At 47.2% G+C, this 71,135-nt stretch overlaps 1 protein-coding gene and 1 pseudogene across 11 annotated transcripts; both read left to right on the plus strand.

The window, feature by feature from the left end:
- The first annotated feature begins 2,133 nt into the window (after window positions 1-2,133).
- Window positions 2,134-56,198, plus strand: GNAS (GNAS complex locus). Of its 11 annotated transcripts, none has more exons than XM_028089099.1 (14): window positions 2,134-4,015; window positions 4,239-4,358; window positions 41,084-41,156; window positions 44,295-44,339; window positions 48,660-48,714; window positions 48,801-48,920; window positions 50,722-50,819; window positions 54,110-54,164; window positions 54,299-54,372; window positions 54,469-54,527; window positions 54,636-54,756; window positions 54,948-55,078; window positions 55,388-55,455; window positions 55,686-56,198. In XM_028089099.1, exons 1-14 carry the CDS (start codon window positions 2,134-2,136, stop codon window positions 55,830-55,832), a joined length of 3,048 nt encoding a protein of 1,015 aa, XP_027944900.1. In that variant the 3' UTR covers window positions 55,833-56,198. The 11 variants fall into 11 exon arrangements, with proteins under 11 accessions (XP_027944900.1, XP_087882943.1, XP_027944901.1 ...); XM_088026817.1 differs by lacking the exon at window positions 4,239-4,358 and adding an exon at window positions 44,860-44,862; XM_028089100.1 differs by lacking the exon at window positions 4,239-4,358.
- A 7,390-nt stretch (window positions 56,199-63,588) lies between these two features.
- LOC114197914 (phosphorylated adapter RNA export protein-like) lies at window positions 63,589-64,972 on the plus strand (annotated as a pseudogene).
- The last annotated feature ends 6,163 nt before the right edge of the window (window positions 64,973-71,135 follow it).

Raw genomic sequence — 71,135 nt, forward strand, 5'->3', positions numbered from 1 at the left:
CCTGACATGATACGCCTTTGGGGGGCCCCACACGTTGCCCAGAGTCCGACTTTGTCCGCTTTCCTCTGCAGCATGGCCACGTGGATGGTGGATGCGGGGCAATGATGCGCCGTGGCTGTGGTCCCATCGTTCTAAGAGGGATGCGTTAGACTTAACGAGATTGAACGGTGCGTGGTTCGCCCGCCTGAGGCTCGTAGATACAGCGATCCAAGCGGTGCTCCCGCTCGCCGCAGCCCACCCCTTGTGGCACTCATCCCGCCATCTCTCTTCCCCTCCGCCCACCAGGCGACCACCTGCCTCGTGCCCGGATGCCTTGCACCTAAAGGTCGCTTGCAGGTCCGTGTCACCCGCTGGCGAGACAGACCTCATGCCCATGTCCCCGGTCGTACGTGACCCGCAAGCCGCAATTTTTTCCCGCGGCTCAAATCCCTCCGCAGACCCCAGACCCCAGACCCAGAGCAGTGCGCGTGCACGCACCAAGCCCACCCAGGCGGTGCGGGTGTTTTCCGCAGCCAGCTCCAAGCCCCCACGAGCTTCGGTGACAGGAGCGCAGCCAGGAGACCGCTGGACTTCTGGCCGGGCTCAGTGCCGCCTCAGAGGGCTTTAGCAGTGGAAAAGTGAAGCAGCTGCCCTGGGATACCCATAGCGAAAGAAGAGGGGCTGGAAGGGGGCTGGTGGGGGACTTGTGAGGAACTGGGGCTGCTGACCGACCGACCGTGCAGCCGGCACCCGAGGCAGATAAGCGGCACGTTATAGCCACTGCTGCCGACGCGGCACGGTATGTGTCTTTGGGTTCAGTGCGCACAGGCTTGTCCAGTCTCAGAGACCACACTAAGCCGGCCATAAATTCCCAACTGAAATCCCCTTAGCCCTTCCCCAGAACAGTAGGACCCCCGGAACTCTGAGGCCTGCACTGGATGGGGTCTCCGTGTGTGTCCCACGCCGCCCCCCTGTTTGGTGCCGCGGCAACTACCGCTTCGAGGGTCTCCGTAGAACGCGCCCAAGACCCTCTTAATTCCCCTACATCATTATCCACATAAACGGGGGAAACACTTGCCTGTGCCACCCTCAGCTACTGCGAGGACCCCCCAGAGTGTGGTGGGGATGGGGGACATTGAAGTGCTTTACGGGAGCCAGTCTCGGCAAGCCGGCAAACAAAAGCTGCAGAAGCGGCAGAAAGTACCCCAGGGCATTTTAAAAAGAAATTATGTGCGCACACACGGCAGCCCCTCGCCCCTAGCCTCCTATCCGCTCCGCCGGTGGGCTCACGACCACCTGTCGCATCCCCGCGCGCGCCCGCGCCCCCTTCCCACGCGCCCGAAGCCTTGCACTCCGGACTTGGAGCTTAAGATGTGAGGCTGCCCAGGTCTGGGGTCTGCGGCTCAGGGGTTCAGGGGTATCCTGGGGTGATGAAACTCTCCTGCAGTTCCCCCCTCCCCCCCCCCCCGAGGAGAGTCATTTGGGTCTGGGAGGGAGGGTTTCAGCTCTTGCGCTCAAGCAGCCCGGGGCCCACGTCTTGCATCACGTGTCCCACAACGCAGGAGAGCTCTCTCTCTCTCTCTGGCCAGGGGATAAGAGAGGAGAAAGACTCCAAATCAGTCAGGGAGAGGACTGGAAGGAGCCAAAACATCCCTGCGAGGCCTGCGCTCATCAGCCCCCTTACCCAAAGTCCGGGGCTGCCGGCGCCAGGATCCGGCTCCCGGAGCCGCCTCGGCACCGAGGCCGGCGTCCTCTGGTGGCAAAGAGTGAGCACTACGAGCGATTTTCGGACCGAATCGGCACGCTCCTCAGATCCAAGCAGGCGGGGCTGGCCTGGAGCAGAGAGAAAGAGAGAAAGAGAGAGAGAGGAGGGGACAAGGGCAGGCCAAGGGGGGGGGGGCCGGGGGCAGCCTGAGGGGATAAAAAGTGGCCAGGAAGGAGCCAAGCCTCCACCAGCAACAATAGAGTTGCTTCCACCACGGTCTTGGGTTTGAGGCCCTGAACCCCCAGACCTCAAGAGGGCTGGAAAGTGAGGTTGGAGAACTTTCTGGCTGGTACTTTGAATTTTTTTGAAAAAATTTTTTTCACCCTAGTTCGGTTGGGTGCTCCGTCTTACGGGGCCCCAAGTTTATTTTAAGAGTCCGCCACCGTGTTATGGGCGTGCGCAACTGCCTCGACGGCAATAATATGTCAGGACAACGCGATATCCCCCTTGAACTCGGGGAGCAGCCCGAGCAACCATCTTTGGAGGCCCCAGGGGCAGCTGCCCCCAGTTCTGGGCCTGGCGCAGCCGAAGAGATGGAGACCGAACCGCCTCACAGCGAGCCCGTCCCCATCGAGAGTGAAGGCGAGGCCTGTGGACCCCCAGAGGTCTCCAGGCCCAACTTGCAGGACCTGGGCCAGGCCATCGAGGAAGCCGGAGCCCATGGAGGCTACAGCCCACCTCCTGAGGAAGCCATGCCCTTCGAGGTCGAGCAGCCCAGCTCAGGAGGCTTCTGGCCTACCCCGGAGCAGCCTGGAGACACCATTGGGGCCCGTGCAGGCCTTGAGGTCTTCAGCCAGGCGCTCATGGAGCCTGGAGCCTTCGGTGATGCCGGACCAGGCCTGGGAGGCTACAGCCCTCCACCCGAAGAAGCCATGCCCTTTGAGTTTGAGCAGCCTGCCCAGGGAGGTGGCAACCAGCCTGTCTTGCAGGTCTCAGACCTCGCTCCGGGAGGCCCAGGTGCGGGGGTCTTTAGCACTCCTCCGCAGGAGCCCCAAGCTCTCAGACCTGCAAACGCAGGCTTCAGAGGAGACCATAGCCCTCCCCCTGAGGAGGCTATGCCATTTGAGTTTGATGGAGCAGCCTTTGGGGACGACAGCCCACCCCCTGGGCTCCCCCGAGCTATTCCACAAATCGACGGCGGCAGCGGCGGCCAGTCCGCGGCACCCGCGGTCCCGAGTGCGGTCCTCCTCGCTCCCGCCGCGAACGAGCCCCCCCTCTGGGTCCCAGGCGCCATCGGCAGCCCATCCCGAGAGGCTGTCAGATCTCCTCCACACTTCGCGGGCGACAGCCCCCCGATGGAGATCTCCGGACCCCCGCTCGAGATTGGCAGCGCCCCCGTTGGGGTCGACGACGCTCCCGTCAACATGGACAGCCCCCCAATCGCGCTTGACGGCCCGCCCATCGAGGTCTCCCGAGCCCCAGTTAAGAGAGAGCGAGCAGAGGGAGAGAGACCCCCAGTTGAGGGAGAAGCAGCCGAGATGGAAGGAGGCTCAGCCGCCGCTGTTGCGGAGGGAGGAAAAGTCCCCTCTCCGGGGGACCGAGCCCCTGACGCCGGGGCCAAGCCTGCTTCTCCAGCCGCCGGGGCAGCCGCTGCCGCCCCTGATGCTCCAGCCGCCGGGGCAGCCGCTGCCGCCCCTGACGCTCCAGCCGCCGGGGCAGCTCCAGCCGCCGGGGCAGCCCCAGCCGCCCCTGACGCTCCAGCCGCCCCTGACGCTCCAGCCGCCGGGGCAGCTGCTCCAGCCGCCCGGGCAGCCCCTGCCGCCCCTGCGTCTGGAGCCCGACCCAAGCTCCGCTTCCTTAGACCCCCCAGCCCCGAGATCCAGGCTGCCGATCCGCCTACTCCGCAGCCTCCTCGCGCGTTTGCCTGGCGGGGCAGGTCTGGCCGCAGCCGCGACGACGATGAGGGGTCGGTCAGCAGCGACGACGACCACAGCAGCGATGAGTCCGACGATGGGACCTCCGGATGCCGCCGCTGGCTGCAGCCCCGGCGAAATCGTCGCCGCCGAAAGCCCCGGCGCAACTTGCTCCGCAACTTCCTCATGCAGGCCTTCGGGGGCTGCTTCGGCCGATCTGAGAGCCCCCAGCCCAAAGCCTCGCACAGCCCCAAGGTCAAGAAGATTCCTCTGGCGGAGAAGCGCAGACAGATGCGCAAGGAAGCCCTGGAGAAGCGCGCCCAGAAGCGCGCAGAGAAGAAACGCAGCAAGCTCATCGACAAACAACTCCAGGAGGAAAAGATGGGGTACATGTGTACGCACCGCCTGCTGCTTCTAGGTAATGCGGCGGACTCTGCCCGCGGGGAGCAGGGCCGCCGGGGGACCCCGGGAGGGGGTGGCAGGGCTGCCCGGTGGAGCTCAGGGCCTGGCAGCGGGAGGAGGGGGTCCAGGCCGAGGCGGGAAGAGACTGCTAGAAAGTTCCAGTGAGGGGCCCTAACTTTGCCCTGGGAGCGGGAGGGGGCCTCGGTTGGGCTTGGGTGGCCGAAGTATGTGCCCTCCAGGGAGAAAAGTGGTGCCGAGCAACACTGAGGGTCGTTTCCGGCTGGACAAGCCAGCGCCAGCGACCGTAAGATGCCCCCGAGTCCTGGGGTGGGGGCCGGCAAGAAAGGCGGGGGCTTCAGGTGAGCCAGGAACTGCCGGGGAGGGGCCCCGGGGTTCCCCAGGCTAGGCCGGTTGGGGCCGTGGTGGGCTGGGGTCGTTGGGGAAGGTGCGCCCCCGCCTCGCCTGGCACTGCTGCTTGGACTCAGACAGCTTGTCGTTGGTGTGTGTTGGTGTCCATATTGTGTCCGCCTGTGCATGATATGCTCAAGTGTCCCCCAATTCCCATCCCTGGCACCCCCAGATTACCCGCCGACTGTGTACTCGTACTGGGGAACGGGCTGTCTTGTGTTTTGCGCCATGGCGCGGGCAAAAACTTTCCGTGTTTGCACACTCTGGTGGTACCTGGACGCTGGCGCTCTGCAGCGGGCGGCGCGAAAAATGCGGAGGAGAAGCTGGTGGGACATCTTGGGGAGTGTGTCGGGCCACTGGCGCGGGAGAGAGGGGGCCGCCTCTCGCTGGCCTCCATAACCTTTTTTCTGTATGTCTTTCTCTCTTTTTTCCCTTTGCGCTAAGCGTTTCCTCACTTCTCATTCGTTCGCCAAACCCTCCCGCCTTTACGGTTGAAAAACCAGACACTCAGGTATCTGGGGCGTCGGGGCTACACACATAAAGTTCAGTATTCTGCACACACTCAGCTCACCTGGTGGGGGGATGGAGGGAGGAGGGGGGGGGAAAACCCACTTAATCTGCTACAGGCAGGTCTGGATCTAAACCTACACGGGACTGGGTCCAAGAGGGTGGGCGTGGCTGTGTTTAAAAAATATGAAATAATTTTTTTCCTAGGGAAGAGCCCGAGGTAAGCCAATCATTTACACTTTTACAAAGAGTACAGTAGGAGGGGCTTGGTTTAAAAAAGACTGTTATGCGTTGGGAGTGGAATGCTGTCTTGTCTTCGAAATGCAATTAAAATAAAAAATTTTAAAAATGTTTCCAGTGTATTTTAAGTATATGGACGATATGTGGTAAAACTGTGACTATGACTTGTGAAATATGTAAATGTTTGCATGTGAATCTTTTCAAGCAGCTTTAGCTGGGGGCAGAGAGGATCAAAGGTAAGATCCTCTGCGAATGGACTTGGGATACCAAGAAATTAAAAAGGTCTTGTGTTCATAACCACATCGGGTACGTTTGGCGGCCCTCCGCCTTCTCCTCCTTCTCTCTTCATCTTTCCCACCTTTCAGGGTCCCCTCGCCCCTCTAGGACTCTCCCACACACACACAACAAGTCCCTCCCCCCCATCTCCCCACCTCTGTGGCTCTTCCCACACCCCCTACTTCCCCTCCTCCAGCCTCCCCTTGGCTCCCAGCTGAGGTGCTGGCTCCTTGTGCCACAGTCCATCAGAGCAATTAGCAAGGGTCTGACTGTGGCTTGAATGAAAATTTCAAAAGTGAAGCTCCACAACCTTAATTTCTTTATTTTATTCTTTAAGACCTTTCAAGGGATTTAAAGATCACAATTTCTAAAGCTGGGCTACATTTGTTGGTGAAATATTTTATAATGTGTGATGCTTTTTAGTAATGACATGGACAATAACTATTGGCTTCTGTGACATGTGTGTCTTTCACAAATCACAGTTTTAAACACTGTGGTCATTTTAGTGCCACCCACCCAGGGAAATAATGATGTCGTCATTTTCTCAATCACATATAGAAGGGATGCAGTTTTAAATTTGGGATGTCCCAACCGTACTGATAGCCAGAGCCTTAGATGACAACACGCTCTTCTCCCGCAGACAACTAGTTTTGCCATAACAGTCCCATTTCAATATTCTGAGCTTAGCTCTGGGAAGCTGGCCTCTGATGGGGAGGGGACACACGTGGGTACAGACAGGAAGCCAGGTGACAGTGTCCCTCACTTGCCGGGTCCTCTGTTCTGGGGGAGTTGGGGTGGAAAGCACAGTCCACTTAAATCAGGACTGGAGGCTTAAAACCATAGATTATGCCCACCCTGCAGCAAACTGTCAGTCCATGTCTGGGGCCAAGCCTTAAGAATATTAGAAGTTTACCTTGCTCACCCTTGTTTTGTATCCAGGGTGCAAAATTAACCTTAATAAAAGGAAATTTACTGGGGTCATCCCACAGTGGTCCTGACTCTGCTCTCAGGGAGCCAGCTGGTCAAGAAGACCAAACCCCAGGCTACATCAGACACGAGCCTGAACTAGGACAGCCGGTGTTACCTGCTGCCATAATGCAGTTTGTCGAAACGGCTCATTTCTGACCAGCCTTCATTTGGCCAAAGTGACAAGAGCGGTACCCCATCGGGGTCTCAGTTACTGATTGGGGGAGAGAGGGCAGGAAAGAAGGATGAGGACTTATATTTAGGACAAGACCTCTTACTAACAGTCTAATTCTAACATAAAACAAGACATCCATATATTCCTACCACTGAAAATGCAGGTCAAAAGAGCATCCTTCCATATGGTTATGAATTTGTGACATGCACACTCATCTGTTGCTTTACAACTGTGTGTGTTTGTGTGTATATACTGTTTCCATTTTTATTGCCCAGTTTAACCATATTAGAGGGAATTTTTTTAAAGGAGATAGATAATCAATAACATGACAAATTCTAGAATATGTAAGAGATGAAGGCTTTTTTTATTTGACTATTCAGTAATAGACTATTTCCATGTTTTTGGAAACCCAGTTTGGGTATGAGTCCCCCGTTTTTTTAAGACTTGAAGGGCCATGTAGATTCGAATTTTTTAGTATCTGCTACATTTCATAAAAGTGTGCAGGCAAATGCTATAGATGATAATGGCCATCCTGTCATGACCCTTTATTTATACAGTGAGTCTCAGTTAATTGTATGATAATTTATTTATGCCACCAGGTACAACAGTGATGCATTACATCCCATCATGCAGAGGGCCTTTTTTTTTTTTTCTCCTCTTCTTCTTTAGTACAGCCATTTTTCCTTATTCGGAATGCCTCCACTGAGCTTTTTGGTGCAGTGGGGAGGGCATAGCTTATCAGGCCACCAAATCTTTAGAATTAAGAGACTTTTGTGATTTTCCCTATTTGTCTCCCCAGTAGTATTTTATGCCTCTCGAAGGCCAAAACTCTTTACTGCCTTTTAAAATACAATTTCCCATAGATTTGTCTCCAAAAAAATGTTTTCTATACAAGTAGGTTCATTTTTGTAATTTGCCCACATTATGTCTATCATGGGAAATTGATATTAGGCAAAGAAAAGTGGGTCCCTGGGCTTTTTGCACACCCCCTCCTGACTTGAAAGGGATAGCCTCCCTGCCTTCAGGTATTAGTAACCAGTAATAGTAATGATCACGCATAATGATACCACATTCTTATTGTATTTTTAAAAGCCTTTCATCTAAGTCACATTTGTCCTTTGAAACAGCCTTGGGCAATAAAAATGTGGTAGGACCCCATGTCATAGGCAAATAAACTGAAAGCTCAGAGATTAAATGTCAGGGACTTTTGCTCAAAGACTGCAAGGTAAGTGAAGGAATCAAAAGTTTCTAATTCAGATAAGACAGTGCTTAACAAAAAAGGTGGTAATAAGCGATGAAGCATTATTTAAATGTAAAGCATGATTGTGCGTGTGCTATGTGCTCTTCAAATCCCTTGTCAAATGACAGGTGTCTAGCAGTCTTCTGCTTTCTGAAAGATAGCCAAACCCAACAGATCACTGGTTATAAATGTCCATTGAGTGTACATGACACGTGAGCTCCCCCATTTCTGAGATACCTGTCATCACTACGGTGATATTTGGTTTCCACATTTGCTTTAACTCATCTGCCAACACTGCAGTCTTAGTTTGTTTATTGGGCTTTGTTCTTTTTCAACTGCAGGTTTCCTTTAGGATCCTCTGTGGTTTTCTTCAGTGGGGTCTAAAGCTTTCCTTACTCAGAGTTCCACCAAAAAAATAAATAAAATAATAATAATTAACAATAATACTAAAAAGTGGGCTTCAGTGCCTAGCTCCCTATATGTACAGTGTTAGAGAAGCAGACTGCTTAAAATCCTGGCCTGGATCAAATAACCCTATTAAAATAACTCTTGTTTTAATATTCTTCATAGTGATTTTTTAAGTATTCCTTACTTTTAGTTGGAGCTTAATTCCTACTTAGCAGAAGTTAGCGCATAGTCTTAGAAATCATGTTTGACTTTTATGCGGGAATGTTGGTATTAAGCAAAAAAAAAAAAGTATATTTTTTAAGAGAAGGTAGCCTAACTGCCTAGATTTGAAATTCCTCGTACTGTCATGCCTCTACTTCTTTTCGGAGTCCTTTCCTCCCCCCCCCCCAAATAAAACTCACCGTCACCCCCAGCAAAATTGTGGCATTCCAGTGCTTCTACATAAAGTAACTTTCAGGAGGCACAGAAATAGGCTTTCATTCAATAGAATTAAAATTGGTTTCTACGCTTCTTGGTTTCTTTAACTGGTGGCAGGGGTGTTCTTTCCAAACCCACCTTGTGCCTCCTGGGGTTCCTAGTGGAATGTGAAATTAACATGCCACTTGTCCATTTCAAAATCAAATTTCTCAGGAAGAGTCACAGTTTTCAAAATAGGAAGGGCTGGGCCGATTGATAGGACAAGATTGCCCCCCCCCCCCAAGTGAAACACTCAAGCGTTGGTCAGTCTAACAATTAGCCCTCTCCAGCCCTGGTGCCCCCCAGTAACAGGGACTCTGAGACTATGGCTCTGCTACACCCTCCTTGACAAATTTCCCTGAATTAGACTGGAAAGGGGTTTTGTCGCATCAGGTTCCTATTCTGGCCTGTGGTTACCCTGGGCATGAGATCTTGCCCCTTCAGGGACGGAGGAGAATCAGCCTGAGTCTGTCTCTCCTTGAGAGCCCTGCTGAAGAATCAACAAATCCTCAGTGGCCTTTCTGAAAGGACAGGTGGGATGCCCCAGATACAAAGTACCGTGGGGGTAGGCCAGGGAGCCTCTGAATGCGGAAGAGGAGGGGCATTTCCAGAAGAATCAGAGGTAGACCTGTCATTTTTCCGTGACTCCTCTAAAAAGAGGGCCAGATACCAGAAGTGAAGTTACCCTGTAGAAATTCTCAACCCTGTGCCTGGCACAGGCAAGTGCCCAATAAATGGTAACCATTGTTTCTAGAAATTCTCTTCGACTTTTCTCTCCCTGCTCCAAGTAAGATTTTGGGGTTTTTGTTTGTCTGTTTTCTGTATTCCCCATGAGACTGTTAACTTGTAAATTCTAAAAGTACTAGGCACCCATTCTTCCGCTACGTTTCAGAGTACACTCTTTGTACATACTTTATAAATTAAGGTCAGCTCAAACAGGAGACAGATGACACCTTGCCGAATTTAGGGTTGTGTGAAGTCACTCTCAGGTGAGTGACGTGGCCAAGAGAAGATGAGGAGAGACCCTGTTTTTACTTGTCCTGAAAAAGTTTCCCTATTCCCCCTTTCCTTTCCCCCACCTCCCCCCACCTTCTCTTTTATTATTTATATTATCCTCCAATCTATAAACCAACTCCATACTGTGGTTGAACCCAGGGACCTGAGCGCAGATTGTTGGATGTTTACTACACATGCAAAAAAAAAAAAAAAAAGATTGTTTTTAGTCTCCCTTCTGACAGCCAGACGATGAAGCAGGCCAGCCAGTGGGACTGAAGATGAGACCTCCAAGAATGAGGTAAGAACAACAAGAAAAAGCAATGCTTGATGTTTAATTGTTGTTGATCATCACACGCTCATTTGGGACCCAGGATGCTCTGGTCTCTGACAAACAGTGAGCACACGGGTGCCCACCTTTCACGTTAGAATTACCAGAGGGTGGCCTGTGCAGGAACTGGGCGCTGTAACATGGGAAGAATGTTAGGGAACTGATCTGTGACAGAGTCATGAAAATGAAGGGAGTGTGCCTCTGTTGTACTCGCTTGGAGGGAAAATCCCAAATTGCACTGCAGAGTAATTTGTTAAACCTCAGGAGAATTCGGGAGCCTTGACTCGTGGAGCTCTGCCCACAGAACTTGAACATTAGATCTTACTAAATGCTTCTTAATGATTCAGTTTGGGGCGAGGAGAGAGGTGTATAAATTGTTATCTGATCCCAGACTTATTATGAGTCAGTCAGCGTTTCCGACGTTGTCACACACATTTGGTGTGTGGGACAGAGTAAGTACCTTAAACTGCCTTTAATGAGCTGATAATGGGAAGGAAGATCTCTTGCACCCACTTCCTAAGGAGTGCCGTGATCCGGCTCCCCATCCCCGCTAGACCACAGTTGAGTCTAACCGGGAGGCCGGGGGCACCCAGAGGCACCCCCTTGGTTGACACAGCTCTTGCCTCCCCCAGTCAACAGACCCTGTCACCTCCCGCCTCGTTTCTAATTATTAAATAGAACAGTTTTTCCTTTCATCAAACCAATGGCTAGTGTGCAGATGACTATGAAGGGATTTTTTTATTATTATTTTCATAGGGAGGCTGTATTCAGGTAAGTTTGCAGGATTTTTGAAAAGAAAGACTAATGCTCATCCTAATTAATGCCCCAAAACTGAAGTCAGGTGGCAGTGCTAGAGTCCAGGGCCAGGAAGGCCTGTTTCACCGGCCTGGGTCCAACTGAAAATGACGAAAACCCCCAACCTGTCGGGAGTAGATGGTGTTACTTAGGAAGGGTCTGGGTACTTAAATGCCTGGGACCATGTGAACACACCCTTTTCAATCTTCTCGTCTATGTTAATTCCTTAGCATCCGAAGGACTTAAGCAAAAGCCTGCGAGGTCCTTGTTTATAAAAAATGAAACCTTATTTGTCATCAGTCCCTTGAGGTTTTTTTTTTTTGGCCTTTTGGGGCTTCTCAGATCGTAGAAAGTGTCCATCTTAATTCCTTACAGCCTCTGTCTATATGGGTCCATTAGGCCTACGAGATGCGTAATTAACATATTAATACAATCATATCCATCATTCAGGGGTCCTTCCGCCCCCCCTGCCCCCACAGCTGTGAATGTTTTAATGACTGACTTTAGTAGGGCCCAGAGATGGTGAAGGTGAGTTGATATTTCAGGTGGCCACTAGATGGTGAGACGGTGTAAGGCAAAAAAAAAAAAGGTGTCACATCTATGATTAAATGAGAGGGAAGGGCACATGGAGCAGGGGTGGATAGGGTCCTGCTCCACTTTCACCACCACCCGCACCCCGGGACAAAGCCCACATCTCCTAGGCCCCGAAGCTTTAGTCGAACCCAGCCTTTTGTTTGTAAGGTGTGACATCTCCTTGTTTGTTGGCTAGGCGGTGGGATTTGGGGAGCATTTTAGGGGCCGTGTCTAACACGAGGGTCCTCCATAATAGTTCTACTGATGTTTTGTCGTGGAAGCTGTCTGTTAGCAGCACTCTATATAGATGTCCAGCAGCATCCCTGATCTCTGCCTCCCGGATGCCCATCTCTGTCCCTCACACACACACACAGCCCACCCCACCACCACTAGGTACACACACTGTGCGACAATCAGAACTGTGTCCCCTGGGGGACAGCAGCATCCCCAGTTGATAACTTCCTGCCCTAACATTATCAGTATCAAATTCTGGGGAAGGTTGAGATCACACATGTCACAATTGAGCACCTTGAAAAGAAAAGATATCTTCAGAGAGAAAGGTTATTGACTCCAGTTACTAATAACCATTCAGAAATGTTTGCCGCAGTGGAGGCGACCCTGCGTTCTTGGGTAGAAGTAATTTCCAAAAAATCACAGAAAAGAAGGTGACTCAGATGACCCTAAATAGGACAGAAAAGGGAATTATTCCAGGGAAGTAAGTAATGAATTGGTCAAAGACTCTGATTAACAAATTCAGTCCCATAGCCAATCAATGGGCCGGGATAAATCAATGCTTAAATAGATTTTAACCCTTTCATGATCATCTCTACCACTTAGAGGTTCTTTTGTAGCAGGCTGGGGATTCTCCCTCTGTCTGGTGTGTGCTAAAGTAATTCACTCTGCATTGTAGAGAAGGATGCCAGGATCATCAGAACTAGTACTCAGATAACTGTTAATAGAGCAGCACTGGGTTTGCATGTGTCCCACAAAACATTAATGGAGCCTTTAATTGGTAGTGTGTGCGCACACACATGGATGTAGGCTCTTAGCTGGTCACCTTAGTCCCAGGTCCACAGGGGCCAGCCCAACTGCATGGAAGTGACCCATAACCTTTAGCAACTGATATTTCAAGGCAGAAAGTTACCTTGTGGGGTGGTGGTGGGGTCCCACGGAAGGAATGCCTCTGAATGACTACCTGAGAAAGGTAAAATGAGATCTTTTAGAAATAAAACATAGTTGTGTCAGAAGTCATAATCCAAGGACATTTCCTGATCAAGAGTCTTGCACTTGGTCTTGGAAAAGGTGGTAAACGCCCCCTCCTCCATCCTAGGGCAGAATCTATAACCAGCATCTGGTATGTAACAATCATAACAAGACTAAATCATGATTTTATTTTTAAACCGGGGCCTGACTCCCCCGCACCCCCAACCTTGCACCTAAACAGACTCTCCCCCAGTTAATCGTTATAGAAGAAGACTTATATTGCTTCTTTATTGTATTTTGAGCCCAACGCATTTATATTCTTGCCCCCATCTGGTCTTTCGATAGAGCTGTTCGATCTTATAGATTCATCAGATTGAATTTGTCTTAAGCAAAGTGTTTTTTTTTTTTTCCTTAAAGTGTTTGGAATTTGTGATCTTTGTTAATCACAAAGTCTAGAAGGAAAAAAAAAAGTAAGAGAAGAACTACTTTCCATCCCCAGCCATCTATATGAATTTAAATACTTTTGCTTTTATTATTGGGATTACTTTAGGGTGAGGAGTAGAAAGTGATTGGTAGTTTGATACATTATTTATCAGATATGTAAATTTAAAAATATCATTTTTTTATGTGTTTCGAGTTTAGCTAAGTGAAGTGCCTCTAACTAACACATCCTTATTGCAGAATCCTCGAAATTACCCAAGGCATGTTTTTTGAATGTTGATTTTGACATTTTGCCTGGGACCAAGTACAACATCTTTCCAAGGAAATACTTAGAAGACTCCGGGCAGAACCCAAAACAAATGCCAGACATTAGGGGAAAATTTTTGAAAGTTGGGTTGCCAGAAAACTAATAGCTATTTATAATTAAACATTTGTGTGTGATTTCATTTCTTCCTTTTTGCTGCTAAATGGGAAGCATGTTAGATCATTTTGTTTTACAAATGACCAGGGCTGGTTTTAAGATGGACACTTGAAGGAAGGTTCCCCTTTCCTAGTGGGAGTCTTTGGAAATTTTCCTGATGGGATCCAGTCATTCTGGAGCACTCTTAGGAAATCATTTATCGTGGGGTGGTTTGGCATGGGGTTGAGCGTATGGTGGTTATTCCTTGCTGTCTTCCCGCATTGCCCTGATGGGGGAGAGAGTCTGATCTGATGGGAGAGGGGATGGGCGGAGGATCCCCAGCTTTTCTGGAGGGTTCTAGGAGAGTGGAAAGAGATTGCCTTAGGCGTTAGGGAGGTTTCTCATTCCTGGGACGGTGGTGGTTTCTAGCGCTCTATTATTCAAGGATCCCATGAATTTGCCAAGTGACATCCAGAAAAGGCCAAAGGTTGATTATCTTTCAAGTGTTGACAAGCCTTCATTTTGTGATGATTCTGCAAGAGTAATCCTGAGGTCCTGCCGTGGTCACGGGAGGGACTTAAATTTGATGGGTGGTCTAAGAGAAAGCCAGGGGGTATCTCTGTGTCCAGCTGGAGGTATAAAGAAGTAACGAGTGACCCAAGGTAGGGGGTGGGCAGGTCTTAAAAGGATTCTGGGTAGAGTACATCAAAAACCCTTGTAGACGTCTTATCCAGAGACTTGAGTTGACAGGTGGCAGAGGGCTCATTTTTCTTTTTCTTTCTGATCTGAAAACCTTGATCCCCCAGAGGTGGGCGGGGGGGGGGGGTCCGACTTCAGATATGAGAGCAGGCTCAAAATTGGGAGTTGACCTTTCATCCTGCGGGAAGAAGGGGTCAAGGAGAAGACCCTCGGGGCTTGTCCTGTCCCCGCAGAGGTTTGCCCAGCGCAGAGATGGGAGCAGAAATCAACCTTCTAGGGAATTCTTATTCCCTTCTTGCTTTCCTTTTCTTCCCCCTCTATTTTAAGATTTTTTTTTTAACAATTAGATTCCTTTTTTAGGGGGCCTCGGAGCAGGAAATAGCTTGTTTTTAGGGAAAGAGTTGAGATTCCGCAACTGTTTGGGGCTGGGAAACAGAAACAGTAAAATAAAGCGAGGCTGTTCGGAGCTGGCTGGCAGATGGCGCTCGGCTTTTACTGTTGGGAGCCTGCCTTTTCAAAACTCACCGCGTGCTCCGCCTTAGGCAGGGCTCTGCATCCCCCTCCCCTAATCATCTTTCTCAGGGACACAGCCCCCGACCCCAAAGCCTAGGGTATAGTTTTAAAGATTCTTCCGTTGAACAATTGATTTCTGAGGACAAATCCTGTCACTTTTTAACTAGTGGCTCTAGAGACCTTAGCCAGTGCGGAAAAACACACTATCACAGTGACCTCCAAATTCCTAACCCACGTGTGTGCCATGCTGCTTCTGGGAACCAGCTCTGAGACCTTGGGCAAATCTAACTGGGTCCCAGTTTCCCTCATCTGAAAAATGAGAGGGATGCCCTCCTCACTTTAAAACTTTAGTTCTCTTGTAAAAAGTTTACCTAGCACAGGTATGCTACCCCACGCCCCCCCCCCCACACCCCCTGCCTTTAAAGAGTCCTTACCAAAATGGCAGACTGTATAGGAAATTTTAGGCCTATTTGTTGTCCTTTGGTAAATAGTTAATAATTTCTGGGTACCCATTGCTGGGAGAGTCCTTACAGGAGGCAGAGGAGAGTGGTGCATCTTTCCCACCCCAGTCAGGGGCTAGAAAAGAGATTCAGAGGTGGGCAGAGTTCCCTTTTCTACCTGGGAAACCCAAGGAGCTTCCCTGGAGGAGTTAGCATTTGAGACAATATGGGAAGATAGAGGAGGATGAGGGAGCAGGATTTGGGGTGGAAGCTCAGTGCTGACAAGAGAACGTACTGGCTGACGACGAATCCCTATTGTTGTTTCTCGTTTTTGTCTTTCACTTACGAGGGTGTCCTTGGGTTTTTCAGGGTCTCTGAGATTTCAGGGCTAGCTTGAGTTTTTTCCCCTATCAGTCCCCCGCTACTCTTCTGTGCCACAAACCCACAATGCACTGAGGACATTCTTGTCGATGAAGAGCCTTCCCTAAGGGTGGGACCCCCACCTTTCACCTCAGGATGTGGGGCAGGTCACCTCTGCCGTCTTTAGGCCAAGTTTCTGTGGAGGGGAGGCTAGCTCTGACAATGTCTGGGGCCAGGTTCCCTGGTTCTGAAAAGAACAGGCACCCTTTCGCCATTTCCTTCCACCCCGGTTCCCTCCCTCCCTGCAGTGGCTGTAAATCATGAGGTCGTCCATCTGAGAAGGGCCACGTGAGCTTCTCATGCGAGGCCCTACTGAGCCCTGGAATGGGAATTCATTCCTTCCCAACAAAACTTATCTTCCATACACCATTCCCAGATACGTTCCCCTCTTTTATAGTTGAAAAGTTAAAAGAACTGAATAAAATGCATTAATTTCAGGCAAAAGCTTCCCCCACCCTGCTATTAAAATTCCTTTAAGTTAACGAAGTTTATTCCAACATTCCTGTCTTAAGCCCATAATCTTCTGGACCCTCTTTAAAGCCTTGCTTGCTCTTTTTTCTCCCTACACCTCCCAACTTATAGCCCTGAACCTTGGCCAAGGCAAGTGACCATGGAAGCCCCCGGAGGCGTGACTCAGGATTTGGAGGGTACTGGGGTAGAGGACAGGTGGGCTGCCCCTGTTTAGAACACCTTTTGGGGGCCAGTAGAGCTCCTCTCCCACCAGGGGTCAGCAGAGAGCTCAGAATGGCTTTGCCCGCTCTCAGGAAGTGGGATCACTTAGAATTCTCTAGATGGAATGTAGGAAGCCCTAATGGAAAAAAGCCCCACCTTTCAGGGATATGTTAGGTTGGGGTCTCATTTTGTCCTGGGTCCCTAGGGGGGTTAGTTTTGACACCAGTCCTGCCGTCCTGTGCTTTGAGGGGGCCGGGTGCCTTCGGTCTGTTCATTTGGTGGGTTTCTTTGCCATGCTCCCAGGCCCCCAACACGTACACCCACACAGACACCCTTTTTCCTGACGGGGGACCTTGCCCTCTAGAGCTCAGAGCCTCCCACATGTGACCAGACTGCCCATTTGGGTTGCCCACAGGACTGGGAACCTGCCCCTTTCCCTTTTTCTTCCAGAAGATTGTATTTATTGTTAAAATGACATTCTAGTATGACAGGAAATCCCCCCACCCCGCCCTTACCCTGCCATGATTTTACATCTCCTTATCTCCTGTTCTTCAGCTAGATGTATGGATGTTTCTAAAGAGGGTATTAACCACGGTATACAAACCATTCTGTGTTTGTGCCCCCTCCCACACACTCTTCCTTAGAGGTTTTCCCACGGTCGCCATTGCGCCTTCCACTTCTACTTGATGGGGGGCGGGGAGGAATCTGAATTCCTTTCCTTTGTTTTTCCTTCTCTGAACTTTTGAAATCCCAGAGCGCTTGCTAACGACCACCCCCCCACCACCACCACCAACCCAAAGTTAAAAACCAACTCCCCTTAGCCAGGTCTTTATTGTTGAAAGAGAGAAGGACAGGAGGTACAGAAGGAATTGAAGACTTAAACACGGAGATCAAATGAAAGTCTAAAAGAGAAAAGGGGCCTTGGCCAAATTTAGCTCTAAGCCACAGACGGGATGCCTACCCTCTAGGAACTTACGGTCCAGAAGGGAGGATCAGGTTGCAAGTCAGGGCAGTGGCAACAGGCAGAGGGTGGAGACCTGCCAGCCTCCTGGGAGCGGCCCGCACAGCTGAGGGCCGGACCCGGAGCAGGAGTGGGAGGCAGCATCCTCCCCATCCCTCTTGTGCCCCTAGGGTCCGACGTGGGTGCCAGGAGCCCACAAAGCGGGACAGGGACTGCGGGGCTGGGGGGGTGTGCCAGGGAAAGCCTGAGCTCCGCCCGCCGCCTTCTCTCCCACACAGTGGGCCCTCTCTGCCTCCCCAGATTCCTCTCCCCACGCTACAGTGATCGTTGGATTTCTGGAATCTTTTTTTTGAAATTAGGAATTAAGCCCCTTCCAAGCCGTTTTCACATGCCTTGCCCCACTCAGTGGTTTGGTTTTGCTTTAAGAAATCTGGCACACAATGGACCTTTTTGTCCTTAAAAAAATCCAGTCTTCATGAGTTCTTTGATTCGATAATGACTCAAAGCAAAACAAAGCCAATCCTAAAGTTAAAAGCAAACACCCTGTACATTACGTATACGTCTCAGATGTTGAGGAAATCCTTAGAAGTTTACAGGTTGGTGTCCTCGAGAATTTGGCTCCAGCCAGACCCAGTATAGGCATTGTTTTCTTTTTTGTTCCTTCCTTCCTCCCTTCCTTCCTTTCTTCTCCCACCCCACCCCCCACCCCCCGCCTTTGGAAAAACAAGTTTTATTCTCCTGGGTATGTTCATTAGAGAGGGGAGACATTCTATTCAGTACGGAAGAATGGGGGGAGGAAGAAGGGGGAGCAGGGTTCTGCAGGAGGAGACACAGATTGATGGCTCTGTGCTGGGGGGTCGAGAGGGACCATCACACCCAGATGCAAATCTCTCAGGCTGTAGCAAGGAACAACACAGCAGAGCAGACCTTCAGCTTCCTGGAGTTAGTGGGGGAAAATATTTCATCAGCTGCCTCTCTGTCCTGCACTTTATTCATTAACTCAAGTGAAAAGAAAAAAAATCAAAGTCTTGTCCTAATTTGTTGCGGTGGGACCCCAGTTCTCCCAAATTTTTGCCCTTTTTTGTTTGTTTAAAAAAGCACAGCCCACAGAGGCAGAAGGGGGTTTGCTGGGTAGAGCGTGCCTCAGTTTGCTCTCAAGGCTTAGCTTCTCTCCACCAGGAAAAGTTCACGCTCTTCCCAAGTGCCAAGAGTTAGAAATGTGTTACTAATTGATTTGACCTAAATTTGTATTGCTTTGAGACTTAGCAAATGGTCGATTAGGGGCCATCGGGGCCGGGGGCGGGGGGGGGGGGGGGGGGGCGGGGGAGACAATTGTTATCCCAGTGGCCAAGAAAAGGGACTCGCCACAACTATGTTTATGAAACGGGCCTTCTATGACATTTAGGAACTGTTGCAGGGGAGAAAAGGGGGGTCGTGGTTGTTCTTCAGAGAAAGAGAAAGGTTGCTGGGAAGTGTTTAATGGGAATTTAGCATAAAATGACACGCCCGGCGAGGAAAATCACGGTTCCAAATGAAAACAGTTGTCACAAATTAATTTTACAAATTCTTGACTATTGGCAGATCGGAGGTTTACCTCATATGCAGAATTATGTCCAACTTGGCAAAGAGCGTGGAATATTGCCGGGTTCTTGGTACATTCATACCCATTTTCCCTCACTGATAAGTTATTTCCTAATTGGGGGGTTCAATTGAATGTCTAAATAGCTTTGTTTCCTTTTTGCCCTTCTAGTAGAGTCTCTTAGCTTGCGGTAGCAGTGGGTGTGTCTGCCAAGCCTCTCAGAAGGACGAAATCCTTGCCGGGTCGGTGAGTCTGCCTTCACTTGGGCATTTTCATTCATTCATTCATTCATTGATTTGTTCACTGTACACACATCGAACGCCTAATATGTGCCCTTCCCCATGGGGAAGACAAAAGTTTAAGACTTGCGGCTACCTTTGATGGTCTTACAATCAGAACGAACCCAGGAAGTCTCTGCTGAGGAGTGAACTAGGGCAGAGAGAACAGTTCAGAGCAGATGGAAAGACGGTCAAAAAAAAAAAAAAAAAAAAAAAAACTGACTTCAGAAACCTTTCAACACTTCTCCAAGCTGGTGGGGCAAACCAAATCAGTGCTTACATGAAATTATTGCGCCCTGAATCATTAAACTGCAGAGAACCCGCCAGAGCTGCTTCAGGCAAAACAAACAATGGTTATCTACATGTTGGGCAGGTAGGACAATGTAGATTTTCATGTCAGTCTGAGGCTGGAACTTTGTAAGCCGGCCGGGATGGAGCCCTCTCTAGCAGGGTGACGAGTCTTCCTCCCGGGGACTCCACGAGGCCTCTCTCCCTTGGTGTAACCCAGGGGCGATGCTTTCCTAGGGGGCTGCAGAGGCCTGGCCAGGGCTGGTGCAGACAACTGCCCTTAGTCAGCCCCTCTCTCTTTCCTGCTCTGTCTGGAGCCAGGTGGTGCCTCCCGGGATCTTCTAGGACTCAAAACTCTCTTAGGGGATGGGTCCAAATTCTTCTACCCAACCTTAGAATTTCTTTGGGATTCCTGTTCTGAGGGTGGGATGGGAAAGTGCTTGTAGTTTGCTGCCAGAGTTAACTGATGGACTGTGGAGTGCTTTTATCTTAGCTTCTAGGCTGCCCTGTATTTTAGCTGCAGACCTCCATCTTGGTTCCAGGCCTCCATCTTAGGTGCAGACCTCCATCTTGGTTCTAGGCCTCCATCTTAGGCCCTGAGCTGGCCTCCATCTTAGCTGCAGGCCTCCGTCTTAGCCCCTGAACTTTGGGCCTCTTTTTCCTGTTCTCTGATGCAAACACAGAGATTCTGTATTCAGGTAGTATAATTAGTTCCCAGTCACTGTGGAAAGAAAACACACCTTAAATTCCAGAATTAATTTCCAACCTTCCTTTAACAAATACTTTTATCTACGCATTGCTCTTGGAAGAGCATCTTACTTACCTGTAGGCCTCCTGTAATGCTCAGCACCTACGTGATCTTTATATACAAAACAAATTTTTAATGTGTGTCTACAGATAGAGATTCTTTGCTTTAGCGATAAGACCGGGGACATGCTTTTGCGTGGAGCACTGAACGGCAGGAACTCTCAGATGACAGGGACTGGTTTTGTTCCAAGAGTGAAGTTCAGATTCACAGAGTTAAGTTTTGGCCCCCCTCGTTTGTAACGTTGAACACTCTGCACCCGAGAGGCACGCGGAGCCATCAGTGTGACTGAAGACTCATTTCAGGACTTGCCTACTCAGAAAAATCAGTCGCCCAAGTTACTTTGAAAGCATCCTTCATGACAAGTTGCCAGCTTTGTAAATGCCTTAGTTTGTGGGCAGTCGGCCTACCGCATTACCAGGACACTAACAAAGCGTTGTCCACCCCAAGAGAAATGGTGGGCAGAGATGAGGGCATCAAGGCTGTGAGAAAATCAGTGAGCAGGTGGTCCCACAGCTGGGACTCAGGCCCTGGCTTCAGAGTCCCCTTCCAAAGAGATCCGAAACAGGGATGCCTGTGTTTTGTGTTCTGGGCCCTCTTGAGATGAGCCTCAGGCAAATTTGAGAAGTGGAGACTGGACCCCGGGCCTCCTTACCTCCCTGCAGGTGGCTGTGTTCGGTTCAGTTAATCCCATTAGCTGGCAAAGGCTTACAGGGCTACGCTTAGGGGAAATTTGCATTTTAATAAAGAGCTCTGTGAGGCCAAAAGAATAAAAAAAGGCAGGGAGTCACATTTTTAATGGTGGAGTCCTTAGAAGTAGAATTCTAACTGGAGGCATTGGGAAAGGATACGGGAGGGGGCCCTTGGGCAGTGGACTTCACTCCTCACTCCTTGTCCCAGGCTGCACCCCCATTCTCCCCCTCCTGGCACCCTCCCCCAGTGCAGTGAATTCATTGAATTGGCTTTTTTTCCCCTTGGGATGCTTCCTCCCCCGTTCCCCAGCTCTCCAGGTGCTACGGGGTGCCATACTGGCTTCCGCTTGGCAGTGGGGGGTTGGGGGTGGGCATCCGAGTGGCAGAGTCAGGTCCAGATTGAAGCCTTCAGGTGCCTGACTCATTCCGGCTCGGGTCGATAATAACAAGCCCCGTGTTTTCCTGCAGCATCCTCTGCTATGACACACAGAACAGTCAGGAAATAAAAGGCTCGAGCACTATATGGTTGCTTTGCTTTCTTTAAAAAAGAAAAATAATAATCATGTCGGGGGTGGTGGGGAGAAGGAGCAGGGAGGTAGGAGGCCAGGCCGGCAAATAATCCAGCAGCAAAAACAGTCTTGTTGCCCGGATGTTACATAAACAGCCCCCCAACTGTCCTGCGTTACAGCCTCGGGAAAAACTGGTGCTTAGTGACACTTGGGTTGATTTCACACCTTAGCTTCCAGTTACTCAGAGGTGCATTAACAACTAATGATTCAGTTGAGGGAGGCCTGGATTGCCATTTTGACTTGCTAGATATTAGCATACCCTCATAGAAACCCGGAAGCCTGCCAATTAAGCTCCCCAGTGTAACTCAAAAGGGGCCTTTCCAAGATGTGTGATCTTTAGGAAAAGGAAATTAAGCTAATTTTGAAAGCTCCTGACATACGAGTTTCCTTAGAATGTAAGTAGTTGAAGGCTAGGATGAATATTATGATTTCCTCACATAATATGTATTTGAACATATGTCAGGGCTTCCAACGGCAGAGCTCAGAGGTGCTCAGGGCCGTAGGCTCTTTCTTTCTTCTTTTTTCTTTCCTTCCCAGTTTTTTCGTCTTTTCTGTCCTTTGTTTTCTCAAACGTTGACATGCACCCCACCTGCAAGGCTCTTTGCAGAAAGTTCTGTGACGGTCAAGGGGATGAAAGTGACGTTTTCACCAAACGAGAGGAGACACCATTGCCGGGACGAGAGCCCGAAACACTGCAGTGTCCCTGACAAGCAGGGCTGTCACCCAGTGGCTCAGTAGCACTGGGCTGGGAGGAGGAGGGCATTTAATTATGCGTGTAAGTTACAGCTTTATTTCAAACGCAAACACGCAGGCCGCTGCCGATATTAAATACACAGTCACGCTTTTCCCCGGGAGCGTGAAAGGCATTCGGATTTTATCTTCCCAGATCCAGAACCTATTGACTTCCTCCGAACAGCTTCCTCCTGCCTCTCTGCTAAGTCAACGGGGGAGAATCAGCCGCCCCATGTGGCTGAATTGTGCACCCTGACAATGACTGGTAATTAGGGGCCGTGCGTGGAGCAGAGCCCAGAGGTGGCTGCCGGCACCGCTCCTGCCCGTTAAGATGGCTTCGCCAGCACCTTGCCGCAGAGCGAGGCCGCTCGAAACATCGATTTCCGCCCCCCCAACCCTCCCAAGGTTAGGATTCTGCTTAGAACTCTCTGCTTCCAGCTAAAATTTCCATCCCCAAAGGGCCTGATTTCAGGCAGAGAAAGGACCACTTTAGCAAATGAGAGAAGAGGAAGGAGAGGGTCATTTCAACTGCAGCAAAAATCAGCCCTGCCATTTTCCCTGACAGCACTTTAATTATGATGAAAGAACAAGATGTTTTTTGGTTTTTACAGAGGAGGCTTGTGGCGGGGGAAGGGAAGGGACCTCTGGAAGAGATGTGAGCTGCAGAGCGGGAGTGCAGAGCGCCTGTCACCAGCGTGATGGAGACCCTGGGAGGGGGAGCGAAGCCCCCCGCCCGGCCGTCCCGCAGGAGCCCCAGGTCCCGGCCCCACCTCGGGTGGGCGCGCCTTGCTGTTTGTCGCCAGGGGTGAAGTGTGACTAGGAAGGGCCCACAGGGGACAGAAGTCAGCAAGCTGCTTGGGTGTGGGCCTCTCCCTTCCTTCTGTGGGGGCGAGCTGGGACTTTCACCCCGAGGAGGAGGCCAGCCTGCGTTCTGCTCCAGCGGCTGCGAAAGCAGCAGAGGGGTTTCAAGTGGTCACACAGCCCGTTGTTGAAAACGGTGTTTTTTTCCTTAAAGTCAGGTGCCTGAGCCAAATGGACATCCAGGGCCCTTGGAGCTGCAGGGAGAGCCAGGGACTGATGCTCGAATGGGCAGAGGCCATGTCTTAGAGTGGGAAGAGAGTTAGAAAGGCAGATGTTGATAGACCTCATTCAGCTCGGGGCAAGCATCAGGGAAAGAGTCCCCCTGTCCCCCTGCAACCCTCCCGGGCTTGTCTGTAATCCCTGCCCTGATCTTAGGCATTGGGCCCACGGGGAGCCCACAGAGTGGGTTGCCACAACCCCTGAGAGGGGCCCTGGGATTCCGGTCTGGCAGCGTTTAGAGAGAAATGTAAAAGTGAATACTAGACGCGCTGTCAGCTGAAAAGAGCCTTAGCTGCTGTGAGTGGGAATGTGAGCAAGGGAGGAGCAGGATGCATCCAGGTTAGCGGTGGGGTTCGCAGGGAAGGAGCAGAGGGGAAACACACCAGACTTAGAGGGTGCATTATTCCCTGCTCCTTTTCACCTCCCTGCTCCGTTTAGGGCTCTTTCGTGCCATGCACCGTACAGTGCTGGCTGTTTCCAAGCCTCCAGCACGGAATTACACAGAGCAGGAGACATGATTTGAACCTGCTCATCTCGGCTGCTTTTGTGTAACTGAATTACACAATGTCTCGTTAAAAGTGATGTCGCCGCCGCCGCCGAGCGCCCCGCGGCCTTGAATTAAACACCGATGGGCATTATTTCCCTCCAAGGAGGCACTCTCTGCGGCAACTTCCCCCAAACAATTTGTGATTTTCCAGGGCTCCTTAGTCCCCTCGCTAAATTGGCGTGCTGCTAGAGACACTTCTAATTTTGATGATTATTAACGGGCAGTGGATAATGAAACAGCGGGGACTTAGGGCTTTGTGGTAGATGAATTATGGACATTTACGAGTAAAACCACTTTATTTCTTGAACTTAACAAGAGGATTAACAAGCAAAATGCCACATCTGTAGAATCTTAGAGGAGGGGGCTGCGGTCGGGACTGCAGGCTGGGCTGAGATGCCTCCTTCCCTGGAACCACTGCAGTCTCCCCGTCTGAGCCAAGCCGAGATGCAAATTCTTGCTCCATCCAGATACGCGGCGATTCTGCCTGCGACAGAGATGGGGGCACCATGATCGTGCTGACTGCAATGGACCAGTTGAGGAGAAGAGATCAGAAAAATATGTCTAAACCCATTCCCCTCCCTTTTCGCTTGGAAAATAATATTAGGAGCCAGCAGTTCGGTCTGCAGGGAGAAACACTGGAGGACAACATCTTGAGTTAGAACCCTTGGGGCACTTCGATATTTTATTTTATAGTGATTTTATAATTTGGAGGAACAACAACAACAAAACCAGACAAATAAGATACAGAAGCTGGCAGAATCGGGCGGGGGGGTGGGTGGCGGTCAAGGCTAGCCCACTTTAGGAGATTATGCCTTTCCAATACCAGAATGAGGACAGAGTGAGGATTTCATCCCCTCTTGGAAAGAAATAGGCACTTCGGGGAAGGGAAAATATCCCGTTCTTTGAGAAACACAGTGAGGCGATCGGTTAATGTCAGGCGGCGGTGGTCATAATCCTGTCTGGAGAATTGGTCTCATTTCTCATGTCAGAATTAGTATTGGTTGAGATTAGATGGCTTCTTAATTTAGACCAATTTAGACCATTTACATTTTATACAGTGCTAAAAAGGAGGGCTCAGGCCACTGTGTGGCAGCAACAACGCCAAATAAATAGGAACAGTATAACCTTTAAAAACATCCATTCTTTCTGCTGTGGCTTTGTTCTGGCAAATTTTGAGTCATTTAGCACAATCTGAAAACTCAGATTTTCATTCCTAGAAAAATGTAATGCTTTCCACTGTTCCTATCGCTTCTTCTTGCCCACAAATTTCCTGTTCTGGTGACCTTCTTGACTTGAGTTTTTTGTCTTCTTCCCACCGAAGCATCAAATCAATTTGGTCAAAAATGTAATCGTGAAAAAGCATCTGGTTGTTTTGTCTACAGCCAGCCCGTTGGCTCGAATATCTCAGAGGAACAGCTCATCCAGCCACCTACCCTGACATCACCCCAACACAGCCCAAATGCCGTAGATAAACTTATTTTTTGGAACCAGAGGGAACAGACCTAGGAGCCAGGCTGCATCTGAGGGACGAGGAAGGGAGGGCATGAACAAGACATCGGAGTCTCTTGCTCTCTCTGCAGTGGCCATGGGAAGTCTGCCGAGGGACGGTGGGGATGGAGTAGCAAGCCGATGAAGGCAGGCGCCGGGAGGCAGAATGGTGCCAAGAGACATCTTTATGGCTTGGCTCTCGGCAACCTCATTATCAGGGTCAAGATTTGTCGGGTGCCTGAAGCCATCTTAGAATTTAGAGGAAGCTGAAGCCACCAGCCCTTGTTTTGTCTTAGGTTACAACCAGCTCAGTCCCACCGGGAAAAACTAAGGATGAGAAATTGTAGCTTTTATAGAAAAAGGAAAAATGTCCATGATTCAGTTTCTCAAAAAAAGCAGATGCCCCCCCCCCCTTTTATCTCAAAGTCACCCAAACTAGAACTAGATCATGACTCTTTTCTCTTTTTCTTTCTTTCTCATGTGGATAGCCAATTTAGACTCTCGGGGCTGCATTTTCTTCCGCTCTTCCCATGCGGTCAGCAGCCAGGCAGGTGGAGGAGGAAGGGGATGAGAAGAAGGGGCAGGAGAAGGGTCCGGGCCCCCTTGGCGCACCTCCCCCGTGCCCTCCGGTCTCGTGCACTTCATGTCTATTTGCAAACAGCTCAGACCAAAGCAGAGCGTTGATATTACCCCCAGATGCTGTCTCTAAACCAGTCTTACTTTCCCTCCGGGGCTCAGGCAGGGCAGAGCCCAGATGTGCTCAGACCTCCGAAACCACCCAGCCTTGATCCTTTATTTTTATGTTATAGTTACAGAACCTTGAAAAGGTGTTTTCAGCAGTTTACCCCATACCGAGAATTTCAGGAGAGAAAGGTCAAGAATTGATGACTTAGATATTTATTAGTAGCCCCATTAGGCAGACCTCAGAATTCTAATAATGGGTCTTTGCCAGACAAATCAGTGTCATGTTCCTAAAAGGAAGAGAAAGACAGCTGGGTGATTTCACAGAATTACCAGGTATTGGGAGGAAGGTTAAGCACGGGTTCCATTACGATAAATTAGAGTGATTGTTTGTTTGTTTCCCTGGGGTCTGCGTGCCGCGAGTAGCTTTTTTAAAAATTTTTCATTTGCAAGACGCGCTGTTTTGCTCTGCACGTTTTAGAAATGACATGTATATTTTTCTCCGCAAATCTCCTGCCTTTGGTGTCCATTTTGGAAACTGGGTGTTGGTTGCAGAATTCTCTCCTCTAGTCCTGTCTTCACCTTCCTTTCTCCGGAGTTCCCCTCCCTGCTCTCCACACCCTCAGTAAATCTAGCAGATGAGTAGCTATGCCAGGTTGAAGAAAACACATTTATTTGACACATTTAAAGATGTGCAAGGAAAATGAAATATCAAGGTATTTTGTATTGAAGATTCAAGCGTTACGTGTCCTTGGGGATCACACTAGTTAGTCAACAGTTTGGTTGTTTTCACATTTTGCATTCAGCCAACTTGTGGCAGCTCATTGAAATGATATATTTAGAGTACTTACTGACTTAATTACGAGAAAGCCATCTAAGAAACTCACTTTTAAGGCTGAGAGTGATTTTAAATTACCCTGCTCTGGGGCGCCCCCCTGAGGCATGGGTTAATAACAACATGGTAGGAATTTGGGGTCAGTTAGGTTTTTCTAGACTTGGGGCTGGTTTTAATGGTGGTGAGTAAATGGAGTATCCATTTAACTTGCAGATCAGGTGTCTTTGGGTCCCAACTGAGTTTTATATCAACTTCCTTTGAAAGGTTCTTTAACAGCTATGCTTTTGGAGGCAGTTCTGGGGATCCAATTATTAAAGAAATCCTGGTACTCAGAAGGCAGAGATTACCTTTTAAGAATAAGAAGCAAAAAAAAAATCTAACACGGCTTTAAGTTGGTCGACACCTTCAGCCATCATCTTAGTGAGAAGCACTTACTGGGACCTACTGGAACCAGTTTCCAAAGCGGGAGATGTGGCAGTGATCTGGAGCTGGTCCTCTATCCATCAGCTGTCTGGCACCATCCTGCCAGAAGATAGGGACCTGGGGCCTTTGCAGTCAGTGGGACGGACCAAGGAGCGCCTTGTCTAGGATCCGTCTTGCCTTGACAAGACCCACTTCCTTCTCTCTGTAGACCAGGACACCCTGTGGGAGTCGTCCAGTTTGCCTGGGCCAGGCTGACATTTCAGAGTTGCCCTCTTCCCAGCGTGGTGACATCACCCCTAGAACTCCCAAGGTTTGGTCTAGAGCCTCACTTGGCCTCTTTCACTGCTTCTAAGTTCCCACGAAAATCAGCTGCCTTCATGGGTGACTGCTGATTTCTCACCCCAGAGAGGACCAAGGGCCCAGTGCAGCCATACCCTCGTGGCCCTCACCCCCAAGGTCTTCATGTCTTATATATGCAGAGGGCTAGTTTTCTAGAGATCTTATATCTTGGTGTTAGGTCACTGCAACCCTGGGACAAAAAGAGCTATAATTAGTATGTTACAGATTAGACTCTGCGTTTCTAGCTTTGTACCACTTCCTCTAATAATACCAATTTTGGTGACACATTTCCTAGAATCCCGGGCTTGCTTCAATTGCTGAAATCCTCCAAGAGGCGATTATAGGACAGACCTGTTTGCTTTAAAACCTGGAAGGGTTTGGTCCCGATCAGTTCTCCCCACTCCCACCTTTGTGGTCTTTCCTGGGTCTCTCTGGATTTTCTTGTTTTATGTTCAGGGAGCTATGCCTCCCTCCATTCTCCCCCGAGGCTGGTGTTTTTGTTGACGGCTGAGCACACATGGTCTCCTCTGTCTGTGGCAAAAAGCGCTCGCTTTCCTGGCCGGCTCCAGAGTCCCCACCAATTAACTGGGGTGGGGGGGGTGGATTTGAGTGGGGCACCACAACCTCAGCCAAGCTGGGCATACATCAAGTACACCTGTCACTCGAGCCGGTGTCCAAAATTCAGCCCTACGGGTCACAGCTGTGGCATTATTTCAGCATGAGCAATTCAGTATTTAATGTTCCTTAGAAAAATAAATCATTCCAAGCTGCTACTGCTCACCTATTAACCCTTAGAGGATTTCAGAAAAGGAGAGGTGGTGTCATCCGTGGTGTGCCTGGCTTACAGGGGTAGCTCGTCCTCCCCGGGGTTGCCTCTCCGGGAGACGGCTTCTTACATCGTGGAGAGCAGGGGCCGCAGAAACTGAATGCTCGGCTCTGCTCGGCTGTGCGGCAGCCACAGCCTTCCGGGGGGAGAAGTTGGGCTTGAGTTTCATGTCTGTCTTTACCTGCATAGTATAGGTACTGCTTTCTGCAGAGCTGTGGCTTTGGTCTCTGCCCTCATCCCTGGCAAGTCATAATTTACAATTAAGTGCTGGGACGGGGTTGGGGGGAGCTCATCATTAATCAGATCTTCTCATTTTATGCAAATGGCCCCCAAAAGCAGCACAGATTTTTAATTTGTCCTCCCAGTCGCTGGGCCCTTCTGTCACCTGGGTCTTAATAAATGAATTGGCCATCTGCAATTAATCCACGTAGTGCGGATCGTTTGAAAGCTGAGTTGTCTGCCTTCTGAAAGAAATTGGCTATATTTAGGCTTTAAGGCAACCCTGCTTTGTGTTCTTTGTAAAGTCAGCGACATTCTTTCCATTTTTTCAGTGTAATTAGCACAAAAGGAGCCGTAATCTGAGAAGGTAGTAGAGACTAAGGCAACCCAGAGGCAGGAATGTTCAAGAAAGGGGCAGAGGCAGCTTTCCCAGTCCTGGGCGGCGTGCAGAGACCCCGAGACGCGGCTGTGGCTAGGGCTGAGGTCTGGAGCTCATGGAAACATCTCCTTCTCATCTGATCCCCAGACTGGTGGCAAAATGCTTGATGCTTTGGCTGAATGATTTTCTCCTCCTAACTTCCAGAGGTCGGCAAAGACCTCAGGAAGCCACAGCACCAGTGGGGTTCTGCTGCTGTTGAGTGGGCTCCTGAGAGGCCGGTCAGGATCGAGCACGCTGCTGACCCCGTAACCTTGGGGAGGGGTAGTGAGGGGGGTGCAGCCTCGGGGCTCCCAGCAAACCCTGAGTTTCACCAGATGGTAGCTGAATGGAGTTTGTAGGGCGGGGTGGGGGGCAGCCAGGAGGAGAGCCTGGGCTTCTGTGGAGCCTCAGTGGAAAGGAGGAGGCTGCCCTCCCCATCTGGGGGCCATGCTGTTTGTGCCCCCGATGGTTTGTTCCCCCTGAAAACAAAAACCCAGGGAAATAGGTGGAGCCTCACTGTAATTACACATTTTTCTATTTCAGTCTAAACGTGTGTGGGCAAACACAAAAAGATGAAAAGGTAGATCCATGTCTAGATGAAGCAGGCATGTGACTAATTATGTCACATGAATTGCTTCATTCAGGGTTTACCAACAGCAGATAGAAATGGGACTAGGGAGGGGGCTCCAGCCGGGAAGGCAGATGACACCCCAGCCTGGCGGGAATCTGGGGGATGGGAGACAGAAGCTAGTAACTAACTGCAAGGCTATTTGAAAATGATCACCCACATTGGGTTAGTGGGTAAACAGAGTAAAACCCAAGACATAAAACTTGTATCTAGAAGCTGTCGCATTTGTGTATGTGTGTACACAAAGCAGCATTTAGCGAAAGAACATTTATAACCTGATTAATCCAGAGTGTTTAACGCTCTAAACTCTTAATTATAGGGGGCTGAATTTGAAGAATTGAATGCAATGGGGAAAAAAACTAAAATCTTTAAAATCAGAGCAATTAAAGGGCCTCTTTAATCTGAGGAGGTCTTATTAGGACTTCAGCGCTCTATTGATTGCGCCAACTTGCTTTTTGGTTTTTTCCTGTTGATACTTGTTTAGTAAGAAGTCAGATCAAAATGTCATTTAAATAAGGCACCCTGTAAATGAAAATAGAAGTTAGCTGGCCCTCCCTCCACCGCTCCCCATCCTGGATGAGTTTCCATCCTCAAGGCCAACTTAAAACTTCTAAGCAACAGGTTTTGCCATTACCTTAGCCCTCATGAAAAAATTTTCCCCCAAGGGGAGTTAAAGATATTTTAAGTTTAGGAAGATTAATTTTCCTGCTATAGGGCAGTAACACTTGTATAGCTTTTATTTTTTTTTTTCTCAAACCCAATTATGATCTCCAGTAAGTGGGTCCATGGGTTTATGTTTGATGTCATTGTGCCCCTAATCCAAAGTGTTTGTCCATCTAGAATCTTAAATCAAGCCTAACGTGTGTATCATATTATTTAGGTTTAAGTTTTAAAAGGAACAGAGTAAAGCACATAGTCTCTTCTTGATTGTTTCCCCCTTTTAAGGTAGATGGTGGCTTTGTTAAAAGTCTACTCCCACCCACTCTGGGGCTCTTGGGGATGTGGTAAGGAAGGGAAGGCACTCAGGGCCCTGGAAACTGGGCCTCTAAGAGACCAGAAAACTTCCCTCATAAATGGGGCCCACTCATCAGGGTCAAGAAAGATCAGTAAAGGGCCAACAAGTCCCAGTTGCCCTCACATTGTGCACCACTGTTTCAAGTCGATGCTTGAATGGCATCTCAAAGCACTCGCTCAAGAAATTGGGTCCAAACACATGGGCCAGTGTGGTCCCACATTCCTTTTGGATCAGCTTTGCTTTGAATTTGAAACAAATTGTTTTGAAATTAGTTGATGGCAATTAAATAGGGGAATGTCACATGGCAGATACTTAATTCCTTGACTTCAAATCTTCTGAAATGAAGTTTTCCTAATTTAAACATTGTGTTTAGTTTAGAATGCAAGTTTAGAAGTACTTTGTGATTGACGTTACTAACTAGGGAATATGACAAGAAAAAGAAATGCCCCAGGTAATCACTGCATTAGATTTTAAGAACTTTATGGTCCTAAGTAATAGGATCTCTTTACCAGGGATAATACTGGGTCTTAATTCTTGGCCTCATCATCTACATAGCACATGTTTCAGGTCACATTCATTTGCAACAATTTCAGTCATTCTACATAAATAAAGTGCAGACTGTGCTTTAAAGACCGAAAACACCATGAAAGCACTAAATACTATTAAAATCTTATAGCTGAGGTTTCTGTTTCAGTGGAAACCTATTTATTGTTTCCTAGGCTATTAAAATATTATTATATTTTCTCTGGGCTCTTTCCATGACCCCAGTGGTTGAAAGGCCAAGAACACCCTTGTCCAAAAACTGAATTACATCATTAAGTGTAACAGTATTTTCAAGATTCCAAGCTATAGCTTGGAAGGCATTAGACAAGGCATTCTTACTCAGACAGGAAGATGCAAAAGAGCCAAGGAACACATCCCTCCATAAATATGAAGCTTACAAGACCACACAATTTAAACCCAGACATGTGAATTCATTGTTGTAAAATGTGTTAGAAAGAACTGTTGCTGGGCCATCCCTCTGGGTAGTGTGTGACACCATCTGTTTAACCAAGCTGTATCGTTAGGGAACCTAGCATTTTAGGTTAAGGGTGTGTTATCCCAACTTGCTGGCTTTGGCATGAAGCAGGTCACCTGAGCCAGGGACCTGTGCCCTCCCTAGACATTTGATACCCAGGACATTCTGGCCCTTTGCCCCTTTCTGGAGCCTGAAGTTTCCACGACTTACATCTCTCCCTGAGCCAAATAAGAGGCCCCTTCCATTAGAAAACTCTAGTCGAAATGTTCCAAGAATTATGCTAATGGATTTCTGTCCTTTCAGAGCATAAGCCAGGTCCTTAAAACGGCAGCGACCTATTAGAATAAATTACTGATTCATATGAAAAGGTCACGCATGGTGGCCTCCAAATGTGAAAGCCTTTTTTTAAAAAATTAAAACTTTTAAGGCCTGGGCAGGTCAAATGCTAGACCAAAAACTCTAGGTGGTGTCGGCTCGCCACACCAATTAAGCAAAATCTCGTCTTTCAGTTTGTGTCGGGTGAAAACAGAAAGCCGAACAGACCACAAACGGGCTTGTGTTCCAGAGTGCTCCGTGTCATTTGCTTACCTGTAAACCCTTGATTCCACCTACTGTCATTTATTTACAAAGTAAATGCTTTATTTGTCCATCAGTGGTCATAATGACATATAGGTGAAACTTACACTGAAACAAAACAAAATCCTCTGGAGGACAGCCTGCTAGGTTAGAAGCTGAAACGACTGAAGTCTGACCTTGCTCGATACATTTCCGGGACAATAGTCCTAATTGCGCCTTGCCTGGAATATGTGTCTGTGTGTGACCTGGGACAGCGTCACCGCTTTCAAAGTTTAGGTATGATGTTTATCCAAAAGGGGGGAGATGGTAACCCACCTCAAGGATTTCCAAATAAGGAGATGGGGCATTATATTCACTGTAGTGATGTGTAGCTACTGGCACAAGTATCAAGGTTGTATTGGTTACTGTTTACCTTGTTCCTCTTAAATACAGTGTATTTGTGTTTTGCCACATTGTAAGCAGGAAGGAAGATGCTTTTGAACAAATGGAGCATAACAGAAATTTCTGGCCTGTTCCTCCTCCTTATAAGTCTTTGCCAGTTTTTAAAAATGACAATCAGTGAATCAAATTCAGCCAAGAAGTTTTTATTTAATATAGGAAGATATAAAACTTGGGCCTTGTCTTCAACTAGTTTCTAATCTAGTTGGTGAACGATTGTGAGTCATGATCTCTGCAAAGAGCCACAGAATCGTTGCTCCGAAGGCCTTGATGCCGAGGTGGCTTATGGGCCCACTTTGGGTCAGTGAGCTCACTATTTTTATCCACTCTGGTTTAGGTAAAAAGTGTCAACCCTGGAACAGTGGTTCTTTTGAGCTCTTTTCAAAAGAAGGTGTATTTTTGTGTGGAAGAGGGGCCAGAATCCGAAGTGTGATAAAGAAGACCTGGCTAAGGTTGTGCGGCAGCGGGCCAACGGCGGAGAAGTTCGGAGGCCCTGGGTGAGGTAGCCACTGCAGGTTATGAGGGTCTGGCCTGTGGCTTCTGCTTCCTGTTCTTCATTCCAAGTGTTCTCTAGTGACTTTGAATTGCCCTCTGTTGTCTTTCAGATCCATAGAAAAGAGGCCTTGTAGAACAGGGATAGAAGTGTACCTGATGGGGCCAAGAAAAATAGTATGTGACATCTCCATCTGTCACACCTTTTCTTACTTTTGGGAAAGGGGATTTCAGTCCTTCTGTTGAATGGTTACCAGTGTCTGTTTTCAAAGAAAACTTAGAACTGTACACGACAGTTTGCTCAAGGCCTGTCGAAGTATCAATCTCCTCATACCCCTAGGTATGTTAGGTGTGTTTCCATTTACAGGTAGGCTTCCTTCTCTCTTTTCCCCTAGGCATCGGAGGTTTGACTGACTGTTGAGAAGTCAAATAAGGTCAAAGGTGGGAGAGAGTTCATGACTACTTTGACCATCTGGGTTTACTGGCAGGTAGGCCTGCCACCCACCAAAGGCAGTTGCCATGTCTTAGCCTAATCACCTGGGCTACTACTCGGGCTCACCTGGGCACAAGGTGGGCCGCATGGACCACATGTATTGAATGAATGAATGAATGAATGAACTGCACCCAAGCAGACACCCGTGTGGCAGCAAGTGGCTCATCCAGGGTCCCAGGAAGAGTGAGCCGCTGCGGTGTTTGAGAACTTTAGCATCACTACTCTCAACCCAGTGCGCTCTACCACGTCCTAGTGTGGGGTCACGTTTATAATAGAGTTATTAAACAACTTTCAAACAAATTTGTGTTCAATAAACTACTTTTCCTTCTGTTCCAGAGGCCCCCGCGGTGCGCAGGCCGGGCCACGGATAACCAGGACACCCCGGCCCGGCACCTCTCCCGCCTGGGAAGACGCCGCGTGCACCGACTCCGCAGCCTCGGCCACCGCTGCTTGGCTCTCGCGTCGCCGGCGCACTGCCTGCCTCCAGCTTCTTGTCGCAATGCTAGCTCTGCGCTCACATAGCGCCTCTCACCACAAGATCTGAAACCCTTTCCAGGCGTCGCGATTAATTAGTCTTGCCGACACCTACCTCCACGGGCACGCGCCGCCGGGGAAGGGAGGGGTGGGTGGCGGTCCCCGCGTGCGCTAACCGGGAAACTGGAGGTAAGGAGGCGCGCAGCCGGGGTAAGCGCCGCCGTCGCACACTTTGCACGCCGCCCAGGGCTACACCACTCACCGAAAATTGGGAGGCAGGTCTGGGAGGCGGGGTCCGGCGCCCACCGCCTTGGGCGCCCCCGCGCCTGGCGCTGCTGCGCCCCCCGCGCCCCCTACCCACTCCCGCACCACCCGCACAATGGCCCGCACCCCCTGGGTGCGCGGCGCCCCGTTTGGGTGCGTCCTCGGCGGGCCGATTTTTCGGCTTCCCCTTCGGTTTATAGGGGCCGCCGCTGTGGGTCCGTCCTCTGAAGAGGCTGGGGCGTCATCGGGCTGGTTAGGAGCGCCGTCTTCGGCGGGGACACTCAGTCGCGTCGGCACCGCGGAGCGGGCTGCGTCAGGTGGCTGGCCCGGCGCGGCGCTCGCTCCCTCGCTCGCTGGCTCTCCGGCTCGGGGCTGCGGCGCCGGCTGGAGCGAACCCCTGTCCCGGCGCGGGGCGGCGGCGGCGGCGGCGGCGGCGGGCGGCCCGCAGGCAGGCAGGCAGGCACTGCCTTGCGTGTGAGTGCACCTCACTCACATGTAAGTCCGGGTGCACCGTGGCCTCCCGCGGAAGTGCGAGTCGCCCGGCGCGGGCAAGAGCCACCGGGGCCGGGACAGGGCAGGGGCGCCCCGGTGCTGCCGCCCTGCCCCGTGCCTCCCGGGCACCCCCCAATTCTCTCTTTTCTCTTTTCTCCTCTCCATTGGCGTGCCCAAGAGCCAAACCGAGGAGCGCCTGAGGGTAACAGCAAACTCGTGCCATCGCGCCTCTGCACTTTTCTTTTTTGAGTTGTTTGACATTTCTCGGTGCTTTTTGGTTTCTCGCTGTTGTTGGGTGCTTTTTGGTTTGTTCTCACCCCTTTTTTCGTTGGCTCATCCTTTTTGGCGCTAACTCTTAGGCAGCCAGCCCAGCAGCCCGAAGCCCGGGCAGCCGCGCTCCGCGGCCCCGGGGCAGCGCAGCGGGGATCGCAGCCGACTCCCCCCCGACACGGGGCGCACGGGGTCCGGCCAGGCCGAGGCCGGGGGCAAGCAGGGCGCCCGGGCCAGGCAAGAGCCGGGCACCCCGAAGTGGCCGAGCCACCATGCTGAAGATGGCCATGAAGATCAAAGCCCGAGCGGCGGAGAGCGAGAAGAAGACGGCGGCGGCTGCGGCCGAGGTGGCTGCCGAAGCTGCGGCGGCGGCTGCAGCGCTGGCCGAGCCGAGAGAGCCGCTCGCGCCACGGAAGAGCGGGGACGCCGAGAAGACCCCGAAGACGGCGCGGGAGGCGCCCCCCGAGAAGTTCCTGACCGAAAAGGAGCGGAGGAAGATGGAGAAGAAGCTGCTGGAGCAGAGAAGAAAAGAGGAGAAGAAGAAGGAGAAGGAGAGGAAGAAGTTGGAGAAGATGCAGAAGAAGAAGAAGAAGGCGCCCGAAGCCCGGGAGGAGGCCCGAGGCCCGGAGGCCGCCGCCGCTGCCGCCGCCGCCGCCGACGAGGGCGCCGCGGAGGGCGCCGGCGGGGGCGGCGAGGGCGCCGGCGGCGGGGGCACGAGTAGGGCCTGGGCCGCGTGGGACACGGACTCGGGCGACGAGGACGACGCCTACTACACGGCGCCGCGCGTGGGGGGCGTCGTGTGGCGGCCCGGGCCGCTGAAGGCTGGCGCGCTGAGCGCCCACCTGCCGCTCGTGGTCTTCCTGGTCTTCTCGGTCCGCAGCCCCTCGTGGGTGCTCAACTTCCTGCTGCAGAAGCGCACGGAGCAGGGCCGCGGCTGCGGCTTCGTGTTCGGGGCGACCTGCTGCTTCCGAGTGTTCCTGGGCTGCGCCTTCTTCTCCTACTTGGGCGGCCGCGCCAAGCGCAGAGGCCGCGGGCGCTCCGGGGCCAGCGGTGCCTTCGGCTCGGGCCATGGCGCCCGGCGCCGGGGGCGCGACGAGCGGCTCATCTAGTCAGACCCCCGCCCCCCGCCCCCCGCCACCGCCACCACCACCAGACACCACCATCGCTGTGTAGTGTGGATTTTTATTAAGTATTTGTGTGTGTGTTTGGACACATTTTCCTTTTCGGTTGCTCTGTCCTTTGGTTCGTGCTCGCCTCGCTTTTTCCACACTCTCCCTGCTCTCTGGCTCTCTCTGTGTCTCTCTCTTCTTTTCGAAAATTTTCCGAAGTCCGGGCTCGGGCTCGCGCTCCCTCCCCTTCCGCCCACCCCGGCCCCTCGGCGGCGCCCGCGGGAGGAGGGGGGGGGGGGCTCGGCCTCGGGGGCCGCAGGGCTACGCGGCCCGGGGGGTGGAGCGTTGGCGTCGTGCGAGGGGTCGTCACTGGCTCGGGGCCGCCCCCTCTCCCCCCGCGGCCGGGCCCGAGTGGGGCCCGAGTCAGGGGGGCGAGGGGGCGGCTCCCCGTCCCGTCCCGGGCCGGGCGCGGGCGGAGGGACCCCCCTTCCCGGGCACCCGGGGGGGCGCCTCCCTCCGCCAGCTCCCGCCCTCCCCGCCGCCGCGGCCGCTGCCGCGGCTGCTCCTCATCCCTCCTCCTCCTCCTCCTCCTCCTCCTCCTTCCACCCCCCTCGCCGCCGCCGCCTCCTCCTCCCCCCGCCTCCCCCCGCCCGCTGCAAAGCTTTGGGTCGGGGCGGCGGCGGGCCCGGGCCGAGGCAATAAGAGCGGCGGCGGCGGCAGCGGCGGCAGCAGCTCCCGCAGCTCCTGCTCTGGTCCGCCTCGGCCCGGCGGCGGCCATCAGCCCCCTCGGCCTCGGCTCGAGGGGCGGGGAGCTACGCGCTCCCCTCGGTCCGACCGCCAACCTCCCTTCCCCGCGCGCCTCGCGGCCCGCAGTCCGCCCCGCGCGCTCCTCCCCGAGGAGCCGAGCCCGCGCCCGGCCCGCCCGCCCGGCGCTGTCCCGGCCCGCCCGGCCCGCGTGAGGCCGCCCGCGCCCGGCCCCGCCGCCGCCGCCGCAGCCCGGCCGCGCCCCGCGCCCCGCCGCCGCCGCCATGGGCTGCCTCGGAAACAGTAAGACCGAGGACCAGCGCAACGAGGAGAAGGCGCAGCGCGAGGCCAACAAAAAGATCGAGAAGCAGCTGCAGAAGGACAAGCAGGTCTACCGGGCCACGCACCGCCTGCTGCTGCTGGGTAAGGGCGGGGCGGGGGGCGCCGGCCCCGGCCCGGCTCGGGGGCCCCTCGGGGCGCCCCGCAGGCCGCGCGCGCCGAGCCCGCCCCCCGCCCCGGGCGCGCGCTCCCGAGCCCGTCGCCCGCTCGCGGGCTCTGTTTCTGGGGGGCGAGGCCGGAAGGGGGACCCCGGGGCGCAGATTCGGCCGGGCGGGGGCTCAAAATGGGGCGGGGGGCCGTGGCGGCGCGGGCGTGGGGCCCACTCCCCTGGCCCGCCCGCTCTCTGTCTCTCTCTTTCTTTCTCGCCCTCCCCCTTGCTCTTTTTTCTCTCTCTGTTTTCCGCGAGGCCTACACGACGCCAGGGGTTTGGGTGCATGTTGGGGAGGGGGAGGGGGAGCCCTACAGGGCTCGGGAGACTGCGACAAAAAGAGGGTTTCGGGGACAGGAAATGGGGTGGCGGGCAGAGGGAGGGGGACCCGCCTCCGTGGGGTGTGTGATTTGTTGGGAGAGGGAGAAGAAAGGGGCCAGAGAGGAGGGGGTGACGCGGGGGGGGGGGCGCCGCTGTGGCGGAGGGGACCTCGCCAAGGGGAGGCTTTGGCGGGGGAAGTGGCCGAGGAGAGTGGGGGGGGCGGGTGACATCAGCCCCTCGGAAGGGATCGGAGTGGTAAAGGTGGTGCAGTGAGGGGGAGGGGGCGCGGGCGAGTCGTGGCGCCGGAGTGGGGGGGGCGGGGAGGAGGGAGCGCGGCCGCCGCTGGGCGCGACTCGGTGCGTTTCGGGCAGGACACACACTGTGTGCGCGGAGCAGACGTGTCCCGGGCCGGGTCGGGCCGTGGAAGCAAGACAAGGAGAATCAAATAAAATAAGACCAAAAAAAAAAAAAAAAAATGGAGTTAGTACGCTAAATGCCCAGTGAAGCCAAATGACACGTCATTTTTACAGTATGACCTTTTTATCCCCTTCCAGACATGCAGGCTTTTTTGAAAAGCAAGAGAATTAATTGTAGCACCCCCCCCACCAAACCATTAACACACACACACACACACACACACACACACACACACACACACACATTTTCCTGTTAGTCGGCCACATTGAGAGTGCTTTGTTAAAAAAAAAAAAAGACATTCACAAATCAGAACTGGAAAATGACATTTGTCTGTAAATGGCTTCTTGGTCTGGAAATGGCGTGGTTTTTTTTTTTTTTTTTTGTCCTGTTCAAGGTGGGAGGGGGCATTGAGAGCGCTTTAAGGAGAAGACTTTTTTTCCAGGTGGAAGGAGATGAAAAGACGTTAATTAGTTGTTTGTCAAGTGACATTTGGTTGTTTGGTTTTGGGTTTTCTCTTGATTGCGGTTTTTCCTCTTTGGCAAAAAAAAAAAAAGGCGGGGGGATTGTTAACTATAAGGAGATGGCCTAACCTCCTTTTTTCTTAAGGGGAGGGGGAGGGACAAAATAAAACATAAGCATAAAAGAAATTGTTGAAATGACCAGAAGAATTACACAGGCATTAATTACTATGGAAGTTTTCCACTTCCTCAGTAATTTGGCTGAGTTCATTTGTGAATTTGCTAGGTTAAAACCTAGTTCATGGTCACATTTCAACAAAACAGCTTGATTATAAAGAATAAAAATGTAAAAGGCTGAATTTTCTTCGTGGTGGTGTTTGGTTTGCTTTTTTTTTTTTTTTTTGGATGGGTCACCTCTTTGTTCTCCTGGGTCCAGATTTATATAAAGCAGAAAATTAAGTGGAAATAAGTTTGGTGTTTATGCATTTGCAATTTCAGTAATTAAATGATACATATGTTGAAGTCTTACCTAAAACTTCTAAAGGTAGAATTATGCTATGTGAATTATTAATATGCATATAACTTGATTTCAAAGTATAAGCCTGGAAAAGTCTAGAATCTTTCCTAGGAGTGCCATCTTGCTACCTGAATACTAATTTGAAACAAATGTGATACTAAGGGTGCCTTAAATTTCTAACACCTTTGCTCAGTGATCACAAAGTCTCTGCTTAATTTGAGACTGTTACTCCGAACACACCTTGCATCCCTGTGGGCTTATTTTCCCCAGGTGTCCCAGTCTATGTGGCTACATTTTATCATGATTTTATTGATAGCCTCTGGCATGGGGGTCTGCAGCCCAACTCATTGCCACACATTTTGCATTTTTACATGGTGGTTCTCACCAAATAATGCCCCCCCCCCCCCCCCCCCGCCAAAGAGGAAAGCTAATGATACCCAAAATCCTCTTTTTAAGTGCATCTTAATTTAATGACGTAAAGTTGAGTAAATTACAGCACCACAAAAGATCTTGCAGTAATTTTTCAGCCCAGTTCTCCAATGTCATAGATGTGGAAACTGAGGCACAGATCTGTTTGTGTCTGTAAGAGAGAGGTGTTAACACATGTTCACACTTCTGACGAAAGAATTTGGAGATTCTGATTAATGTCATGTATTCTCTGCATGGAATCTTAATAGTGCCTTTAATATTTTAACTTATTAGAGTTGGGCTCATTAAGATACAGTGTTTGCTTTGAAATCAATGTTTCTGTGGAGACTAATTTTAACTTTTACAGATATTGATTACAGCCTTGTGAAAAGGCAAGAGAAGGAGGAATGCTTTGCTCTCTGGGCAGTAAAACAAAAGCAATTAATAAAATTAAAAGTGGAAAAAAAGAAAAAGGGTAAAAAAGGTTTGTGTGGGAGGAGGGCAAAAAATTTTTCACACAAAGAGTATTTGTTGAAGTGAGTACATTTGCAAAAAAGAAAATGAAAAAATAGCAATCCTCCTTCTAGCTGGGTGGAAATGTGCTTTTTCCATAAAATATGTTTACAAATGAAAGGTGATTTAAAATGGAGGCATGTGTGTTCCTTCTTACTTTGAGAAGGGCTTGAGGAATCTGAAAATTCAGTAGCTCCCAGGAATATTTTTTCTCATGATTAAAGTCGTGTCCTTTTAATACTTTATACAGTTGTTGCTGCATGCAATTATGGTTGTTCTCAAGCACTACATTTGATATTAAAATGTGTTTTTTGAGAATGTGACATACAATTGATGGGCTCCCATTCCCCCCTCCCCCAACACGGTGGTTGTATCCAGAGAGAATTTATCTTTAAGAAAATACCCTTTGCGGGAAAAGAGGACACATGGAACCTTGCAGGTTAGGGTTGATTTTTGAGTAGCCCAAGGGGAGAGAAGGCTGCCCGTACAGCAGCTACATTGTGAGAATTTGCGGGAGGGAAATGCTGCGTCAGTCCGCCAGCTGAAGGAGACTGCGGTGTCTGGGCATTGTTTGTGAATCCTGGGTGTTTTAACCATGAAACCTCCGACAAACAGTGAATTCTGTGGCTGTCTACATTTATGTGTGCGTTTCACCAGTGAATGCTCCTATTTCAAGGATTCAGTTTCAGTTTTAACTTCAATTTTCTTCCCCCCTCAAATGACAAAATTGCGTCATTCCTTCTCTTTGCCCCTTGGCTTCTCCACCTCACAAATTTTAAAACAACCCGAAGGGGGGAAAAATTCCTGAAAACAGCAAACCCTTTAATTCTCGTTACTGTGATGGTGAATACTGCAGGTAGAGCTGGACATGTGTTTCATTTTCAATGCGCCGAAATGTCAAGGAAAATTGCAAGTCTGTTGTTTTGTTTTGTTTTTTTGCGTGCTGCTTCTATGGAAAAGACAGAAGCCCTCTTCCCTGCCCAAAGTGTGTAAAATGCCTCCTTCATAACCTGAGACTTACTTTCATTTTCTAGGTGCCGGAGAATCTGGTAAAAGCACCATTGTGAAGCAGATGAGGATCCTGCATGTTAATGGGTTTAATGGAGAGTAAGTGTCAACTCTGTGCAAGGGCACAGGAAGATTAACACGTTTTATACTAACCTTTAGGAAGTTTAGGTAGATTTTGGGGGCTGGGCAGCCAATTTCCACTTAATTTTTTCAGCCTACATATTAGAAAATCCAGGGAAGTGCTCTTTGGGGATTCCCCCCCTCCTTTTAATCTTTGGTGCAGCAGTAAATAATAATAGTAATAATAAAGCACCAGTGTTCTTATAAAAATGCTCCCCCTCCCCCAAGAAAATAGCACTTTTACAGATAAAAGTAGTCCCATGACAGGTCTGCCGCAGACCTGCCCACAGATTTTGGTGCAGTGGGTCTCTAATGGCTGACACCTGCTGTGGCCACCCCCTTTGCAGGTAACCTGACCACTGCAGAGAAGCCCCCCCCCCGCCCCGCACCCCAGCAGACGTCAGCGCAATGCACCAATGTAGGGTGTTTTAAACTATTAAGGAAAAACAGTTTCCATAATGTTCTCATGTAAAACAAAGTTGGAAAGAGGCAGCAGCCCCTGTTAATAATTCCTCATTCCCTCACCACCCCCCCTTTGGAATTAATATTATGGGCAAATCACTGTTTCCCTTGCTAAAAATCAATAATCTCGCATAAAGAAAGAAAAAGACATTTAAGTGATGGAGACTGGGAGTTAGGTACTTCCGGCCGGGTCAAGGGGCATTTTTGCCTTTGAAAAGTCCTTGCAGGCATCTTGGTTTAGGACAAGGTGACAATACCGCATTGAGAATAAAGATTAAAAGAGAGTGCGTGTGCGTGTGTATTAGGGATGGAAGAGAAATGCGGGGTCTTGCTTGCCATGAAGAATGTAAACAGAGGGGGCGTTCAATATAATCAGGGCATTTGCTTTTCTCCCCAGACCCCAAATGCCCCCCGCCCCCCAGCCCTTGTGAAACAGAAAACACTAAATCTACCAGCTGTCTGCTTTCACTGGGGTGACAGCTATTCACCGCACCGGATTGCAAACACCTGAAGGCACTAGTTTGCAATTACTAGCTGGTTAGCAATCCCATTCCTTTCCCTAAACCTGGATTCAGTTGAAAACTCATCTCTCCCTTGCATCCCATTTAGTTTCAAAGGGGGACATTGAGTCAAGGCCGCGTAGTTTCAGTTATGCACCAAAACCCCACCAAAAAAACAAACCAATAAGAAGCCACTTACAGACGCCTACTATGCACCAAGCACTAGGGACACAAAGATGAATTTTACCACCTTTCAGAGGTAAAAGGACTGCCCTTGAAGGCAGCTCTTTATGGAACATTCTAGAATTTCTTGGTTCAGATAATCGGGGCTGAGGATGATGTCACACATACAAATAGGTGTTTTAGTTTAGGATGCTCTGTGCTTTAAGCACGAATCTAGAAGGATGGGCTATTTTACCAATTTTGAGTGACTTGAGTTATCAATACGCACATACATGCAGCTAATTAAATACTCACTTTCACTTGTCACAAAGCAATTCTGAAATTCTTAATTCCTGACACACCCTTCAAAAAGCCCTATTCCCAGAGATTGTCAGCGGTTGATAAACAAAAAGCCAGAAACCAACTTTTAACTATGTGAATTTGTAATTTAAAGAAAAATCTTGTATAATTATTTCCCCCGTAACTTGCCGGGGAGTGCTTCTTCTGGAGGCTAGTTAAGCAAAGATAATTTGACCACGTACCCTCTAGATAAATATTTTGATTAAAACTGGACATGGCTAGCGTTTTTAAAAGGATGCAGCCGCCGCTGTTTACCTTAGCTCGAGTCCAGCAGAAGGTAGGACATCCTTGCAATAATTTACTTAAGGCTTTATCACTCTCCAGACTGCCCTACAATTTTTTAATTTTTAGAGAAAGGATTCTCCTCCCTTGGCGAGCCAGTCTGTAATGCACATGAGGCATTTAAACCAGAACTTCTCTTTTCTATTTTCTTTTTAAAAAGAGGAAGCGACATTCCCAGTTTGCCTGCCTTGTAGAGGAAGCCATAGGTAATCTCTCAGGATGTTAAATTTAGCCTGTGGAAGTGACATACAGGGGATTTCTTCGTGTGAGTCTAGAAACCTTATTTTTGTCTCCTTCAAGTGAGCCTCCTTTTTTCTTTTTCCTCAGTGCGGTATTGCAACAAAAGCGTTTGCCTTCTTCACTAGGAATTCCCTATGAAATAATGGTGACATCCATCCACTAAAGGGTGTTTTGCGTGGTGCAGGGCCTTTTCCTCCTGGCTCCCGTAAATGTGCGCTTTGTTAGGGCTGGGCTGAGCTATTAAATTTGCCTTAACTATCCGCAGACTGCCATGCCGATTACAGTTTTAGAGTAAGGTGTAATATTAATCTGACCTTGAGAAATACAGAGGTCAAGTGTGGATTTTCCTAACTCAAAAGCTAACTCTTCCTTACAATTAGTATCAGCGGGGAAAAGGTGCCATTAACATTGGTTGAGCTGATAAGCTAATCAATTACAAAACCATGTAGAACGCTTAGGCATCCTGCCCTTCCCACTTCCAAGGAGGAATTCCTGCCATTTATGAGGATTGGTTTTTGAGTAGGGTTTGTTTTTGTTTTCTTTTTTTTTTCTTTTATTTTGCTGCCTCATGGTGCAGACACACAGTTTTAATTGATGACAATTTATCGGGAACAGTTTATATAAATAAAAACACTTCATAGGTAGTTTCCCCGACTATAAGAAGGGAGGAAATTAATACTGCACCAGGAAATCATGGGCCAAAATCACCCATGTCTGGGCCTTTGTGTGTTCAGATACAACATGGTAAAGATCTAGGAGAATTAAGGAGCCTGATGCGCTGCTATATTCTCAAAAGAATTGTGAGAGAAATCACGGCTTTATCTCCCTAATGCATGTACATTTAGTGAAAGCACAAGAAAATAATTATCCGTCCCTTCTGTATACCCGACCTGCGAGTCTCCAGAGGGCTCAGCTAATACGGCGGCGGAGGTGTGGCATTCTTCCCTCCACGGCCTGCAGTCTCAGTAGGCCTTCCAGCTTGGCCCGAAAGGCCACTAGGACTGACGGGAGGATGGTGGCCATTTGTTTAGGAATGTAGAGAGGCTGTGTGGGGTTTTGGGGAATTGCGGTGCCTTGCAGATTAGGTGAGCTTTCAATCTCTCTTTAAAAGGGGCGGCGAAGAGGACCCGCAGGCTGCAAGGAGCAACAGCGATGGGTAGGCACATTCAAAAACAGAAAAACTTTTTAACAAACAAACAAACATGAAGATCATACTGGGAAACTGAGGGCTGAGCCCCCGGGGAGGAAACAAAACTCATTTCAGGGCCATCGGCCATCTTGGTATACGTTTGCACGTGACACCTAAACAATCTTTGACATTTCAGAGCCAGTGAAGTGCAAAACATAATTTGGGGGGGGGGGCATTCTTTAAATGTAATTAAATCCAGCTGGGGGAAAAGTTACAGATTTCAGTGTTAGACGATCAGTTTAAGATTTCGAGAATGGATGTTTTTCCATATGGTTTTTGTTTCCCCACCCCTACCCCAGCTGTCCATTCAGATTGGCTACTTGTTTTTAAAACTATCTACTAAATTCCCATCCACCCAGTGCTTGGTCTGATTTTAAAATTTCAGACTTGGCGGGGAAAAAAAAAACTTTTTCCCTCTCAAAATATTCGTGGTGCTGCGCTGTCTGTAATTTGGAGAGGAAAAAAAAAGTGCCTCAGCACCTTGCAGGAGGTCATTGTTAAGAATGATATCAAAGCCTCTGATCTTTTTAAGATTTTCAAGTATATTTTGAATTGGAGGCATATTGCATTATTAGCTAGTGGATAGGAAATTCATGATGGCATCCGCTTTTTTTTTTTTTTCCATTCATCATCAATTTTGTTTTCCTTCACTTCCTACATCCCCACTCCCCATTACACGCCGACACGCACACGCATGCCAGGTAACCATTGGAGGTCTGCTTGCATATTCAGCATGCAGTGATGAAGCAGCTATTTCTCATGAGAACACGCAGAGCTGATTGACCTAGCCTAGGGCATCTCAAAGAAATAGCCTCTGTGGCCGGGGTGGGGCGGGGCAAAGGATCCTGGGGTCGGGGACAAAGTAACTTACACATGTTTGTTCATCTGTTTCTTTTAGAATATATTATCCCTAGATGATGGCTACAGTTTCTCATCTTCCCGGCTATGTCCTATCACACTTTGCATGCTGGAATTGCCTGGTCTTAGGAACTTCTAATAAGAATACTATTCTGTTGTGGGGGGGGAGGGGGAGGGGGCCCTACCACCTAACCTCAAAAGATAACTGAAAACAAACAAACAAAAAAATACAAAAAAAACCACACACACACAAAAATATGGCATGAAATCCTTAATTGGCAGAAATGTAGTGTAATAGCAAATCCAAAAAAGGCATCTACGTAAAAGTGACTGACAGTTTACTGTACCAAAAGTTGGCATTTGAGAAATATGACAAACCCTTATAGAACCAACTACTGTGTACTAGATGCTGCGCTAGATCCTTGAACCCTACTAATGCCTTGCCTGCACTTCTCTCTGTGACTCTGTTCTGCAAGTAAATATAAGAATTAACATACGTGATAAATAAAAATTCTCTGCATGTCTCAGCAATCCCTGTATCTTGCGTCTGTCTTCTGTCTGTCTTCTTTTGTCCTTTCCCACAAAAGCCCAAGGATAAAGTATAGGACGGAGAGAGACGTTCGGGACGACGTAGCCTCCCCCTACCACTTAGGCAGCTGACGGTGGGGGGGGGGGGGAGAGAGAAGGGGCTCCTAAAACTCAAACCCAGACAACAGGCTTTATATACGTGTTGGCGGGGGGGGAAGGGGGCAATGTGCTAGAAGCACTTCTAGCCCCAGCCCTGATATTTAGTCCGTCCAAATTGTAGTAGGTGATACATAATTTGGCTTTGTTAAGTAGTTTAGAGACATCTGAGGGATTTTCTCTGAATTTCACAATCAATGTTAAATTCATTAAGCGATAGTAAAAATGATAAACCTGCCAGCCCTAGTATAATATCTCCATCTACATAGTAATTGCTTCAATGGAAGAATTTTATGTTTTAGTATTACACACCCGAATTAGATTTTAGATTTCTATTTTAGCTGTTTTATACTTGATATACTCCCACACCTATTCACATACGTAGATGAATACTGAACACGTTCTCAAAATATCCGTATTTAAGACTGGAAGTTTTCCAATTATCATACTACTACTTAGACCAAAATATCAAACTGAATGAAAGAACCTAGTTTCTGGAAGTACTTTCCTCTTGCTGTACGTACATTTGGGTATTTAATACCCGGACATCTCTAATTTTAACTACCGTGGAACCTTGAAACGGAAGGTTAATGGCTCTCATTACCATGGAAATGGAGCCTGTTTTTAATGAATGGGAATGGATTTCTTCTGTGGGGTTTTAGGTAAATTTGAGTCCACAAGTGAGCATTAGGGGCAAACACACATCCTTTTAAAAAATTTCTAATGTCTAAATAACTGATTCAGACTCTAGCACCGAGTCTGGACATGGTTCCTAATTTCAGAAACGAGCTTCAGTTGGTGCACGTACAAAGCAGAAAAGTCCCACAGAAGGGTCAGGACTCTGGGTCCCTTTTCAGTGTAGGGTGGTTGCATAAAGAGTGGGGGACCAGAGCCGGACCTCCGATCGGGGTGCGGATGCCACACTCGTGGTTTGCAGGATCTCTTACTATCATGTCTGTTACTCAAGTTCTCCTGACTTCAGCACTTTTAAGTGGCCCTGAGGGGGTTCCTGGTACCATTTACCACCCCCCCCCCACGCACGTGCACATACCCCAAAGCCTACTGACCCTCCCCCACTGGTGAGAATACTTCCAAACTAGCTTCTTATTCTCATATGAAAAGCAGTTTCTCTGAGGCCAGTTTACCAGAAAGAGGGCTGATCCTGGAGAAGGGATGAAATGAAATCAGAAAATCGGGGCCCACCCCTCAGATCAATATGCGGATCTTCCTTTTGATAAGAATAAACTGTGCAGGAAACATTAGCTATTATAATTCGGTGGAAAGGACCAGGATCGGGCTGGCAGGCGAGCCCATGACCCCTGCACCCCAATCTCCCTTCCCTGCGCCCTGCCCTATGATTAACCCTACTGCCGGCCTGTGGGTGTTATTAACCCCCCCACTTCTGTTTCCTCTACTCCTGAGGGCTACCTCCATTCCAGGACTCTTGGTGAATCAACCAAGTGAAAGCTTCAAAAGTTGGGAATCTCGAGATGGTCTTTAAAAATCCTACACAGCAAGAAAAAGATGAGCTCTGTCCCTTCTGCCTCTGTGACTCACTTTTCCTCTCAGCCTTAGTTTCCTCTGTGAGGGGGCGGCGCCTTACTTCCACGTGACAGCGCTGTCACAGCCCCGGGGCCTAATGCGCAGCAGGTGTGTCCTGCACATGGTTCCACGTCCCCCCCCCACACACACACACCCAAAACCACAAGGTTGAGGCAATAGGTGTGATAAGATTTACCCCAAGCGAGAGGCCCTTTTTATCCCCTGAAGACACAAACTCTAGACTCTTCTTTGGTCGTGTCGCTGATGAAGGACAGTTGCTGAAAGACACCTAGGCGCTTCCAAATGATGCGATTGGGAGCAGGCATTCCATCAGGGGGTCCCCCCAGGAGCCAGAGGGTGTGGCTTTTACTTGTGGTCCCAGTGACTCTGAATAAAAAAAAAGATCATCCCACATGTCCTGTATGACTTAGGTTCAAATCAGCTAAACCTTGGACTTCTACTTAACAGGTGCCCCTGCCCCCCACTGCCCCCAGCACACAAGTCCCAGATCATAAAGACTCCTGAGCGGGGGGGGGGGGGGGGGGGGGATCTGATCTTATCCCTATTCACGTGGAGGGATCAGCGTATATTAACATCACCTAGAAGCGTCATTGCTACTGGCTGAGTGACTGACGCGGAGACTTAATTAATAAAAATGGCCTCAAAGCCTTCAAATCTGTAATATCACCATCTGCATTCACTGGTTCTCTATGTACTAATCCAGTGATGGAGTAAGCCCCAAATAGAACCATGAAACTTTTTCTCCTCCCCAATATGATTGATAGAGCACCCCCATGTCCCCCCTCACATCATACATACACACACACACACACACACACGCGCGCGCGCGCTGATAAGGGCCAGTAGGAGCCTTTTAGGAAGTGTTGGTGTGCAGTGGGAACTTCAAAAAATGGACCCACATCTGAAACAGTGAACCAGGTCTGGCTTCTGGTACAGTAGACTTGATCATTATCTTGATGCCAATTTGCTAATCAGCCCCAATTGGGCGTGTCCTTGGGACACATTGGGGAGGTTATAATTTGAAACCACCTTTATTCAGGAACCTCCAATCCATACGGATTTGAACCCACAGCTCTTGCAAGAACAGAATACTATGCTTTTAGTTGGAATATCTTGACTAAAGAGACTCTGTTCGTCAATGTGATGCAATATGATCTCTCTCTCTTTTCAATCCCACTGTAGTGAGAAGGCGACCAAAGTGCAGGACATCAAAAACAACCTGAAAGAGGCGATCGAAGTACGTGTTTGGGTCCTATCTCTCTTCCCTTAGTCCCCTTCTCAGGCAGTGCTGTCCCCCTGACTGCTTTGCTGACTTGTTTTCAGACCATCGTGGCCGCCATGAGCAACCTGGTGCCCCCTGTGGAGCTGGCCAACCCTGAGAACCAGTTCAGAGTGGACTACATTCTGAGCGTGATGAACGTGCCTGACTTTGATTTCCCTCCTGTAAGCTAAGCTCTTGGGTTGTTCCTTCCCCCCCACCCACCCCAGCCTGGCCCACGGGGCGGCACAGGTGATGAGCCCCAGCCACCGGTCACCTGTGTCAGCCACACTTCCGGCGAAACACCTTTCCGGAAAAGTGAATTCCCTTAGGGTCCTTAATGTTCAAAACCAAAATCTTAACAATCAGTAGGGTTTTTGCTCAAGATGGGGGAGCAAAATTCGATCAGCCCTTCTAAGTCCTGGCTCACCCGTCCCCACAAGTCAGCACCCCACTTTAATCCTCGTGTTAGTAGATTGCAAATGTTTATGAGGGAAGATGGCACGGGTTGTGTGTCACAGCCTTCATTACGCCCTCGTACCCGTCTTGTGGCAAACCAAACTGTATGTTAAGTGTGGCGCACAAATGCTAATTGTCCAGTTAAATGAACGGACCCGAAGATAGCAAAGAAGGCAGAAAGGAAGGGCCAGCCCTGAGTTTTATAAATGGGAGACATTCTCGTTTTCAACAATTTGCTGTTTGACCTTTATGAAGTTTTAAATCAGTCCTTGCGTTGGGGCAAATTTTTTAAAAAGGAAATAAAAAAGGACTTTCACCTAAATTATAACTTGGAGATTTTCTTCTGTGCATCCTCGTTGGCGTGCAGGACACTTTACAAAGATTCTCTGTCCCATAAAGAGCTATTTTTAGGTGACACAAAACTGCCCATGCCAAAACATACGTTTTGACCCCTTTGTAGGGGAAGATTGGTTTCTCAGAGGGGAACGGGAAACAAGATGGAAAGATGCGCAAGTTTATAAGGCCCAGAAGGAAAAGACTTGTCTACAGTTAGAACAATGAGTTATTGTGGCCTTTTGTCAGGCTTTCCTGGGAATTTGTGTTTGTGTATTTTAAATGGGCTTGGCTGCAAACTTCTACTAGCAGGGAAGCAGTAGTAATAAGTAGGGCTAGGTAATTTTTTTTTTTTTTTAAGTAGCACTTGCTAGAAAAAAAGATCAAGCGGTCAGCACGATATACATAATGCATATTTCTAATAGAAGGAAAAATGGCAGCCAGTTGAAAATGCACCAGAACAGTAACCTTTTATTAGTCGTGCTGATAGCTGAACTTTGTGTCCCTACCTGCTTTTAATCCTTCTCTTGCTAAATTCATATTGGAAGAGAAACCTTCCCTTTCCCCGTAAGGGAAGATTGCCCCCATATGATTAAAAATGTTTCTTATGTTCAAATGAAATGTGAATCATAACCTACTACAATTTAAAACAACAGAGGTTATTTGCTCCTTTGTTTCTCCCTATTACGACCCTTCCCAAGGGACAGGCACTGACAAGGCCAGATTTGTCAGCGATTCCCAACCGTAATATTTTTTGGGTAAAATTCAAATTTCCCTGGAAGGGAAATTTCATCCCAGCACATCTTTCATGTTTTCACAACACTGAATCATTCCTTGGCATATTCTCCTAATGCAGATTAATGTATATCTTTCCCATAAAAGCAGTTGTGTGGAGAAACAAAATGATTCAGTAGTTTACTCTGTCTGCACCCCCCCCCCAAAAATAGGAGGAACACTACCCAAGACCAGTTAATTCACCCAATAAGAGGACAGCAGGAATTAATTACTTTGCCTTTTAATTACGTTTCACAAATTGAATGAAAGTTCTTTTGAGCACAGAGTCACTAATTTGGCTCGCAAGTGGGAATCCCACCCCGTGCTGGTCACACCGTGAACTGTGGCATCTGGACTGTAGGGGCAGCCTGCCTGCCTGGGCTCAAGCTCATCTGTGTTCTCTCTCGTGTTCACTCTCAGGAGTTCTATGAGCATGCCAAGGCTCTGTGGGAGGATGAAGGCGTGCGTGCCTGCTATGAGCGCTCCAACGAGTACCAGCTGATCGACTGCGCCCAGTAGTGAGTAACCTCTCTCCCCCAGCCACACACAGCATAGGCACAAATGGAGAAAACACTAGAAATCTCAGCTCGTGCTTGTAAAGTTATTTGCAAAGGGGTTCCATTCATAGGAGCCAGCCAGTTAAGTCCCACCTGCACTTAGAAAGTTCTGGTCTGATTCATTTGTTAATTGTACTTTTTAGTGCAGTGACATTATTTTATATAAACAATTAATGCCTGTTAGAGCGAAATGATAATTACTTGCAATAAAGTGATGTTCGTAGTTAATTAGCTTGAGGTAATTAATTGGATTGACCTCCAAGCTTTTAGGAAGATTGGGTAGCTCTCACGCTTTGAATAATGTAAAAATATTATACTTCATTGCTGTCATTTAAAAACCTAACCGAAATGGCAAGGACAAAACCATACCCCGCCCCCTCCTTGGTAGCTGAGAATCGCCTTGCTATTTCTGCGATCAGGTAGGTGATTATAGAGTAGTTACCAGAGTCCAGCATTACTGGATGCTGTTCCTCTAGAGTTATTCGTTCACGCTGGGCTTTAATTCAAGGATGCTTCCCCTTATGGGGAGTGGACCGCCCTCACCCTGCACCTGATACAGTAAATACAGGATGCTCAGAGCCACAAAGAAATTGTTTTTGAAGACAGTGTTTGTAGACTGCGGTTGCACAAACATGCTAAGTGGTCTCAGCGAAAATACGCTGGGGGGGGGCAGGTAATAGATATTTGCGACGTTCCAGCCTTTCTTCTGCAGGTCGCTGAAACTCAGAAGCGACTTCACTGTAGAAAATATCAAGTCATCAGGACCAGGGTTCCAGGCTGGCTCACAAAAACCTACAATTGCATTTGCTTAGAAGCCCCAAACCTGAGGGATTTATTGTGAATACCAGTTGAATAAATAGGAGGGAGGAAGAGGTAACAGCAAACAAACAGCAAGTTCCCTAGAATCCTGTTATCTACAAATCACAGAAGCTTCTGGTAGGCTCTGGGAAACCTATCAACGTCCCCCTCCCCGGCCCCGCCTTCCCATAGGAAGCACACAGTCAGCTGTCTCCAGCTCTTGGGGACGTTAGCTGTTTGGCGGTGGTCGCTACTCACCAGTCTGTGTATTTTCCCAAGGAGCAGAAAAACAGTCCCTCTTGGCCAGTCCCGGTGACCCCAACCCCCTACCACTTCTTCAACAAAGTCCCTGATTTTCTCAAAAGTTTGAACTAAAAGCTGGAAGTGCTAATTATAGTAACTCAAAACAAATGGAAATCCTGGAATTGTTTGCGTTTTGTATTTTGGATCCAAGTCAGAAGTACAGGTACAAGATTAGGAGGGCTTAACCCTCCCCATTTTGAGTGCTCTGTTGGGGGGGCGGGGAGAGAGTAACAGTTTCATGAACAGTAATTTACCCAGGTTTCTGGGTTGTTGTTGTTTTGTTTTGTTTTTTTAATTTCACACCATTTAAAAGTTTTCTTACAGCAACATTATGTTGCTCCTGCAGCTTTATCTGAAAATGGCAACATCTGCACAGTTTATGGAAAGTTTTTTTTTTTTTTTTTTTGGTGTTTTATCTTTTTTTTTTTTTAAAGATTTTATTTACTTATTTGAGAGAGAGAATGAGAGAGAGCATGAGAGGGAAGAGGGTCAGAGGGAGAAGCAGACTCCCCGCTGAGCAGGGAGCCCGATGTGGGGCGGGAGCCCGATGTGGGGCTGGAGCCCGACGTGGCGCTCGATCCCAGGACTCCAGGATCATGACCTGAGCCACCCAGGCGCCCCAGTTTATGGAACGTTTTAAGGAAACTTGGAGGAAAAAAAAAAAAAAAGAACATAGGTTACAACTTTTAAAATGTCTTCCCCGGGCAGGATGATAGCGTGCGGGGCACACTGACCAGTATGTTTCTGGTTGAACTGCCTTTACGTTAAAGTTGCCATACTGGTATCTTGCCCATTTCTTAAGCTGCCTATTTTTATTTGTTGAGCTGGGGTTTGGCTGGCCTGGCTCCAGATGTCTCTCTCACAAGATTTGGTGCTGATGATCTATTTATAGAACTGTGGTTCTGTTGCCATGGCAACGTGCTGGAGGCCAGGGCGGCTGGGGAGCTATTTCTGGACTGGTGCTGTAATGTAGGACTGATTGGGCAAGTTAGTATATCCTCTAAGCCAGACTAACTCTAAACTGGTAAAGAGGATGGGGGGCAGGGGGAACTTACAGAATTTCTTCAAAGTATGACTTTTCTCCCTTTGTGATTTTCTTTTCAGTTTTAAAACAATTCTAAACCCCCATCTCCCCCCCCTGCCCCAGGAAAAACTACCCCCTCTCCCAGTTTTAACATTCATTTTCCATATTAATTAAATGACCCCAATCTTTCCTAAGTTCTTTTCTCTAATGGTGTGTCTAGTCCAGCAACACTTGGATGTCTTCATTGCTTTGGGAAAGTTGTGGCCCACAGAGCTTCCTTACGGTGGATGGTTGTCTCTCAGGCCCCAGGCCCCTCTTTTGTGCACGATCCCAGCCCCAGAAGGATCCATAGCCTGGATGGCTGTGGGATTCTTTTTTTTTTTTTTTAAACTCAAAAGTCTCCTATCTGGAGGGTTCTATTTCATGGACCGAACGGAGCGGAAGGGAACTTTGTGTTTGTTTCCTGCTCGGTGTGGTTAGGCCAGAAAGGGCTCCTTTGTGTCAGCCTCTTTTGTTCTCTTTTAATAAGTGAGATTCTTAAAAAGTAGGAGGAAGGGATACCCATTCTGAGTAATTCAAACAATCTCATTTTCACGAGTCCCTTGAGGGGAAAATCCTTGCTGCTTTTAAGTGTGCCATTTTACTTAAAAAAAAAAAAAAAATGGAGTAGAAGTGTACAGTTTTCAAATTACTTGCCATTTTAGTCAAAGGCAGACAACTTGAAAATTTTAAATTTTTAATAATTTTCAAATGGCACAAGATCAGGTAGGCCTGGTTTGGGGGCCTCTGCTAGTTGCACAGAACCAAGTCCAGAGCCCCCAACCCCATCCCCCTTTGGTCCTCTGCTGTACCTGTAGGCCAGGGGCCCTGAGAGGCCTAGATCTACTAGTCCTCCAAATATCTTTTCTTAAATGCTGCTTGCTCTAACCTTTCTAAGGTATAGGCTTTGAGTCATCAACATGACCAACACGGACAAAACTCCCATTGACTGAATGCCATATAACTATGACACCCTCATTTCCATTGAGCTCAACTTCGTAGCGAGACAGGAATGGAATTAGGGGCAAATCAGCATGAGCTCATGAGCTCCTTGAACACCCCTGTGTGTCTGTTCTTCTCCTCCCAGCTTCCTGGACAAGATTGATGTCATCAAGCAGGCTGACTATGTGCCCAGCGATCAGGTAGGCAAAAGTTCTCAACAGTCAGAGGACTTGGAGCCCTCTTTCCAAGCTAGTCAAGACTTTTGCTTCCAGTTGGCCATTATTAATATTCCAGTTGGTTTTGGTGAGATCCATTGACCTAGATCTTGTTTTAGGATCTGCTTCGCTGCCGCGTCCTGACTTCTGGAATCTTTGAGACCAAGTTCCAGGTGGACAAAGTCAACTTCCAGTAAGTGAACGGTTCCCTTTTTAAGATAGAGACTGGTTTCCTTCAGTTCCCACCAGCAGAGCGGTGGGGTGACTGGGTGTCCTCTGTCTCCCACAGCATGTTTGACGTGGGTGGCCAGCGCGATGAACGCCGCAAATGGATCCAATGCTTCAATGGTATGGAAGCCATAGACTTCTCTGCTCTATAAGGACGTTTTGCTCTTTGAATCATCAAGGTTCACGTTCACCTCTAACATGCATTGCTTTTGCTTTCTCGCGCTGAAGATGTGACTGCCATTATCTTCGTGGTGGCCAGCAGCAGCTACAACATGGTCATTCGGGAGGACAACCAGACCAACCGCCTGCAGGAGGCTCTGAACCTCTTCAAGAGCATCTGGAACAACAGGTTTGTGGAGCATCCCCTTGGCTTCCTCCCAGCCTCTCTCCTGGGGGGGCAGGGGGGAGGGATCCTGTGACTGATCCCAAAGCCCTGTATTTGCACTATTATTAAAAAGAGTCTTGTGCAAGTAGATCAGACCCCTTGCAGAAAGAATGCTTTCTTTTCCTGGACATTAAGCCCATATTCCTCTCTGTTAGATGGCTGCGCACCATCTCTGTGATTCTGTTCCTCAACAAGCAAGACCTGCTCGCTGAGAAAGTCCTTGCTGGAAAATCGAAGATTGAGGACTACTTTCCAGAATTTGCTCGCTACACTACTCCTGAGGATGGTGCGTATGACGTTACGCTGTCGCACGGGAGCGTGGTTCCGTTCATTGGTCCTATACACCCCTGACTGTGCTACAAGTCTCCCTTTCTGGAGGTTTTTCACATAGGTGGAGTTTAAGAATCACCTAAATGAACAGCCTCTAAGAATGGAAATGTCCCTTCACTCCCACCACCCAACTATAAGGGATCTGTAGGGAGGCAAGAAGAGCTCACTTCTCTGCATAGAAGTTAAGGGGCTACAATGATGTCAGCACCCTAGCTCTGCCCTTAACCTTTCGATGACCTTACCAAAATGGTTCTGTTCTTCACAGCTACTCCCGAGCCCGGAGAGGACCCACGCGTGACCCGGGCCAAGTACTTCATCCGCGACGAATTTCTGGTGAGTAGAGACTGTCTTTAGTTTTCTCTTTTCTCCAGGCGGTAAATTTACTTGAACATTTGGGGATTAAAATCTCTTCAGTTCTTCCATTTTATTTCACTGGTAGCCAGTGAGAATTTTAGCTTTCACGTAACCTCAGTAAGTAGCTGGTCAGCTCGTCCTTGGCGGATACCCTGTTGATGATCGTAGGGCGGTGGCGCTGACTCGGTTTTCCTGCGTTTGTCCCGCAGAGAATCAGCACTGCTAGTGGAGATGGGCGCCACTACTGCTACCCCCACTTCACTTGCGCTGTGGACACCGAGAACATTCGCCGTGTGTTCAACGACTGCCGTGACATCATTCAGCGCATGCACCTTCGTCAGTATGAGCTGCTCTAAGAAGGGAACACCCAAATTTAAGTAAAGCCTTAAGCACAATTAAGAGTGAAACGTAATTGTACACGCAGTTGATCACCCACCATAGGGCATGATTAACAAGGCAGCCTTTCCTTTCCCCCCCAAGTGATTTTGCGAAACCCCCTTTCCCCTTCAGCTTGCTTAAATATTCCAAATTTAGAAAGCTTAAGGCGGCCTACAGAGAAAAAGGAAAAGGCCACAAAAGTTCCCTCTCTCTTTCAGTAAATAAAATAACAGCAGCAAACAGAAATAATGAAATAAAATAAATGAAATAAAACAAAAGAAGTGAAATAAATATTGTCTTGTGCAGCATTAAAAAAATCAAAATAAAAATTAAATGTGAGCAAAGGATGTGAGTCCTGTGAATTAATTACTTGCAGCTTCGTGCAGATATCCATTGTTCATGGTTTGTCCCCATAATTTGGGTTTCTGAAAACAACTTGCAGATAAGTCAAAAAGTCTACCCCTGTCTTTTGCCCAAGCCCACGCCCCTTAGGAAACCATTAGCCCATGTAAAGAAAGACTTCCGAATTGGTCATTGCCACCCTATCCATTCTACCAACTTCTCTTATATATGTCATCACATTGTGCCTGTTTTACCTAGAATCTCGCCCCAAAATAGGTGTTAGGTTTGGGGCTCTCTGTCCAACTTTAGGATATGGACTCACGTATGTGGGGGGAAATTCAGGAATGCAGTGCTTCAAAAGACAGGAAGTGGGGTTACTCAAGAAATGGTGTACAATGTAGACCTTTATCAAATCATCACATGGTACACTTAATTATCTCAGAATTTTGTCTGTCATCCCTCAGAGCTGGGGAAAAAAAACAGAACAAGAGCTATCAAATAGAAATGGCTTTGAAACAAATGGCTAAACATTTGGGGACAAACTTAAACTGGATCCCTACCTCACTCCATATACAAAGGAATTTTATGTGGATCACACATTTAAATACAAAAAAGTCCTTTAAAATGGATATTTTAACAGAATATTGGTTTCTAGAAGCCCTCTTCTATATGGTCTAACCTCCACAAGCCGTGGGGGTGGGGTGGGCTATACAAAATGAAAATTATATAAAACAATATGAATGGGGTGGCGACTGGGTAAAAATCCGTAACAATGGGTTGATTCCCTAATAAGGAAAGTACTCGTAAGAACTAATAAACTGTCATAAAAATGCAAAATTCATGAACACACAGTTTACTTGAGAAAAAAATACAAATAACAGGGAAAATGGGGAGTCTCAAAATGCACTATAAACTCATCGGGAGGTGCTGGGGGGTGGTGGTCAGCATTCATAGGCCCCACATGAAACTCAGTAAAGCTGTAATGGACTGTGGCTTGGGTCTGAGGTCCACTTGGGCTCCCTAATCTTCATCCCCAGGGTCATACCTTAAGCTTGTGGTCACCCCTGGTGTGGCTTCCTGGAGAGGTGGGAGAAGAGAGACCAGCTTGTCTTCAGCATCAACCACTGCACCCTCTGAAAGTGGCCAAATGAAACATTAAGTTGCTTCTGTAATTCAGCCCCAAAATCCACTTAACGGTTCTAGTTTCCAGATAAAATTAATCCCGGCCAAATTAATCCTCTTGCATAGCTCCCCAGGGGTGAGCAAAATAAGCCCCAAGGAGGGCAGAAAAAGTAGCAAATACCCAATCTCCATAAACCCTTCGAAAGCTTCCTACCTAATATTCAGTCCACATAAAAACTGTGTGCGTGCTCTGTAGATTTTGTTGCAAAACAACTCTCCAAATCACCCCCAAATTAACATCAATCTACATAAGTGCTTATTATGCAAATATAGCCCAAAGACCAACCCACCAATCCCCATAATCCTCCAAAGTACTCCAAATAAACAGCTAACAAAAACCTGGGTACCAGCCATCAAGACCAGCCCACCAGGATGGCCAGCTCTTCCAAGATGGCTGCCTGTATGCCCCCCCCCACCACCACCACCCACCTAGAAATTCTGGAACCTTCTCTGAAGAATAAACAGAAGATTACCACAGCACTAGCCACAGATCCCATCAAAATTAGGAAACAAATTCTCAGGCCCTAGAGCAGTTACACCAAGAAAATGATGCCCCAGAACCCCACCCCCTTGCAGGTCAAAATTGGTCCTTTTATGACCCTCCTCCAGAAGGAGGGTCATGAAAGTCAGTTACCCAGCACCTACTATGTGCTGACCACTGCCCAGCGAGACGGTTTCGGCCCTCACCACCATTTTACCAATGAGTCAACCCAGGCCTAGAGAGGCCAAAGCAACTTGCTGTAAGAGACAAGGCTGGTAAACGGGGAAAATGGGCTTCAAACTCAGGTAGCCAAAGCCTACTGCTTGACTACCACACCATACTGTCCTTCTGGAAGACAAAGATAAAAGAGGAAAAGGTCTCCTGTTGTTCTTTCCAGGATGCCAGTTGCCAGGAGTCCATGACCTATGACCCCAAGGGGAAGTGCTGCAGGGCTCTTCTGGACTCCAGAGCCAGCAGTGATGGTGGAGTAGGTGGGGTGGGTGGCAGAGCAGGGAGGGGGTCCTCTCCCCTCGGACAGTGGCATTGGACATACTCCTGCCTTCCCCCCAGTTCAAAGGGTTGCCTTGGGGCCCCCTCCAGTCACTCAAATGTGTCTGAGGGTTCCTTCTGTTCCTTAGGATTTATTCCTTCTATTGAAAACATTTCCATTTCTACTTTCCCTCTGACCTGGTCCCAAACATAACTTTTATAGGGTTACTTTGAAATCTAAATTCTAGGATCTTCAGAAAGCCAAAAAACTATGAGGAATTTCATCTAAATCTTTGATTACAAGTAGCCATTGGATTTTAAAATTTCAGCTGAATTTTACATCTCCATTTGAATGCAAAACAACATTTTTCTAAAGGTAACAATTTGTGCCACACTTTTTAAAGGCGTATAGACCATATATAACCACGTATTGACCTTTTAGAGAATAAGTAAAAATAATAATAAACCACTGAGCTCCCCAATAAAGCTTAGTATGAGGAGGCTCTAGAATTGAGCAGAATCTTCAGAATCTTTACCCACTTTCATTTTTATTTAAATGTGGGCAAAATCATACTCCTCAAAATGACCGCCTCCGCAAAACCCGTCTATGTTAAATGACATTCTATTTTAATGGTTTCTTGGCCATGACTGGTCATCTTTGTATGCAACAAATGTATAGAGAGTAGAGGATCTCTGCCAGCCACTGAGTGTTGCTCTCATGGGGTTTCTATTCTATCAGGGGAGACACACATTTACCAAATAAATAATCAAAAGAATTACAGATGGCGACCAGGTCTCCGAGCTAATAAAACGAATGGGGCAATGGGGAATGGGAGATATTTGGGGAGGGATTCCACTTTAGATAGAAGAGCCAGAGAGGGCCTCTCAGGGGAGGTGACATTTCTTATGGGAATGCAAAAGAGGAGGAGGAGTTGCCATCCATGTGAGTAGCTAACATCAAAATTTTTTATTAATATTGATTATTGAAACATCATACTTAATACTTATGGAGTACTTTAACATGTGATAGGGGCTGTCCTAGGCCCTTTTTGTGAATTGTCTCATTTAATCTCTCTGAAACCCTTTGAGGATGTATCCTATCATCTGTACAAGTTGCACCCAATCTGTGCCCCATTGTACACAATTTTAAAAAGTGATATTTAAAACATGGTGAGTAATTTATGCAAATTATGCTTTTAACAATGGCTACACTGAAAAGGCCATTGCAGTAAGCGCTTAATTTGAGTAATTGCTACCCAGGTTCCTATTTTAGAGTTAGGGGATTTGGTGTCTCTGTGATAATTTTCCTGTGTTTAAACACGCATATACTATGAACAACTAAAGTTTTCTGGTTTTGTCTAGTGTATTCTATCAGTTAGGAATGTATTCAGCTGCACATGACAGAACCTTGACTTGGAGTGGCACAGATAAACAGAGGCTTATAACTCACTTCACAGGAATCCTGAAGAATTCTGAAAGTGGCTCCTAGTGTTACTTAAGCAGCTCATCAATAGCAGGGCCGGTGCCTCCAACAATTCTCTTGGCTTCTTTCTCTTGGTTGCAAGACAGTATCACATCTTTGCCCAAGGCAGAGAGGAGAGGGAAAGACAGCCTTGCCGACTGTCCCTTTTATCAGGAAGGCAAATGCTTTGTAGCTGCCCTTCCATTTTCTCAACCACGTGAAATACACATAGATACCTAGATAGTAACGTAGATGCCTAGATAACTAGCTAGACAGACAGAAAAATGTATGTTTAATAACACTATCACATACACAGAGAGAGAAGGATTTATAATGTTCTGTTGCACAGAGCTTGATGGAACACCTAGAAAGATCTAGCCAGCACCTACAGTTTTTAAGGATTCGGGAAGATAATAGGAAAAAAAAAAACTTTCAAATCATAAGAGAGCAATTTGTATAATTCTATGTAAATCAGTTTGAAAGCCTAGACGAAATAGATAGTTGTCCAGAAAAATGCTGTTTATCAAAACTGACCCTGGTGGAGACAAAAAAAAAAAAAAAAAATCTAGGCAAAACAGTTACCACAGGGGGGAAAAAAAAAAAACCCTCACATTACCATAGTGAGCACCATGACAAGTTGGATCCAGGCTCTTGTTGGAGTGGGAAGCTAGGAAATGGAGGGAGACATGAGGGAGGCTGATGGGGTGTTTGTTTCTTTACCTAAATGCTGATTAAACAAATGTATTCGAGAAAATCCACTGAGTTATATACCCATGATTCATGCAGATTCCAGTCTGTATACTATACTTCAAAAAATTTTTTTAATTGAGAGAAAGGAAGAAGGCACTAGACCCAGGTGGTTTTACAGAGAATTATACTAAATCTTTACAGATCAAATCATTCCAATACTACTTAAATTATTTCAGAGTATAACCAAAGGAAAATTTCAAAATTATTTTTGTAAAACAGGCATAACATTGATTTTAAAATATGTCAAAGATTGCATCCAAAAGTAAAATTACAGACCAATCTCATTTATAATGTCAATGTGAAAATTTTAAAATATAAGCAAACAGAATCCAATATAAGCAAACAGAATCCAATGTTACATTTAAAAAATAATACATCATGCCTAGATGAGAAATATTCTATGAATTCAAGGTTGGTTCAATATTAGCAGAACAGCAATATTTGTAAAAATTTAATACCCATTTATATTTTTGGAAATCCAATAAAATAGTAATCAATGGGTGCTTTCTTAATAACTATATTTATACTATGTATAATATATAAAGTACACTGTCTATGTGTATGTATCTAAAATGTACTTTCCTATATGTTTTGCATAAATATATCAATTATAACTATACTAAATGTATTTAAATATAAATATATTAGTTATATTAATAACTGATGACTAAGTAACCAATTAACATAGATATGTTAAATAGCTATACAAATTTTTTCTCCCCAAACCAACATTTTACTTAATGAGAAACCTCTAAAAGCTTTCCTATTAAGATCAGGAACAAGAAACAAAAAAGACAAGGATTCCATATCACCATACTATTTATCACTGTATTGGAAAAACAAACCAATTCAATCAGACAAAAGAAAGCAATTAGAGGCCTGATAATTTGAAAGAAAGAAGTAAAACTTTTATCTTGTGCTGAAAATGATATAACTATCATGATTCCCCCCAAAAAAATCCACAGAAAAATAATTACTAAAAATGAGAATTTAGTAAAGTACAGGTTTATGAGATCAACATGAAAAATCAATAGCCTTTCAATAATGGATAGAACACCCAGACAGAAAAATCAATAAGCAGCTGACTTGAATAACACTATAGACCAAGTGGACCTGACAGATATATACAGAACTTTCTTCTCAATAGAAATAGGATAAATCAATGTTAAGTCATAAAACAAGTTTTAACAAATTTAAGAAGATCAAAATTATTCAAGTGTTTTTCCCATCCAAAATAAATTAAAACTAGAAATCAATAACGTAAGAAATGAGAAAATTCAAATATGTGGAAACTAAACAATACATTTTTGAACGACTGTTGGGTCAAAGAGAAAATTAAAAGGAATTTTTAAAGTATCTTAAGACAGACAAAAATGAAAATACAACATACCAAAACTTAAGGGATGCAGCAAAAGCCGTACGAAGAGGGAAGTTTATAGTGATAAACACCTACATTAAAAAAGAGGAAAGATCTCAAATAAACAACCTAACTTTACAGCTCAAAGAACAAACTAAGCGTAAAGCTAGGAAAGGAAGGAAATAATAAAGATTAGGGCAGACATATATCAAATAGAAAAACAATAGAAAAAAAAAAAACCCTACAAGTTGGTTTTTTGAAAAGATAAACAAAATCAAGAAACCCTTAGCTAGACTAAGGAAAAAACAGAGCAGACTCAGTCGGTGGAGCCTGTGACTCTTGATCTTGGGGCCTTAGATTTGAGTCCCACATTAGGTGTAGAGATTGCTTAAAAATAAAATCTTTTTTAAAAAAGAGAGCGAAGGCTCAAATTTTTAAAATCAGAAATGAAAGAGGAGACATTACAAATTGGATAACCAAGAAGAAGTAGATAAATTCTTAGAAACGTACAACCTACCAACACTGAATCAAGAAGAAATAGAAAGCCCGAACAAACCAATAACAAATAAGGAGATTGTATTAGTAATCAAAACCCTCCCAACAAAGAAAAGCCCAGGACCAGATGGCTTCACAGGTGAATTCTGTCAAATATTCAAAGAAGACTTAATACCAATTCTTCTTAAACTCTTTCAAAATAAGAGAAAAAGAGGGAACACTTCCAAACTCGTATTATGAGGCCAATTACCCTGACAATAAAGCCAGATAAAGACACCACAAGAAAAGAGAACCACAGGCCAATATCTTTGACAAACATAGATGCAAAAATCCTCAATAAAATACGAACAAAATTTAATAGCACATTAAAAGGATCCTACACCATGACCCAGTGGGATTTACCCCTAAGATGCAAAGATGGCTCAACGTATGCAAACCAATCAATGTGGTACATTAACAAAATGAAGCACAGAAAGTAAATAATCATCTCAGTTGATACAGAAAAACATTTGACAACGTTCAATATCCATTGGTGATAAAAAAAAAAAAAACTCTCAACAAAATAGTACAGAAGGAACTTACATCAACCCAATAAAGGCCAATACGAAAAAAGTCCACAGCTAATACCATAATCAATGGGGAAAAAACTGAAAGCTTTTCCTATAAGACCCAGTACAAGGCAAAGATGCTAACTCTTGCCACTTCTGTTCAACATAGTACTGGAAGTTTTAGCCAGAACAATTAGACAAGAAATAAAAGTCTTCCGGGGCGCCTGGGTGGCTCAGTCGTTAAGCGTCTGCCTTTGGCTCAGGTCTGGGATCGAGCCCCGCGTCCGGCTCCCTGCTCCGCGGGAAGCCTGCTTCTCCCTCTCCTGCTCTTCCTGCTTGTGTTCCCTCTCTCGCTGTGTCTCTCTCTGTCAAATAAATAAATAAAAAATCTTTAAAAAAAAAATAAGTCTTCCAAATTGGAGAGGAAGAAGTAAAATTACCTCTGTTTGCAGGTGACCATGATCACATATACAGAAAACTCTGAAGGCTCAACAACAGCTGTTAGAACTAATAAATGAATTCAGTAAAGTTGCGAAATTAAAAACCAACATATAAAAATTAGTAACGTTTCTATACACAAACAACTACCCAAAAAGGCAGTTAAGAAAACCATCTAGGCTGTGGGAAGATGGTGCAGGAGGCTGGTGACGTGGAGGATGGGCAGCTTTTTTTTTTTTTTCTTAATTTTATTTATTCATTTGACAGAGAGAAACACAGTGAGAGAGGGAACACAAGCAGGGGGAGCGGGAGAGGGAGAAGCAGGCTTCCCGCAGAGCAGGGAGCCCGATGCGGGGCTCGATCCCAGGACCCTGGGATCAGGACCCGAGCCGAAGGCAGATGCATAACCGACTGAGCCACCCAGGCGCCCTGATGGGCAGCTTTCTGACTTGGATTCTGACATGACAGTTGCACCCAGTGACAGGCCGCTGCAGGGACCAAAAACATTAGGTGGGGACAGCACCGTGAGGCCCTTCCAGGGTACAGCAACACCAGTATCACATTATCAGACTGTTAAAAGTGTGGATTCAAGCGAAGAGGGTTTTTCTGATACAGATGGTAACAGCTGTCTTTGGAAATGCAAGCAGTAGAAATGTTTTAACCCCCCTCCCAAGCCAGAGCAGCCAGAAACCACCTGTTTCTGGAGAAAGTTAACAACATAGGGGGTGCTGGGCTACAAGAACAGAATCAGGGTGCAGTGGCCACCGAACTTGCTCTCTGGGGAATGGAGGATGCTATTGACAGAAGCAGACAACGCGAGACCTACAGTTGTTTGCTTGCTAAGAAACTGAAGAGGAAATCTCAAGAACATACAAAAGAATTAGACAAAGACCTAGATGAATATATGCAGGGTGGCAAAAGACTGGGGTCGAAGGAAAAGGAAAACGGGCAAGGTCATCTCACGCAGGACTGACCCACTAAAGACAGGCCACGGGTGGGACTAGAGCTGAGCTCCAAAGGCCGGTATCAGATCACAGAGGCCGGTTCACAGGAGAAACTGGCTGATGGCATTTCTTTCGAGTTGCAGGAGATGTCTTTCAGCTTGCAGATCTTCCCAAAGAAAGATCTGACAGCACAAGTAATGAGGATAATTGGGAACAAAAAGGCACCTGAACTTCTGATGGAAACTGCTGAAGTTGAACAAAATGCCGGCCTTGTCGTAATGAATGCTAGTTGAAGAAAAACACCAGGTGGAGTTTTCCTGGATCTCCTGAAAAACACTCTCAGCGTCAGCGAGGAACAAATGAAGGACATTTTCTACACTGAAAATCAGAAGGAGTGGGAACGTAAAAAGCTGCTAGAAAGAGAACACAAGTGTTGGGGGAAAAGATGAAACAAGCTATGAAAAATCTAAATTTTCAAGAAGATGGCGATGCATCATGAGAAACTTTGCAAGTGACAAATATGAGGCACTGGCCTCTCCTGACGAGCCCCCAGGAAGCCATGGAGAGGCCAAGGCAGATGTAGAGGAAGCCACTGAGGTTGACTATTCTCACAATCTGGACATCTTTTAGTTCATTCCTAAATGGACTAAGGAATTTTGAGGAATAAACCTTTCTAAAATAACATTATAATAAGCCATTGCTACTGAGATTGCTTTGTTTCACTTTGCACTGATAAACATAAAAGTCTGGAAAGAAAGAACGGTTTTCTTGTTTAAAATAAAATTGAATTTGTGGGAAGATGATATTTGTTTTTTAAAGATTTATTTGAGATAGTGAGAGAGAGTGAGCACAAGCTGGGAGGGGAAAGGGGGTGGAGTAAGGCAGAGAGACAGAGGGAGAAGCAGACTCCCTGCTGAGCAGGAGCCCAGAGGGGCTCGATCCCAGGACCCCTGGGATCAAGACCTGAGCCAAAGGCAGACGCTCAACCAACTAAACCACCCAGGTGCCACGGGAGATGACTGTTATAGATAGAAACATTCCTCATGTCTGACAAAATACTTAAATGTATATAGCAGAGGATTTAATTTCTCAATCTGTTGCATGTGGTAATTATTACTAGTTGATAATTATTTTTGTCCAGGACATTGTAACATACTATTCACAAATTTGTTTTCTTTTTCTGATTTATCTTTGCAGCAAATTATGATTGGTTTCAAAACATGCCATTAAAAGGTCCTAATAAGGTACATAAATTGTTAAGCTATTACAAATGCATTCAAATTTAGTTTTTCTATGTTCTAAGAATTTTTAGGCAATCTTAAGGATAGAGACTAAACTTAAAATAGGTTGGGCGCCTGGGTGGCTCAGATGGTTAAGCGTCTGCCTTCGGCCCAGGTCATGATCCCAGGGTCCTGGGATCGAGTCCCGCATCAGGCTCCCTGCTCCTTGGGAGCCTGCTTCTCCCTCTGCTTCTCTCTCTCTCTCTCTCTCTCTCCCTCTCTCTCTCCCTCTGTCTCTCATGAATAAATAAATAAATAAAATCTTTAAAAAAAATTAAAATAGGTTTACAATGATGGCTCTTCCCACTTATTTGTCCAGAAATAAATTAACATCAGAAGCTTTTCAAAGAGGTATTGGCTCTTTAACTTTGTTTTTGACTTCTTTTTAATTAACTCATTCATACATTGAATACTGAATGTGATCCATACCTGTGTAATTGCCATGGAAATTAAAAAATTCCCAGGAGTTGCCTAAGACAGTTTTACCTTATGTTTAGAAAGTTGGGTATTAAAAATGTTACCTTGGCAAAAAAAAGGGGGGGGGAAGAAGAGAAAAAGAACCCCATTCATGACAGCAACAAAAAGAATAAACTACTTATGTATAAACTTAACCAAAGAGGTGAAAGACTGGTAGGCTGAAATTATAAAATGAAGGAAATTAAAGAAGACGCAGGTGAATGGAAAGACATCCCATGTTCATGGACTGGAAAAATTAATATTGATAAAATGTCCATAATACCTAAAATTACCTATAAATTCAGTATAATCCCTATTGAAATCACAAAGTTATTTTTTACAGAAATAGAAAAAAATTCCAACATTATTATGGGAAAAAAGACCCCAAATAATCAACGCTATCTTGAATAAGAAGAACAAAGCTAGAGGCATCATACTGAAATATATTTCAAAATATTTTACAAAGCTGCAGTACTCAAAACATAAGTACTGGCATAAGAATGGACATATAGATCAATGGAACAGAATAGAGAGCCCCAAAATAAGTCCACCCATCTATAGCCAATTGATTTTTGACAAAAATCCTAATGAGGGAAAGGATAGCCTCTTCCTTAAAGGATATAGGGAAAACTGGATATCTACATGCAGAAGGATGAAATTGGACTCTTATCTCACACCATAGACACAAATCAACTCAAAACGGATTGACGATGTAAATGTAAGATCTGAAACCATAAAATAGAAGAAAACATAGGGGAGGGGTGCATGGGTGGCTCAGTCAGTTGAGTATCCAACTCTTGTTTTACCTCAGGTCTTGATCTCAGAGTTGTGAGTTCAAGTTCTGCTTTGGGCTCCATGCTGGGTGTGGAGACTACTTTAAAAAAAGAAAAGAAAAGAAAACATAGGGAAAAGCTTCTACATTGGTTTGGACAGTAATTTTTTAAATGTCACCAAAAGCACATGCAATAAAAGCAAAAAATAGACAAATGGGATTACATCAAACCAACAGGCTTCTGCACAGCAACAGAAACAATGAACAGAGTGGAAAGGGAACCGATGGAACGGGAGAATATATGCACAAGCCATACATCTGATGAGGGGTTAATTCCCAAAATATACATCCAAAAATCAATAGCAAAAAAAAAAAAAAACCCAGTTATAAAATAGACAAAGGACTTGAATAGGTATTTCTCAAAAGAAGATATACAGATGACTAACAGGTGTATAAAAGTTGTTCAACATCACTAATCACCAGGGAAATGCAAATCCAAACTACCACGAGATATCACCTTGCACCTATTAGAATGGCAGTCGTCATAAAGGCAAAAGATAAGTGTCAGAGAGGATGTGAATAATAGAAAACCCTTGCACACTACTGATGAGAATATAAATTGGTTCTGCTGCTACGGAAAACAATGTGGAGGTTCTTCAAAAATGAAAACAGAACAAACTTATGATCCAGCAAACCTACTTCTGGATATAGAGCCAAAAGAAATGCAATCAATATCTCGAAGAGATATTTGCTCTCCTATGTTCACTGCAGCATTATTCACAATAGCCAAGACAGGGAAACAACCTGTCTATAGATGAATGGACAAAGAAAATGTTGCATATATATATATACACAATAGAATATTATTCAGTCTTAAAAAAGAAGGAAATCCTGCCACTTAGGATCATACAGATGAATCTGGACAACATTATGCTAAGTGAAATAAGCTTGAAACAGAAGGAAAAACACTGCATGACCCACCTTATATGTGGAATCTAAAATAGACTCATAGAGGCAGCGAGAATGGTGGTTACCAGGGGCTGGAGGGAAGGGGGAAAGGGGAAATGTGGGTCAGAGGTAAAGTTTCAGTTACACAAATAAGTTCTAGAGATCTACAGCATGTGACCACGGTTAATAGTGTTATCGAGTACTTGAAATTTGCTAAGAGTAGTTGGTAAGTGTTCTGGCCGCAGAGAAGAGAACAGTTGCTATGTGAGGTGATGGATATGCTAATTAATTGGACGAAGATGATTGTTTCACAGTCAGACATGTATCAAAACATCAAGCCGTACAATTCAAATATATATTTTTAAATTGTCAATTACACCTCAGTAAGATGGGGAGGGGGGAATCAGTAACACGTGACAGCTAAAACAAAGTTTTTAGAAGAAGACACAGGAGACCACTGGCTGGATAGGGCACCACGTTGTATTTGGTTTATATGTCTCAGTTAATATGTAGCTACCTCTCCGAGCCCCCTTACAGGCTCGCTGTTGAAGGAACCAGGCTCTTTGTCCTATAGAGTTTTCCACATCTTAGATTTTTCTGATTGCATCCCCATTTGGAATTCTGGTTTGAACAAACCAACTATTTTTTTTTTTTAAGGTTTTATTTATTTGAAAGAGAGAGAGTGAGAGAGAGCAGGAGCGGTGGGGTGGGGGGAGAGGGAGAAGCAGACTCCCCGCCAAGCAGGGAGCCCGATGCGGGGCTCGATCCCAGGACCCCGGGATCATGACCTGAGCCGAAGCCAGACCCTTAACTGACTGAGCCACCCAGGCGCCCCAAACCAACTATTTTTAAAAATCATAAAATTGGGGCGCCTGGGTGGCTCAGTCAGTTAAGGGTCTGCCTTCGGCTCAGGTCATGATCCCGGGGTCCTGGGATCGAGCCCGGCATCGGGCTCCCTGCTCCGCGGGAAGCCTGCTTCTCCCTCTCCCACTCCCCCTGCTTGTGTTCCCTCTCTCGCTGTGTCTCTCTCTGTCAAATAAATAAATAAAATCTTTTAAAAAATCATAAAATTATCAGGGAAACTGGAATAGTAACTGATATTTGACAATATTTTAAAAGTTGTGTGAACTTCTTTATGTGTGACGGAGTTATAGTTATGTTTTTTAAGGAATTCTCATCTTTTAGGTGTACCCACTGAAACAAAATACGATGTTCCCAAGTAAGCTAGCTGAGTGGAGGGAAGGCTGTGCTGGTAATGACCTAACAGCAGGCTCTCTGGCACAAGGTGGGGGTAGGCGAGCCCTGATTTGTCCTATTCACCAATTTCCATGATGTAAACATGCCCATCACAGTGAAGTTCAGCTCCCAGTGGTACACCACTGAGCATGGAGCTGGGAGGAGAGGAGTCTGACCAGCCCTCAGCCGACCCGGTTGTCCGGCTCCAGCACATCACCGCCAGGCAGAGGCAAGAGACTGGATGTGAGTCGGTATTTGCTGAGACGGAGTGATGGGTCCATGGGGGGTCATTATACTGCTCTAAATGTTTTTATTGAGCTATCATGGACATAACATTGTATTAGTTTCAGGTGCACAACAGAACGATTTGATACATGTATATATTCCAAAATGATCACCACAATCAGTTAACATCCATCCCCACTCATAGTTACAAACCTTTTTTTCTCCTGGGGTGACTACTTTTGAGATCTACTCTCTTAGTAACTTTCAGACCTACAACACAGTCCTGTTAACTATCTCACCAGGCTGTACATTACACCACCATCTCATTCTGCATAGGCTTGACGTTTTAACTAAAAATTTGAAGAGAAGAACCCTAAATTGCAAGATTAAGTTCTTTTAAACCTTTTAATGTTATGACTGATCAGTGCAGATAATTATGAACAGGAATCACACGATCACATCAGTGCTGCCTGACAACACTCAGAGCCACTATGTTATTGAGCGCCTACTACCCGCTCGACCCTGGCTTTAAGTGCTTTACAAAGGATAATGCCAGGGGCTCTTATCATCCTTGCTTTACAGATGAAGAAATTGAGGAGAAAGCCAAGCAATTTTCGTGGTTTATGCTCACAAAAGTGGCAGAGTTGGGATACAAATCCAGGTAGTCAGGCTCCAGAGCCTGCGATTTTAACTCTGACCCAAGACACTTTATTTTTTACTTTATTTTGTTTTTTATTTATAATCTTGTTCTTTCCTTAAGTCATCTCTAAGACCATCATAGGACTCCAACTCATGACCCCGAGATCAACAGTCACACGCTCTGCTGCCTGAGCCAGCCAGGCAGCTCACTGAATTTTTAAAAAAATACCCAAAATGCTAGATTGGAAATAAACCTGGTGATGCAGCCCACTGGCAACACGCTGTTTAGGAGAATGGTTTTCTAATCACGGATCTGGTGAGTGCCTCCATTAGACCAGAACTAAACTGGATGATGGTGACCCAGGCAGATCTGGCTCCTGTCTTCATGCAGCATGCCTCCGCTGGGAGGCAAAGCATATTTCCAAAATGGGATCTCATTTTTATGGGGCCGAGTGGAGCAGGGTCGAGGGGATTGTTGACATATAAAGTTTTGGGTTAGTCTATTATCAACATGGTGTTCTAGTAGTTTCTCTGCATGAATCTGTTAAGAGTAATATTTCTATACGTTAAAAACACAACACAAGAAACAACACCTGTTGGTGGGGATGTGGAAAAGGGGAACCCTCCTACACTGTTGGTGGGAATGCAAGCTGGTGCGGCCACTCTGGAAAACAGTATGGAGGTTCCTCAAACAGTTGAAAATAGAGCTACCCTACAACCCAGCCATCACACTACTAGGTATTTGCCCAAAGGATACAAAAACACTCATTCATGAGATCGAGCCCTGCACTGGGTTCTGTGCTCAGCATGGAGTCGGCTTGAGATTCTCTCTCCCTCTCCCTCTGCCCCTCCCCACCCCACTCGCGTGCTCTTTCTCTCTCTCACTAAAATCAATCAATCTTAAAAAAAAAACACACTAATTCAAAGGGACACATGCACCCCTATGTTTATTGCAGCATTATTTATAATAGCCAAAGTATGGAAGCAGCACAAATGTCTACTGATAGATGAATGGATAAAGAAGATGTGGGAGATATATATATGTGTGTATGTATGTATATATACATATAATAATGCGATCCATATATATATACACACACACATTACTTGGCCATAAAAAAGAATTAAATCCTACCATTTGCAATGACGTGGATGGATCTAGAGAATATTATGCTAAGTGAAATAAGTCTGTCAGAGAAAGACAGATACCATATGATTTCATTTCATATGTGGAATT

The sequence above is a fragment of the Eumetopias jubatus genome, unplaced genomic scaffold, assembly GCF_037043125.1.
Source record: "Eumetopias jubatus isolate StellerSeaLion01/CBP00866 unplaced genomic scaffold, mEumJub1_p1.0 scaffold_9, whole genome shotgun sequence".
Classification (NCBI taxonomy): Eukaryota; Metazoa; Chordata; class Mammalia; order Carnivora; family Otariidae; genus Eumetopias; species Eumetopias jubatus.

Bases quoted from the DNA above. Each gene is read 5' to 3' on its own strand.
- GNAS (XM_028089099.1), top strand. From the start codon at position 2,134: ATGGGCGTGCGCAACTGCCTCGACGGCAATAATATGTCAGGACAACGC. The intron at 48,921-50,721 runs GTAAGCTAAGCT...GTTCACTCTCAG, and splicing joins CTGACTTTGATTTCCCTCCT to GAGTTCTATGAGCATGCCAA. The intron at 54,373-54,468 runs GTAAGTGAACGG...TGTCTCCCACAG, and splicing joins GTGGACAAAGTCAACTTCCA to CATGTTTGACGTGGGTGGCC.